At 45.2% G+C, this 62,066-nt stretch overlaps 3 protein-coding genes and 1 long non-coding RNA gene across 8 annotated transcripts; all 4 read right to left on the reverse strand.

Moving 5' to 3' along the window:
- Positions 1–1,908: 1,908 nt before the first annotated feature.
- On the reverse strand, positions 1,909–13,180 carry ZKSCAN8 (zinc finger with KRAB and SCAN domains 8). 3 transcript variants are annotated; one of them, XM_037033046.1, is made up of 7 exons: positions 12,970–13,180; positions 11,259–11,358; positions 8,391–8,899; positions 7,684–7,825; positions 5,822–5,910; positions 5,404–5,527; positions 1,909–4,738 (listed from the first exon to the last, which is right to left on the reverse strand). In XM_037033046.1, the coding sequence occupies exons 3-7, from the start codon at positions 8,805–8,807 to the stop codon at positions 3,780–3,782; spliced, it is 1,731 nt and encodes a 576-aa protein (XP_036888941.1). In that variant the 5' UTR covers positions 8,808–8,899; positions 11,259–11,358; positions 12,970–13,180; the 3' UTR covers positions 1,909–3,779. The 3 variants fall into 3 exon arrangements, with proteins under 3 accessions (XP_036888941.1, XP_036888942.1, XP_036888938.1); XM_037033047.1 differs by lacking the exon at positions 11,259–11,358 and having other exon boundaries at positions 8,391–8,896; XM_037033043.1 differs by lacking the exon at positions 11,259–11,358.
- A 6,551-nt stretch (positions 13,181–19,731) lies between these two features.
- Positions 19,732–27,724, reverse strand: ZSCAN16 (zinc finger and SCAN domain containing 16). 3 transcript variants are annotated; one of them, XM_037033061.1, is made up of 4 exons: positions 26,949–27,724; positions 25,988–26,111; positions 22,342–22,841; positions 19,732–19,897 (listed from the first exon to the last, which is right to left on the reverse strand). In XM_037033061.1, exons 1-4 carry the CDS (start codon positions 27,321–27,323, stop codon positions 19,856–19,858), a joined length of 1,041 nt encoding a protein of 346 aa, XP_036888956.1. In that variant the 5' UTR covers positions 27,324–27,724; the 3' UTR covers positions 19,732–19,855. The 3 variants fall into 3 exon arrangements, with proteins under 3 accessions (XP_036888956.1, XP_036888957.1, XP_036888955.1); XM_037033062.1 differs by having other exon boundaries at positions 19,732–19,882; positions 26,949–27,723; XM_037033060.1 differs by lacking the exon at positions 19,732–19,897 and having other exon boundaries at positions 21,725–22,841; positions 26,949–27,721.
- A 1,984-nt stretch (positions 27,725–29,708) lies between these two features.
- On the reverse strand, positions 29,709–33,567 carry LOC118977918 (uncharacterized). Its single transcript, XR_005064638.1, has 2 exons — positions 33,076–33,567; positions 29,709–30,806 (listed from the first exon to the last, which is right to left on the reverse strand). It is a non-coding gene; the product is annotated as an uncharacterized LOC118977918 (long non-coding RNA).
- Positions 33,568–51,446: 17,879 nt separating this feature from the next.
- Positions 51,447–52,400, reverse strand: LOC118977928 (putative olfactory receptor 2W6). The gene has a single exon (XM_037033105.1). It carries the CDS (start codon positions 52,398–52,400, stop codon positions 51,447–51,449), a length of 954 nt encoding a protein of 317 aa, XP_036889000.1.
- Between the last annotated feature and the right edge of the window lie 9,666 nt (positions 52,401–62,066).

Below are 62,066 nucleotides of genomic sequence, written 5' to 3' on the forward strand. Positions count from 1 at the left end.
GGATCTGAACTGAGCGCTACGAGGGGATGGCAGAAATGTAAATGTCCAGCCTCAAGAAAACTAAGAATTGGAACAACTTACCAAGATTTTGGACATGAAGAGTGGAGATCAGAACAAGAAAACTCCAAGATTGGAATAAGAAACATAAAGGGCAGTAAAGTCTGTTTAGGGTAAAGAAATTAAGCAATGATACCTATTTAGAAGAAAAATGGTATTTAGGGTACAAGAATGATGAGTTCTGTTTTCAAATACCAAGGTGTGCAGAGAGATGGTGGTAAATATTGCTACTGACAATCAAAATGGATAAACAGGGGTGAGGACAGAAAAAGTAGTGAATATGCTTGGTTGAGAGCAAGAGAAAAAAAAAACCCAATAGAGTTAGAAATTGGAGGAAAATGACCAACAAGGGTCCCACAAGCCAAAGAATAGAATTCCTGAGATACTGGGTAAATTCAACAGTATGAAATATAGGTCAGGAAAAGAACTACAAGACACAATATTTACCCACCGTTGAGGACATTTCAGTGGAGTGCTGAGTATAAAGCCAGTTAAGTTTTAAGAATACTCAGTGGATTGAATGCAGGCCTTCGAACCACACAATCACGGTTCGATTCCCAGTCAGGGCACATGCTTGGGTTGCAGGCCAGTTCCCAGCAGGGGACTCATGAGAGGCAACCATACATTGATATTTCTCTCCTCCTCTTTCTTTCTAAAGATAAAATCTTTTAAAAAAAGAAGTTTTAGGAATAGTCTATTGAGGAAATGAGTTGAACAATGGTTGGCATGTTTGAAAAATCATAAATGCTAGAAGAGAAACGGAATGGTCATTGGAAATGTGCAGTAAATAGGTTTCCCACACTCCATGCTGTGGATAGACTCCCTGTTGTCACCTAATTGTCCATCTGTCTGGCCTGCTGCATGGATATTTCATTTCCCTCGGTATTTCTACTTTCCCTGGGGCAGTTCAGAGAGAAATGTATGAGTCTGTAAGTTACTGCTTCATCCTCCCAGTTACTCTTTTAAACATGTTCACTTACACGTTTTAGTTTGCTACTACAGAGCATCCAAACTATCACCATTTAATGATGTAAAGCAAAATAGCATTTTCAAACAATCCTCTAGGAATTTTAATGGATTTGCACTATCCTGCACCTTTCTGTTGCAGAGACACACGATTGGACATGGTTGGCCGGGGATAGGGTGTTCACCAGCCACAGCAGCACTGTAATTGGGAGTGCAGGCTCCAGAACCAGACTGTGAAGGTCAGAATCTCTGCTGTCACTTACCCGCTACGTGGTCTTGATCAACCTATTTCACTCTCTAAGCCTCAGTTTTCTCACCCATGAAATGGGGGACACAAAGTATCCACCACAGCATGAGAAATGCCTCATGTAGGGTCTGGTGCACAGTAAACATCAGTCATATTACCTGGAGCCTCAGCACCGCGAGTGAAGCTCATGGCTCCACAGGGGACTTAACCACCACCTTCCAGCACGGCCACCTTGTTCAAGGGGGGAAATCTCCCAGGACTGCGTTGGGTGGCAGTGGAGTTCTGGAATAACCACTGTGTCATGTCAAATAACAAGGTCAATTTAAAAGGAGCACAGGAGGCAGAGGAAGTACCAGTGAGCAGTTCACTTCAGATTAAGACCACAAAAACAGAATCTGCAGGATAAAGGAACTTGGTGTGTCTGTCTTTTACTACTAGGGCTTTTCTGTAGGTGCTGAGTCACCCTTCTTCACATTCACCCAGTATAACACTGATCTCTCTGGTCATATTTTCCCTCTGAATTTCTGCCGGATTCTACACACATTCTCCCATATCCACCCAAGGTGATGTGTGCACAGAGGCGGCACTGGCCTCAGGCAGAATTAGTCTCTGAGAGTAAGGCACAACTGAAACAGAGCAAGGATCTGGAGACAACCAGATTTATTAGCTTCTGGTTTCTTGAAATTTCAAGTACAAGGGAATCAGGAATGATAATCCACAGAAGAGAGACAGAGAGACAGAGGGGAGGGGGTGGGAGAGAGACAGGGAGAGAGAGAAGAAAAGAAAGAACATACACCAAAATAAACCTCTTTTTACTGGCATAAAAAATAAAATGGCAAGACAACTGGAAGCACTGTCTTGAAAAGTTCACCAAGGGAACTGGGATGATGAATGACAGTGAGGACCAGTAATAGGTGTAGGTAAACTTGGTGTTCGCAGTGAAGGTAAGCCACAGGGCAGGAGAAAGGGTATTACATGGAGTTTATGAAATCAAAGGGGGATCTCTCTGATGTAAGATTTTTATGACTGATTTTTAAAAATATCAATCATAAAATAGTAAGTGTTACCCCTGTTCAGAATAGTCACAGTGCAAAGTTATGTAACTTTTCTTGGAGTTTTCAGCAGGACTTTTTCCTCTTTTTCTGAGTAGGATTAATGGAATTGATTCCCATTATGAAAGATGACTTTGGAATTCACCAAAAGTTACTCAATTCCAAATCTGGTAAGTGGGTAATCGAACAGTCAAAAAGGACACGTGATTCTAAAGCAGAGTACTCCTGTGTGGTTTATCAGATGGGGCATCTGCAGCAGTGGTCACCGCAACAATAGCACCACTGGAGCAACTGCAACCGCCCAACTGAAAGGACGATGCCTGTGTGGGCACGTGAGCCCTGATGCTCTGTTAAACCAGCTTCTGAGATGAAAGGCAGTCCCCATGGCAACAAGTTAAAGGTTGTCTTTGCTGGACTGCAGGTGGGATGTGAGAGGTCACTATTGTGACATATAAACTCATGGCAAGAAGCAGATGAAGACAGAGGTGCTGGCCAGCTGAAAAGGGGGCCCAGAGTGATGACAAGAGGACCGACCACCTGCAGGAGTGTGCTGGCCCAGATCAGAGCGGCGAGCGCACATTCTGGGCAAAGACTGTCACGTCTTCCTCAAGCCTGTCTCCTCCCATGTGACACCCTAACTAGGATGGTGTAAAACATACACCTATACCAGAGCGTGTAGTGTAGAGGTGTAAAGAGCCAGATGTCACCACAAGGGACAATCACCCACACTCAAGAGCAGCCGGGCTGTCCGCACTCACCTTTCTCTGCAGAGTCCCACAACCCTCATGGGGCCTGGGGCCGGACAGGGACATATGGGGTGTGGGATGACTCCGTGGAGTCAGTGGAGGTGATGAAAGAAAGGAGTGCTGTTCTGAGTTTGCGTGAGAATATGAGTTTCCACAGACCACCAGGAACATCAGAATAAAATGCACACTTAAGCATTAATACATTGTGTCTGTAAAAATTTCCCTAGAACTAGAATTTTAGAAAGCTAAATACAAATCTAAGTCACGCAGAGGCTGCTTTGAACTCTAAAGCAGCCTCCTAGGTAGACAAGGAGTACATGTGTCCCTCCTGGGGAATAACTGGGGAGGGGTCCTGGGGTGGGGGCGGGAGAAGCAGAGGAGCCAGGAGAAGCCTTGCTCGAACCTACAGCTACTCACCCAGAAGACAAAGTTAGGTGCCTCCAGCCACAAACAGCTTGCTCTGATGCTCTTTAAGCATCTAAAGGGTACCCTGGGCCATCGGCCACCTCCCAGGACAGTCAAGCTAATCAACCTGCATCGAGGTTACTCAGGAACTACTCAAGAGCTATTCTAACTGCCACCACTATCGATACTGACCCTGTATCAGGTCGCAATGATGATACACTTTCTGCCTTTTTACTGCACTGAAAGGACTGTCACCTGCATGTGGTTAATGTTGAATAACGACCAAGCTATGACTCAAGTTTTCCCCTAAACGCCTGTGGATTCAGGTTTTTCTCCACTGTGGATTCTCTGGTGTCGAATGAGACTAGACCTCTGAATAAAGGCTTTCCCACACTCACTACACTGATAGGGCTTCTCCCCTGTGTGGATTCTCAGATGCTGAATGAGGCCAGTGTTCCCATTGAAGGCTTTCCCACATTCTTTGCATTTATAGGGCCGCTCTCCAGTGTGGATTCTCTGATGCTCAATAAGGCCTGACTTCTGACTGAAGGCCCTCCCACACTCATTGCATTTGTAGGGTTTCTCCCCAGTGTGGCTTCTCTGATGGCCAATAAGATGTGAGCTCCGCCTGAAGGTTTTCCCACACTCATCACACTCATAGGGCTTCTCTCCTGTGTGGATTCTCTGATGTCCAATGAGATGTGAGCTATGACTGAAGGCTTTCCCACACTCGTTACATTCATAGGGTCTCTCCCCACTGTGGATTCTCTGGTGCAGAATAAGGCCCGCACTCTGACTGAAAGCCTTCCCGCACTGGTTGCACTGATACGGCTTCTCCCCAGTGTGGATTCTCTGATGCAGGATCAGGCCTGTGTTTTGACTGAAGGCTTTGCCACACTCCTTACAGTGATAGCGTTTCACTTTGTTGTGGATGTCCTGATGGGAAAGAAGGGCTGACCTGTAACTGAAGGCTTTCCCACACACGCTGCACTGGTAGGGCTTTTCCCCAGTGTGGATTCTCCAGTGGCGAACGAGGCCTGAGCTCTGAGCAAAGCTCTTCCCACATTCATCACATTTGTGTCGTCTCTCCTGAGTGGGGTTTCCCCGTGGCCTGTCCAATCTGCCCAGGTCTTGGGCTTCTCCATGCTCAGGACTCCCGATAGCATCCCCGTTGCATTTGGCAGTTCTTTCTCCATGTAGTTGGACTCTGGTAGATATGACCTGTTTCGAAGCTAATTCCCTGTTCTCATTCCTGGCCTCACCACCTGAAATAAAAATGTAATAAATAAACATCAAGCCAATGTCACTTCCTATTCCATCTGTTAGGAAAAAGGAAACGAAGATAGGGGGAAAGGAAAACACACAGGGAACAGCTACAAGAAATGCAAAGCTTCCATCTGCCTCCAAAATGACTTCCTGACAGGGGGAGGTGGGTGGTGCAGGTCAAAGCCAAGTACCACCAGCTACCGGGGAAGTAGTGCCATGAAAAAGGTTATTGGAAGGTGGACTAAAAAAGGTTTTTGGAAGGGGTCAGCTGAGAAGAAGTGGAAGCCAGGGAGTGGGAAGGAATATGGATGACAAAAAGATCTAATGAGTGGGACAGAAATGGAAAAAAGCCCCAGTCACTGAAAGGGAGGAGAACAACCGGCCTAAGTGAGAACAATCTACACAAACGTCTTATGAGAACTGGGGATGGAAGCAATGCGTGAAGTAGGGGAGCACTGAAAGAGTCAGGTAAGTCCATCTGGGGTCGGAGAATGAAAGTTTCACTTTAGACCTCAAGAAGTCTCAACATTTCTCTGTGGATCCTGAATTTAAACTCAAGTACATGTTTCAGAAAGCTCACAATCAAGTATACATAAAACGCAAACAAACGAACAAACAAAAACCCTTAAGTGATAATAATAACAACCACCAGAGGTCTCCTTACCCAAGGTGAACACATTTCTGTAATTCTCTGGCCTGTGATCTCTATTCAGATCCTCCTGGGATGGAGCAAGAAGCCACTCCTCTCGAATCAGGGACACAGCCATGTCTTCAATCTTCTCCAAAGTCTGAAACAAAACAAGCAACCATCCGAGGACCGGGATTGTCGCACACCTCAAACCCAGTCTCAGAGACCCACCAGAGTAAGAGAGGATTAAGAGCTGGGGATGTACTGTATGAAGGAGCTGAACAGCTGGGAAGAAGAAAATGTGCCAAGTCAAGGATTAATCTGTCTCTACTCAAAGTAATTTTGGGCAAGTTCTGGATGAGTACCACTACAGGCAGTCTATACACAGTGGGTCAATGTCACAAACAGGATCAAGGACAGGTACAGGGTTTCAGTGGGAAGGAGCACAACTCACCTGGAACCCTGCTGTAAGAAGCGACGCTGCCACCTGGTCTCCAGGACTTCCTTCCTGGGAAGGGGTGGGACTCTGAGATGTGGATGTGGCTGAGGAGGAGAAAGGAGCCGTGATGGAGGCCAGCCTTGCTCTGTACTTGTGGAAGCCAGCAGTAACCCAGCCTAAATTACCTGTATTTCCATAGGAGTGCATACCCGAGATTGTGCCTGTCAAATGCTGGTAGCCTGGGCACTGTGCCCACACCTATGGTGGTCCACAAAACCCCTGTGCTTTGACGTTCCACTCAGTCTGCAGTGCAGGTCAAACATACGAAGTGCACGGTTTCCCAACAAGAGCTGCTGTAGTCTCTCCCCTGACCGCAGCTGCAGTCTATCCCTGTGCCTGTCAGGATCCCTTCAGGTCCTGGTCTCTCAGCAATCTGTCTGTAGTTACTCCGCTACCTTCCGAAATGTCTACCAAAACTGCCAGTAGCTGCCTCCTACAGACACCAGACAGTGACAAAACCAAAATCGGCAACAGGCCTTAGAACTTCAGATGAGAATTTCATTCGTAGTTGAAAATGTTTCTATATATTTTCTCTAGAAATATTAAAATTCCATCTATATATAACAAACTACTATAACCTACATAAATAAAAACATAGTAAGTGCAGGGCAAGTATGAGATTAGACTAAAATAATTTATTCTATAAGAAAGCAAGGCCTCAAAAAATGATGGAAAATGTCAAAAGGACATAGGAGCCAGACTCTCTGGCAAATCTGAGACAGTTTAAGCATCAAAATAAACATAGTAACAGAATATTTATGGTATAAAATAAGAATTGAGTCCATACTAATAAATTAAAAATAATAAAATAAAATAGGGAGAAGGGAACAGTCTCCATTACAATAGACAAATAAATGTAAAAGGAATAACAGAGTTAGAAAATTGTCATTTTGCAACTGTCTTAGTAATCACCAATTTAGTGAAGAAGCACCAATTAATACTAAAACCAGTATTTGAGCAACAAGTGTGATGAGGACCAGGCTATTTATGCAGACTCAAGAGTAACTTCCCACAAATTACTTTAAAAAAAAAAAATTTTATTTATTTATTTTTAGAGAGAGGGGACGGGAAAGAGATAGAGAGGGAGAGAAACATCAGTGTGTGGTTGCCTCTCATGTGTCCCCCGCTGGGCCTGATGAGCTCAATCCACTGAGCTACACCAGCCAGGGCAGAAATTACTTATTAATTATAAAAAGAAAAATGGTAACTTTACTGCCAATTAACCCAGCAAGAATAACCTTAACCAAGTCATCAAACTTATCATCAGCAATAAATGGACAAATACCTGCTATAACCCTGAAGAGAACACAACCTCACTTCCGGGTGTTCCTGCCGAACAGACACAACTGAACCTAAACATGAGGAAACGCCATAAAAATCCAAATTGCAGCCACTTTACAAAATAATTGACCGGCACAGTTCAGAAATGTTAAGATCATGAGAAGCACAGAAAGGCCGAGTAATGAAGGTGGTGTCTTGGACAAAAGCACTGGAACCACTGGCAACATCTGCAGGTGAACTGTGGACAAGATGAGCAGTGTGCCAGTGAGGCATCTGACGGGGTGAGGAGTCACGATGAAACTGGACCACCTCAAAAATGCCTTGTTGCAAACACGTTGGGATAACAGAAACATGAATACTCAAAATTCGCCAATTCTTTAATTTGCTCATGAGTTTAGCCTTGGGACTGACAGTCCATATGTGAAACTCAGACAAACATTTACACCAGAACCAAGAACGGTCTGGAGAGATTGGTTCCTAGGAAGAAGGTGGGGTTCCTTCCTTCTTCCGCCTCTTCAGTGAAATCGGCTCCTCACCTCTGTCTCGGGGCCCAGGGAGCACGGGAGCCATGTGCAGGGTTTCCGCAGGCTGGAGCTGAGCGTCCGGGGGCTCTGGTGCAGGTTCCGAGTGCACGACCTCCTCCCAGGGGACCCTGTGTCCGTGTGCACGAGCTGGGATCTGGACACAATGGGCAGGTACATTAGGAGGAATCCCTCTGAGAAACGAGGTGAAGGTGTGAGAGGACCAAGAGCACATTTACGGGGCACGTGCTGCCTTCCTCCATCAGCAACGTGCACAAACATGTCTATTGGCATGGAAACCAAAGGAAAGGATCTGCTACGCCCTCCCTGGGCCCAACAATAACACTCTACACTCCCAAGGTTGGGGAAGAAGGGCAATGAACAGGAACAGAGCAGGGCTACTCAGTGGAAAAAAACTTCTGATGAGGAAGTAGGACCATCTAACTTCTGATGGTCTCAGATCTACCTTTAATGCTTGGGTGTCCCTGAAAAAGTAATTTCAGCTCTCTATGCATCTGGCAAACACGAGCAGTAACAGAGTACAGGCGTGTTAGGAGGATAAAACATGGATTTGTAACCTTAAAAAGAGAACTGTCAACACAAGCCATGCAACACCATGTTTTCCTCTGAGAGCAGAAACTCCTGGCCAGCGTTTATGCCCACCACCTTCCACCCAGCCTCCAGGAACCCCGGGCCCAGCACACACACCTCCTGCTACTTACTGGTCGTCCCAGTACATCAATCTGCCTCTCCAGATCCTCCAACAGGGTGACCACCTCCTCCCCACTCTCCAGATGATGCTCCTTCACCAGGGCCTGCAGCTCTGTAGGCAGGATGCTCAGGAACTGTTCCAGCACCAGCAGCTCCAGGATCTGCTCCTTGCTGTTCAAGTCTGGCCTCAGCCACTGGTGGCAAAGTGCCCGCAGCTGGATCAGGGCTTCTCGGGGTCCTTGGGTCTCCGGGTAACACAGCTTCCTGAATCGCAGGCGGAAGAGCTCTTGGCCAGGAGGGCTGTGTTCACCTCGACTGGATTCCTGGTCCCAACCATGATCTTCCTCGACCTTGACGATTACAAGGTCCTCTTCTGGAGCCTGGCTGGGTGGGGATGGGGCTAAACACTTTCTTGATTCTGCAGCCATGTAGGGCTGGAAGAGCTCAGGAGACTTGTTCCCACTCCCTTCTTATCTTCTTAAGAGAGAACCGTCTGAGGGCCTCTTCTTTAAGGGGACTTCTTTACAAGAGAAAATGACAGTGTTAAGGGAAGTCAAAGGTCATAGTGACTTATTAAGACATCTTAACAAGCTCCCTACTCTGCCGTGGACTTCACAGCTTGGCCATGCATAAGTCTTCCCCTCCCATCTTCCAGAAGCAACCCCTTAACTCGGTAGCCTTTTCTCATACCAACTTATCTGTTTTCACTCCTTAGGGATGTAGACTTGGGTAAACAAAGTCAAGAAACTAGGTGCACTGCATCTAATTAAAGTTCTGGTCCCCAGAGCTGCTGACTCAACTTCTTTCAGTGTTGCTATACTAGCTGTACTGCTTCTACATACTTTAGCTCTCAACCTGTCCTCACTCTCAACAGATGAGACTAATTTCCAAATAGTTCAACTCAAAGTACTGTCAAGGACTGTCCTCCACCTAACATTCGTTATCCTGCCTGGGAGCCTGTCTTCCCTCCGACCTCAAGGCTAACTTCTACTGTGGACCTTATCGCCATCTTTTCCTCTTCGAAACACTGGTCCTGCATCTCCAAGGAACCTGGATCACTACCTGCAAACCCAAAGACTAGTCCCAAACCCTCATGACCTTCCAGAATGTTTTATAAATAAAACCATACAGGATGAGGCCTTTGGAGTCTGGCATCTTCACTCAGTGTAATACATCTGAGATCATCAATGTGGTTGAATGTTATCAGTATGTTTATCTGTTCTCCAGTTAGACATCTCAGTTGATTCCAGTTTTTGATGGTTACAAATAAAGCCACTATGAAGTGACAGAGTCAGTTTACTTGAGTAAATATCCAGCAGCAACTGTGGTAAGCTTCATGGTAAGTGATGTACAACTTTATAAGACACTGTCGAACTGTTTTCCAAAGTGGCTGCGACACTTCACATTCCTCTAGAAATGTGTGAGAATTGTAGCTGCTCTGTATCTGGACCAGCACCTGATACTGGTTTTTAAAAAAATTAAGATATTCTAATAGGCACATAATGGGGTCTCACTATGGTTTTCATTTTCATTTCCCTACTAATAATGTTCAGCATCCTTTCATGGGCTTTTTTGCCATCTGTATATACTCCTTGGTGAAATATCTGTTCAAAACTGTTCTTTTTTTAAAAAAATCAGGAACTGTTTTTAAAATTCTACTGCAGAGCCCTTTACTTTAGCTCAGTGAGTCTCGACTGAGGGCAATTGTACCCCTTTCACCAAGAGACACTTGGCAACGTCTAGAAGCATTTTTTGTTGTCACAGCTGAGAGGAAGGGGTGCTACTAGTATCTAGTGGATAGAGGCCAGAGATGCTACTAAACATCCTACAATGCAAAGCACAGCCCAAAAACGAAGTGTCCATGCCAAGGCAATAAACCCTGGTCCAGCTGAAACCACTCAAGTCTTATTCGAAAGTCTCAGCTTGACTATTACCTTTTTCCACAAGGCTTCTCTGTTGTCCCCACCCTGTACCTTCCCCCCGGCCCCCCACCAAGCAGATTATAGGGCTTATTCTTGTCTAGGTATTCGTCTTGTGGCTCGAACTCAGGGTTTATCATATTGTGTAGAGCACTGGAACTGTCTGCCCACGGTCATGGTTTTCTTGGCAAATGCCTGTTGGTGGCAGTGAGCTTTTTCTTTTTTTAAGCATGGACATTATACCATTTTTGTTTGCCAGAAAGATCATAATAGCAGAACAGCACACAATGGACTGAAGAACATAAGTGAAGGCAGAATATCCAAACACAGAACCACAGACCTACAGTCCACAAGCCAGAGAATGGACAGGTGCTCAGAAGGACAATCTGAGTTTTCAGAGCAGTGTCTCCACCTTCCAGGCTTTCTTTTGTTGGGGAGGGTGGGATGTTGGTTCAGTCTCTACAATCTAATGAAAACAGAGAACTTCTCCCAAGAAAAAAGCCCACAGGCATAAAAGTTTATATTCAATTTCAGCAGAGTTCACAGACCTGACCCCCACCAAGAACTCCAACAAGGTCATGAACCCCTACTTAGAAAAGGGAGAGAATTGGAAATTATCTTTGAAATGAGACAAGGCTGGGAACAACAGTTTGGAGAGTAAACTACAGATAGCAAGAACCAAGAAACAAGAGATAAGTTTCAATCTGGTGATTGACATCAGAGATTAAGGGGATATTTCATGGAATAGTGAGATTTTAGGGAAGAGTGAATTTGGGAAAGAGGAGGATTTAAGACAAGGGGTAAGTAAGTTTGTTTTGAACAGACAGGATTAACATTAATAATTTTAAAATAATTTATTTAAATGATCAATTATAATTAATAAATTCTTAAATTTTCTTAAAAGAGTCACCTATAGTTTAAAAACTTGAAAGGCTATCACCATGGGACATGCACACTGACCTTTCACTGTTTTGAACAGGATGCTCCAGAGTCCCAGTTTGACCACGTTTTCTTTTGAGGGTTTTTTTTTAATTCTCATCTGACGATATTTTTTAAATTGCTTTTAGAGAGAGAGGAAGGGGAGAGAGAGAAACATTGATACAAGAGAGAAGCATTCACTCATTCACTAGTTGCCTTCCATGCCTGAATCAGGGATCAAATCTGCAACCTTTCAGTTTTAAGATGAGGCTCCAACCATCTGGGCCACCCAGCCAGGGCTTCTTTTGAATTTTCTTAAGGCCAGTGCTCACCTTTACTGAACAACCAGCCATGTTCTCCTTAAAATTAATCCTCATCAATACCAACTACAAACTATTTCAATATTAAGGGTGTACCATTTAAGAACTTTATATTGTTGGTATGTTAAAACATTAAATTAAAATGTTAATATCATATTAAATAGTCTCAACAGCAAAGCTTTGATGGAAGTAATTTATCTGGTCTGTTCACATTTTATACTAAATCAACAAACAAGTATTGTCCTTTCTTTTTAGTCTCTTCCCCTCTTGATCAGTTTTTGACCATTCCAATCTATAACGAAGCTAATATGAAAAGATACACTACAAACTTAATCTGCTGTGTGCCTTCCTCTCTGTTTGTGCACACACACCAGTAGTTAAGTTGGGAAGCTCCTTGTGGATAAAGACGGCTTCTTGAGCCTCCTTTTGACACCCCTGATCATTTTATTGATTCGGGACATTACAACAGTCAACCTTTAAGGCTTCTTCTGACCTCAAACCCTATAATCCTGAGAACTACTGAGGGAGCAACTTGGCCTTTTAACTGCATTACTTTTTCAATAGATGCAGAAGAAATATTTTCTTCTTTCAGACGAATTAAGTCTAGTTTGGGAACTAAAAATAAAACAGGAGACACTTTCCAGGTTTATAAGATCAAGAAGAGGTGCTCTGCTGTGTCTCTGGCGGCACACACTGAATGCTTTGGCGCTCACCGCACTTCACGCTTAATCACAACAGAAATTCAAAGTATGTCTGCATTTGCTACAACAGTGGCTACTGCACAAACAAGCGTCTCTGACCAAGCGACAAAACCTGAGTCCTGTTTAGCGAGGGTGGCAGTACAAGTTGCTCACAAGCGACCCAAACGGCACCTGCTTCAGTGAGCTCTTCTAACAGCGGAGGGATTCTGAACAAGGCTGAACTCCACACTGCCCCAAGGTCGCCAGAAGTGTTTCATTTTGTACAACTGTCCAGCCAACGCCACCATTTTCTGAATACTGCACTACAAAGAGCAGAATAACTTCACGACAAAGATAGGTTTTCAGGAACAAATGGGGCTTCTCAGAGCAAAATATATCTTTTTAAAACATGAGAATCTTATAGTGACGGAAAAGCAAAATTGCTGCATAAAAGCTATTCACTTGGTGGATACACCTGTAAAAAGATAATGTGGGGGCCGTCTCCTATTTTAAGACAACAAACATGCTTGACTGCAAGTAACACCACTAATCCATGATCGATGAAGAAAACACCCCCTTATAAAAGGTTCCCTCCTGAAAGCTGAGGGGCGTGGGCGCCGATGCAGTCCGGCGGTGGCGATCCCCACGGCCTGGGCGCCACCCGGCCCCGCCCCGCTCGGACCCTTAGGTTTGTCCCTGGCGGCGCCGCTCTGGCCACAAAACGCCCTCAGGCCCAGGCCGAAGGGTACTCACCGCGAGTCCTGCGGGCGGCCGGGGTGGGGAAGGGAGGCTGCGGGAAGCAGAGAGCCCTGGGGTTAGATCGGGGATTAAAGGGGTGGAAAGCTACTGCAACCTGAGCAGGCCTCTACGGCCGCAGCTTCCACACCAGCCGGGGGACAACACCGGTCAAAGCGCATTTTGCCCATTGGCATTTCCGGTAGCTCTCTAGGAACCCCGGTGGTCTGAAAGCTCTATGGTCGGCGCCTCGGGCTCCTTCCGCGCCTGCGCCTGGCTGGGGCCGCGGGCTCCAGAGCAGAGGTCCGAGCACGGACTCGGAGGCGAGGGACTCTGGTTCCCTGGGCTCCCTTCAGGTTGGTAAGCTGGCCCCTGTTGCCAGGTGTCCTTTCCAAATACATACCTGGTCCTTGAGGAATTCCTGTTAATCGTCGCTCATAGTATAAAATGCACCTAGTAAGAGTACACTTTACACTATTAAAATTAAAAAATAATTCACTGAATGTAACTTCTTCACAGATCTTCCACCACTTCCCGTTTCAACGATTTACACTGGTTTACAAAACCCTGCGTTTGCAATTTCGCCTTTTTAACCCCTAAATCCAGGGTTAAATAAGCCTCAGTAGTTGACCTTGGTTTTAACACCAGAGTTCGGGAAACCGGTGTTCATTCTTTATATACTCATTGTATTAGTCTTAACTTTTCAGACTAAGTAGGATCTCAGGGGTGGAGGTTGTGAAAAAATGTCTTTTGCTTTTGTTGTTTTCGTCCCACATTTTTATTCCTTCAGCACCTTTCCTAATCACCCATCTCAGCGCTCAGGTGCGCCCCCACTCTTCACCTTCATTTCCCCTTTCCATTTCTGCCCATGGCCACAGGAAGGTTTCCGCCCAGTCCCCAACGCTACCCCAGAAATTCCTGTCCAGGTATTAGTTCTGATTTATTTTTGAGGGTCCTGTCACCTAAACACGGAGAAGTTTCAGCGCTTCTAGACTCTCAAATCACTCATTTTTGCCCTTCATCTCACAGCTCCTGACTTTCATCTGGTGCTAGACTAGAGCTCTGTTCCTGTTTTTACATTAAAAAAATAATTTTTAAAACCCAAAGTTGTAGTTCAGAAGTAAAATAGCATCATGATCTTCACAAATATTTTTCAAAAGGCACTAATGATAACATAAAATTGAAAAAGTTGACTTCATAAAAATTTAAATAATCTGCTCAACAAAAAATACCATTAAGAAAGTGTAAAAAGGCTACAAACTGCAAAGGACTTGCAATACATATTTTTGACTGGTATTCAGAATATAGAAAGAACTCTTATAATTCAGTCATAAGACAAACCAACATTAACAAAGAATTTATTACACACTTTACAAAAGAATATATATGAATGGCCAATAAGTACATGAAAGTGTACTCAACATCATTGTTCATTAGGGAAAGAGAAAATCAAGACCACAGTGATGTATAACTGCTAACATCACAGTGACTAACAATATCAAGTGCTGATGCAGATGTGAAGCGATGAGAACCACACACTCACTACCAGTGGGAGTGTATTGCTACGAGCAGTTCGGAAAAATGGCAGTTTTTAATGAAGTAACACCTACATTATGACCCGCAGTCTCACTCCTAGGTATTAACCTAAGAGATATGAAAAGCTAAGTCCAGGGCAGCTTCATTCATGGTAGGACCAAACTGGACAAACCCAAAAGGTCATCAACAGGAAAACTGAGTTATGTTCATACAACAAAATGCTAACCAGACATAAAAAGGAGCTACTGATAGATGAATAATTTGCATGAATCTCAAAAATATTATGTGGTCTTGTAAGAACATGTTTAAAAATAAGTAAAATTAATCTGTGGTGTCAGAAGACAAAAAATGTTTATCTTTGATAGGGGTTGTGGTTACATGGTTGCATACATATGTAAAAATTGAATTAAAATAAAAAAGTAAAAATTAAATATACTCTCAGGATTATGGTGTAAAAAACACCAGACCACACTCCTCTCCAGAGATGACCACTTCAACTCTCTCCTTCTACTGTTATTAACCTTCATATTTATTTGTAAATAACATGCTAAGACTGCCATTTCTTGATTCTCTCTATATAGATAATCTCTATTAATCCACTGACTTCCTAATGTGGAAAAACAAGCATTTAATTCTAATCCACTACTGGAATTAGCCACACCAGGGGTTAGAGGACACATTTTAAACTTCCCAGAGTAGCAGGGTCCAACAATAGCCACCACACCAGAGCACAAAAAGAGTCACACAAAGTAACTACTTTCTGGTTACTGGTATTTTCCGTATTTGTATAAGCAGGGGACATGTTTCTAATAAGACACCAAGTATTTTGCCTACCTAGGGCCTCAGAGGTGTTCCCAGATCTTCCTATGTAGTTTTGAACTTTAGTTTCAGAAGGACCACTTTATACATGGTATATGAAATGGCACAGTAATTCTAGTACTTTGTAATGACTCCTTTTATGTTCTTAAAAACTAACAAGGAGCACTGGCCAGTGTGGCTCAGTTGGTTGGGTGTCCTCATGCAAACCAAAAGGCCACCGGTTCAATGCACATGCCTGGGTTGCAGGTTCCGTCTCAGGGGACCCATGGGTAATTTTCTCCCTCCCTTCCCCTCTCTGTAGAATAAAACAAAACTTAAAAACAAACAAAACAAACAAACAAACAAAAACCTAGGGAAGGGCTAAGAGCTTAAGTGGGTCACGATAGTCAAAATTTGCTGTGTTCAAAATTAAAACTGAGGAATTAAATATTCTTTAAAATAAGAACATACCCATTACATGTTATATAACATATTTTGTGGTATTTAACTATATTTTTCAAAACAAAATTAAGTCAGTGAGAGGAATGGAGTTAATTCAGTTTTGCAAATTTCTTCAACATGTCATACAAGGTGGCTGAACTCACATCCTTCTTCAGTATCACACGTTTGCTCACTGTCCCCTCTCTAAGGGAGCTTCCCTCTACTCTCCACTTCCCTGAACCTACCCCTTCTGATTTCACTTTAGTCAGAAAGCCTTCTTTAAGAAACCAAAAGTGGGGTATGTAAAAATGAGAAAGTAGGAGAGAAGGTGGTACACAGGAAAAAGCATGGCTTGTTTCATGTTCACGTTGGAAGAGTGACATATATATCTACTTCCTCTCCCTCCCCAAAACCTACTTACATGACTGAAAGACTAAAAAAAAAAGAAATTATTTTCTGGCACAGAAGTTAATGTGGCAGAAGACAAAGAGTAGGCCAAAAAGTTTGAGGAATTTCTGGAAAAGGATCAGCAACTGGGATTACAGATTGTTGGAGAAGCAGAGGAAATTGCTATGCAAGCTCCCAAGGCCAGGGGTGCATCTCCAGAGAAACCCTTGAAAAATTCGACCTCGGGTCAACAGCTGCAAAGGACAAGAGAGGGCCGTTCATCTAAGAAATGCATTTGGGACTGTGAGACAGCTCCCCTTTCTAACTGGTAGCTGGGGCTTCTGTCCTCTAGTTATGACTTGATACCTGAAATAAGTTGGGGGTGGGGGTAGCTTTACTAGGAAAATGGAGGCTAAGAGAGAAGCACAGGAAACCTGGAGATGACTCTGGACTTCTGCAATAGAACAGGAGAAATAGACAGCACTGCCTAAGAGGGAGCACACTGAGGCTTTCCACTCCAAGAAGGCGGCTCTTGTTGTGTTCATTGTGTAGGTCCCCAGCCAGTGAGCTTGCTCCCTATCCCCTCAGTCTAAGGGAAGGCCTCCCTGCCTGTAGCCTGCTTATCTATGACCTGCAGCCAGACTTCCCACTGGGGTAAGACCAGCAGCACAAGCAGCCTCCTACAGGTACAAGAACTCACACTACCTAGATTGAAATGAAACCTAGGTACCAGCTCGGGGTTTTGTACCTAAGTATGAACAGGCACCAGCACTGGAGGACATTTCATGAAAATCAAGAGCAGAACATGAAAGAGTAAGATTTGCTAGCCTCATAATATGGGTGGAGTGTGTAACCTTATTTTTGTTCTCTGGAAAGGATTATATAATATAGGACTTATTTATCCCTTGAATGTTTGGTAGAATTCTCCAATTAAACCAACTGGAACTGGGATTTTTTTCCTTTTTCTTAAATTCAACTCCCCATTAAAACACCATTGGATGTTATTAATAATATCACCAACTGCCAAGTCATACAGTCTTAAGAGGCTTCCTTAATTTATCCTGACGAAATGTGGAGATGAAGGAAAAACTGTGAGCCAGCAGATTTCTCCTTTAAAATGTTGTTCTTCTCCATCAATAAAAACCACCACCCTTAGTTCTAATTCCCTCAGACCTGCATTTCTGTTGTCTTGAGATGGCCTTTCTAACTCCAGTCCACCCAGACGGGGATCACTGCATTCATGTTCCTTAAATGTCCTTATCATTCCCTCAATTACCGACCCTGAGGGCTCCTTATCTTACTAAAACAAACTAAACTTCTCTATTTGCCCTTTATTTTTTTATGTGTATATATATTTATTTCAATTCTCACCTGAGGATGTTTTTTGATTTTAGAGAGAGAAAGGGAGGGGAAGGGCGGGGAGAGAGAAACATTGATCGGTTGCCTCCCATATGCACCCCAACCAGGGATGGAACCCACCACCCAGTCATGTGCCCTGAGCAAGAATCAAACCTGCAAACTTTTGGTGTCCGGGATGATGCTCCAACCTACTGAGCCACCTGGCCAGGGTTATTTCTCACTGTATTTTTAAAAATAAAAAAAAATTTAAAGAGAAAAAAAATCAAAATAAAACATGACAGAACATTAGAATCTAAATCATTAGAAGTATCTAAAGGAAAAATAGCTGACATCTCCTCTAACCCCCAAAAGCTGTTACCTAGAGTGTTGTGAAACAATTCTCCGAGGATCTCATACTTCTCCAAGTCTTCTGGCAAATTTTGTGATTCCCTTTGCAAAGATGTTTGCATCTCTCTTGAAGCAGATTTGTTTTCCAACCAGGCTAATGAAGACAATACCTTCCTTTGGGCAAAGACTGGGTTTTGTAAGCTTGGGGTTCCTCCGCCGAATGCAAACCCATGGTGTGAGCAGCACTCACCTGGGCACCCAAGTGGCCCCTGTTCACTTTGAGGCCAAGGGGAACATGAAGCTCACGATGCTTGTGTCATTAAACAAAGACCTTTGTCTCTGGCACAGGAGTTTAGTGACTTCTGCAGTATCCACCAAACTGTGGCAAACTTAAATCATTATCTTGCAAATACCATAATATCTTCACCATTCTCACATACGAGTGATCACTGTTGGCGTGGAGTGTACCCTTTTCCTTTATATGCATGAGTCCCACACATAATCACTCACATCTTTACATATGTAGCTTTCTTCCAAGAAAGATGGAACACAGTGTTCTGACATTGCTTTTTTCTATTGTTACTCTATTGTATTCATGGCTGAGTAGTATCTTGTTCCACCAGCAGCATCCCTGCCTGCCTCTCACAGCCTTCTAGAACGCTCCTCTCCCTGGGCCCTGACACGCTTCCCTACGGCTCTCCAGTCAAAGCACTTGTCTCATTGCTCCAGACACTGGCCTATTATTCTAATAACACATTTCTCTCACTTCTCAGATATATCAGTCTATGTGTTATCACATTCTGTGTCACGTTAGTGGCTACTGTTACATTTGCTCTTCAAATAGATTATAAACTACTTCAGTTTAGGCGTCCAATATTTATTCTGAGATTTCTGAGTTCCAGCTTGGTGGCCCTTTAAATATACAAATATGCCACACCTTTCTGAAATGGTGGTTTGATTCGTTTTGCCAATTAGCCCAACTTAGTCAGCGTGACTCACCTTCCCCTTCCCCCGTGATCTGTCCCTGTGCACCATGACCCAGCTGCCAAGCGCCAAGTGAAGCTCAAGGTGACGTCAGTGTTTTCATTCTTCACGGTTTCTCCTGTACCTGTGACCTGCACTTTACTTTCTTCACAGGGGCTCCAGAAAAGTGACAGTTGGTTAATGAGTCTCATTTGCATTACACGGATGGCAGGGGAGAAAGACAATATCTAACTAAAGACTAAGTTTTTTACCTGCATTCTCACACTTACTCATCGCAACCACCCAACTGGTTAACCGGGGTGGTGGGCCCAGGACCCGAATCCGAATCTGAAGGATTGTAGCGCCGGCATGCTTCACCCTCCTCTAGCCCCGGAGTTCCCTAAGGGGCGGATAATTTCAGAGGCCAGTTTTCATCTCCCTTCGTCCGCGAGATGTTGCCAGGTCCCAAAGCAGTGACTGACGGAGACCCCGCGCCCTCGCTTGTGGGACCCAAGGCCACGTACGCCCGGCTGCCTCTCCCTGGAGCCCGCCCCTGCCCGGACCCTCACGGGAAGCGCAGACTGGCCGACCACCGCGGGATCCCGGGGCAGGGAGCTACGGACCGTGGCGGAGCTTGTCCTCGGTCCCTTTCCGCCCCGAGTAGAATCCTGGAGGGTAGGCAGGTCCGAGGTTGGTCCACAAACCCGCTACCCGACAGCGGATGCCCGCACTGGACCCGCTCTTCCTCCAAGTCCCCGCCTGGGTCTGGCTCTTGCCCAGGAGGGAACCCCCGCGTTTCCGGACGTGGGAAAGGCCCGCCCCTTTCTCAGCGCTCTGGCCTCCGTCCACTTCCGGTGGCTAACAGACCCAGAGCGCAGAGGCTTAGGGCGGGGAGGGAGATTGGGCGTGATTGGGGCTAGCTATTTAGGGACCTCAGAATGGTGGTAATCGTGAACGGCACGGGAATTGTTTTAAAACAGAGACGGTGGCAGCAGCCAGTCCGTGTACAGCGGCACGTCCGACAGCCCAGCGCCCGGGACTGAGACAATGTCCTCGAGACCCGGCACCAGAGACAAAGTTTTTAGTTGAGTGGTCACTGTTGAAGGACTTCTTGACTAGACTGTAAGAATTCATGCTTAGGATGAACGTGTAGTTAACAGGTTCAGCACAGGTAACAATGGCAGTGTGTGCTGTGCACCTGAGATGTGTGTGTGCATCTTTGCATGGCTTCTGTCAGGTGACCCTGTCAAACATGGTTGATGCCAATTTTAGAATTACTCGCCATTCTCTTGTTTTCCTCTCCTTGTGCCTTTCCCTCTACCCTTGTTCCCGTTCTTCCCCTTCCGTCTCCTCCTCAATGGTGTCCCTACCCCCAGAGCCTGCACATGCCTCACTCCCCATTTCCTCCCTTCCTAGCAGTTGGCTCCTCACTCAGAACCAGTTCACCAGCATACCTGTCTGCATCTGTGAGCTGTCTCTACCAATCACACCTGTCCAGCTAGTTCAGGAAAACTGCCATCTTTAAGGGAGTTCTTGCCTCCCTTAAAAAGTCCCTCCCAAAAGATGGGAGAACATGTATGTTTTTTACACAACTATTTGAATAACTGCCTTCCACATTTGGGGTTGTTTCAGAGCAGGTACAGCCCACCCAGGATGGCTCTGCTAGAACCCAGTGGTTCTGATTAGTGTCTGATACACGAGCTCTTCTTTTCAACTGGTCACACCCTCCCCACCAGTTTCCTGTGGGTTCTACAGGCCTGTGAAGACAGGGCCTGCTCTTGCCTGGTCATCCTTTAGCCTCTTGCCTCCCTTGTCTCATGCCTGCTGTTATCCCAGATACAGCTGGACTCTCCTCTCCTGCCTACATCCTTCCAGAGGTCCCTGGCCCCAGAGTGTTCTGTCCCCTGACTCCTATCATCGCCTCTCTGGTCACACCGGGTAATGGACACTAGGGTGGCACTTCGGAATCAACACCAACAGTAGCAGACACAAAACACACAATGCAAAAAGTAAGTGCGTAATTGTCTTTTAATGAGAAATTAGGTCACTCCCTGGTCATTCTGGTGCTGGCTGTTCCTGGAACCCGTGGGTCCTAAGAGTTGGACAATGCTGCAAGTTTGAAGGTGCCGGGCCCGTGGCCACAATTCCCATCACATGACTCAGTTCAAGTCCATAGAGTGCTAACACATCTCACAGCACTGGTGTCCCAGGCCTCCCACTCTCCTGCTGGTGTAGGTTACCTGACAGGGATGCTACCTCGATTATTACGATTAATTACGATTATGCTCTTCATAGAAATGAGATAGTAACTTAAGTTTTCAATTTAAATTATTAGGCTGTTACTATAATTATTAGTTTAATAATGATCTTCCTCCAATTAGAATAAACCCTCTTTTTATAGCCAAAAAGTGCCATGATTACTCAACTGTTTTCTTCTGGAGTGTCTTTTACTTCCTGCTGCTACTGCTGCCTCCTCAGGTGTCTCTGGCTGTCTCCCTGAACTCAAGAGTCTCAGTGTCAGAGCTGGAAGGTATTTCACCTGTGGTTGACTGGGACAGCAGTGCCCTTTACAACTCACTGATGAAAACGGTCTCGGTCTGTGCTGTCCAACACAGGTGCTGCTTGCTGCACGTGGCTACTGAGCCCTGAAACGTGATGTCACCAAGGAAATGAACTTCCCATTCTCCTTGTGTTCAGTGTGAATACGACCGCCTGTGGGACCAGCTACCACACTGAGGAGTGCAGCTCCAGACCAACCTCTCCCATGTGCCTCAGGTTGCAGCCGCAGTTTCCGGCCCTTTTCGTCTGGAGGAGCACATGAATTAAGTACTGAAACTCTGCAGCACACCAAAAAACTTTTTTTGCTGATCTGACAAAAAATGGGTATAATTTTGATTCATTCGTACCAGGCAGCTATTGTTGTGTTGGCTGTTGTCATTTTTTTGACAGTCTAAGGGAAATGAGGTCAGTGCCCCTGACTAAATAGGTACTGCATGTTTTAAAAATTTCTGTCACACAGCAGTTGAAAATCACTGGTTTGTATTCAGAAGAGAAGCCACATGTCTGGAGTTACGGATCCCGAGCACACTCATTACACCCCCTGTTGCCTGTGCTGGCAGCTTCTACTCCTCACTTACTGCTTTCCTTCCCATTTTGTCTTCTTTAGCCTGCTGACTTTTCTCATGGTTTCCTTTTTTTTTAAATCATTGGCAAAGAAAAAACTGCATAACATGATTATATCCCCCACTGAAGATAAAAAAGGAATAAATATGTAGGTATTTAGGCCATTATATCAACAATGATGGTAAACAAATTGTATTATTTTAATTTCAAAAGCACTTTTCATCTATTTTAACATAGTGACATATCTGGCACCTCACAGAAAGGAACTGAAATGCCCTCGCCTGATTCTGTGACCAGGGAAATTTTTAATGATGATCGAAGCTTTGACTTCATTCAGGATACTCGTAAGGTCTCTGATTAGACCTGAGCCGCTAAGGAACTGGTGTTTCTGACTCCCTCCTAGTAGAGTCTTTTTGCTGCATGAATTCTTTGATGTCTAATAAGGGCTGAACTTACCCGAAAGGGCCTCCCGCACTCCTCGCACTCGTAGGGTTTTTCACCTGTGTGGATTCTCTGATGCTGAACAAGACCTGAGCGCCCACTAAAATCTTTCCCGCACTCGTCACATTTATAGGGCTTCACTCCAGTGTGCACTCGGTGATGTCCGACGAGATGTGAGCGTTGGTTGAAGGCTTTCCCACATTCATCACATTTATAGGGTTTCTCTCCAGTGTGAGTTCTCCTGTGCTTACTAAGGGCTGAGCTGTGACTGAAGCTCTTCCCACAGTCATCACACTTGTAGTGTCTTCTTTCCCCCTGTCGCCCCTCTAGCCTGCCCTCCCTTTCATCTTTGGATTTGGGACGCTGAGGAATGTCTTTGTTCACTCTGCTGGCAAAGAAATGTCTTTGTTCACTCTGCTGTCTTTGTTCTCTCTGCTTCCTGAGAAATTCCGTGTCCTTGGGCATGGAATCTTCTTTCCAGGATAACTCTTCATTCTCAGTCCTGGTTTTATCACCTGCAACAAACAGGCCCTATTTTAGGTTTGAGAAGCAAAGAGCCTACGGAAGACAGAACATACAAGTGTTACAAATGTTTTATTAAAAATTGAAAAGTCACACAAATTGAGGTATTTGGCACCATCTAAAGATTATGAAGATAAAGGCGAGGCAGCAAGAGGCCCGGGAGGAAGAGAGTAGCAGGATACAATATTTGGGAATAGATTAGGAAGAGAGGAAAAGACAGAAATGTGGATCCAGGGGCCACCTGGCACACCTGTGCAAAGGCAGAGTGGGACATGGGAACCGGGACTACAGACACGCCCAGGACAAATAAGAGGGGTGTAGGAGTAATGTGGTGAGCAAGGGCCATCAGAGGGAGAGGGAGAAGCGGGAGGGGATAGTGGGTGACCACTATCCCTGTGCCTGTGCTGGACTGAATCCTTCCTTCTGAGATGATCAGTCCTCACCTGTGTTCTGTCAGGAAAGGCTACTATGGCTGACTCTTCCCTTGGTTTCCGTGACACCCGCTTCTGCTTTTCTGTCTCCTACGTCCTTTACAGAATCCCCTCCACCCAAACTTCACTGAGGCTTTTTCACTGTACTGTATGTTCTTCCTGGTCAGCCTTGGCTATACCCATGTGTTCTGTCATCTACCCAGATGACTCCCAAGTTTCCACCTCCTCCTACACCTTTCTCCCAGATTTAGAACATTAATTTAAACTATACTGCCTGCTGGGTTTTACTTATTTGGATGTTTCACAGGCACTGCAATTTCACAATATAAAAACTGAATTCAGCCCTGGCTAGTGTGGCTTTGTTGGCTGGAGTGTTACCCTATACACAAAAAGGTTACAGGTTCAATTCTGGGTCAGGGCACACATCTGGGCTGCGGGTTTGGTCCCGAGTTGGGGTGCATGCAAGAGGCAACCGATCAGTTTCTCTCTTGCATCACTGTTTCTCTCCCTCTCTCACTCTCCTCTCTTCTCTCTAAAATTGATAAGCTTATCCCCTGGTGAGGATTACAAAAAAAAAAAAAAACTCCACAAAAAACAAAAGCCTGTATTCATGCCAGCTCTTCTTCCCACACAGATACAGGTGGACCTTGGAGATAACTGCGGTTTGGTTCAGACCACCACCATAACGCAATGACTGCAATCAAGCAAGCTGTAACATTTTTGCATGATTTTGTAAATCATGCCTTCTATTCATAAAAAACACATCTGTGAAACACAATAATACTAAGTGCAATAAAATGAAGTCTGCCTGTACAGCCCCTTGTAACTTTTCTTTCTTGCTGATGCCATTATCTGCCAAGTTGCCCAGACGTGGACTGTATTAAAATATGCCCCCCCTCCCACATATCCAATCAGATTATTCATTCTATAGTAAGTATTCTTGATTTCCCCCTTTTCTCTCCCCAGCCTCACTCCTGCTCTGGTGGACCATCTTCTATATTTGAGAGTGCTCTTCCCGACCCTGGTATGAACATCTTTCCTCTCTACTACAGCTGTTATTTCACTTATAGACTTCAGAAAATAGAGAAGAAAATGATCTAATTATCTTGAAGTATCCTTTGTCTACACTGACGTATAATCCTTCCAATCTTTTCCTATGTCATTTTTAAGAAATGGAATCATGGACAGTGGTTTTTGTGTCGGCCACTTCTCTACGTAAAACACTGAAACAGACCTCCACCTGACAGCCTGAAGTTTGTTTCCTCCACATGGTGCTCAGGGATCTTCACCACTGGCCTTCGATTTTCCCGCCCACAAAATTCTCCACATTAAACCCGACTCAGAGCAGGTGCTTCTTTTGGGGTGTGTGACACTCTTCTGCTTCTTTCCCCTACGGTCCTCTCTGCCTGGAACACCCCCCATCTCAGCTCACAAACACTGATGCCCCTCACGGGAAGCTACCCGAAGAACTCAAGCATCTTATTCTCTCAGGTACCTGGTACAGAGCTCCTGCTCAACAAATAGTCAATGAAAAGAAGGGTCCACAGAATAGGGTCTCAACCTCACCTCTAAAGCCAACAAAAGCCAACAACAGCCAACACTCCACATTAAAGCACTAATTAAATTATACATGTGAATGATGTGCCCTCCAGATATTGGCCAGAAATATCTTAGCATAAAGTAACTTTTCAGATGAGACAAACCACCAGGCAGGGAGGGCACAGAGAATTCTGTGAGAATTCTGGGAGAGAATTCTCTCCCAGAGAATGAGAGAGTCACACTGGGAGATTCACAGCAGTGAGAGTGGAGTCAGGGAGGTGTCATAGACACGAATGTTTCCAAAGAGGGCTGGGGCACTGGAAGCAGAGTTTGGGTGAACCAGGTGCAATCTGTGTCCTTTTCAGTACAGCCTGAGGATGCACGAGACACCCTCATTTTAATTAGTGAGCAACTTAGTGGGATGGGGAGCAAACCACAACCCAAACCCCGTCAGCCTGACTTGCAGACACAAATAAACCAAACGCTTCCTTTGCTGACTGACTCTTCCTCTCTGCGCCACTTCCTCCAGTGTAGGGGTGTGTTACGGATTGAATTGTTCTCCCACCAATTTATACATTGTAGTTTTCACTCCACTGGGGCTGTATTTGGAAAAAGGGTCTTTATACAAGTAATTAGGGGTAAAGGAGATCATAAGGGAAGGGCCCTAACCCAGCAGGTACAGGAAGAGAGAGACACTGGGTGTGGGTGGGCACAGCGAAGAGGCCGTGTGGGGACACATGGGAGCCCTCACCAGAGGAGCTCCTTGGTCTTGGACTTTCAGCCTCTGACACTGTGAGAAAGCAGAGTTCTGTTGTTGAAGCCCCTAGTCTGCAGTACTCTGTTCCAGCTGCCCTCACAGACTAACACAAGAAGTCATGCAAGTCCCACTGCTCAAAATGGAAATGTAAGGTGAGCCGAAGACAGAATCACCAGATACCAACAGGTATTAACTTAAGTATCATTCCCCCACTGGTTAGGCCAAAGAATGCTTTTAAATCTAATGAAAAACAAAAATTAATTTCCAGGATGGGGTAAGGGTAGAAGGGGGATGACATCTCCCACAGGGAGGCAGAGGACAGGAGGGAAAGCTGGAAGGAGAAGGTGATGGTGAGCAGGCTCCTCTAATGAAGGACATGACCCTCCCCTCATACTCCGAAATTGCTCCTTACCATTTGCCTGGGGCTCCTGCTGGGTCTTCTTGGGGAGGAGCTGGGCAGCCAGTGACTCATGTGGCCTCTCGGAGGGGGCCAACTTCTCCAGGAGTTTGTCCTGTCTTCCTGAATGGGCTTGGACCTGGGAACAAGGAAGCATGATTGGGCTCATAAGGTAGATTTTTATGAAAGAACTGCAAGAACTCCAGAGAAAAGATCAAAATGAGCATCTTCCAGGGACCATGGACGTAGAAAAAAGTATGAATTCTTGTTAAGCTGCAAATGGCAATAATGACTAAAAGTGGAGAGAACCCTAGAGGCTAATCTCCACTGTTCTGGACACCGAGAATGATACTCGGTGCCTCTTTTCACAGCGATGTGCTGAGGTCCGGGATCTCAGTCCTGCACCTCGGTATGGAGACCACCAACTGGGCGTTCCTCTGGTCATTGCTGACCAATGCGACAGCCACCAGTACAATGTGGTTACTGAGCACTTCGAACAGGGCTAGTAAGAACCGAGACCTGCAAAGTGTAAAATACATGCCAAATATTGAACATAATACGAAAAAAGGTAAAATACTTCAATTTTACACTGATTACACATTTTAGATTACCCAAAGCATACTATTTAATTCCACTTGTTTTTATTTAAATGGGGCTCAAATTATATTTCTGTTGGACGCGCTGTTCTGTAATATCCTTGACATCCACTAACCCCAAGCTGAGTACTCCTCCGGGAAGCGAGATTTCTTATTATAAGGTAGCTCACCCTATACGTGTAGAAGTTAGATAATTCTGTTTTCTTCCTCTAACTTCTCACTAACAGCTTCAGTCTGACTTACTGTGCCCCGCCCCCCAGCCTGTTCTTCTCCAGGGTCATACGTTAAGTAACTCGGGCTGTTCTTCCAGTTGCCTTTTCTTGGCGGCTCCACATGCCCTGCCCCTCACTGCCCCTCACAGCCGAGATGCCCCTTCCCACCTGCTCCGGGGGTTCATCGAGCTCCCTCTCCAGATCCTCCAGCACAGCCACAGCCTGCTCCCCGGTCTCGGGGCGCTGCGCCTGCACCCACGCTCGCAAGTCCGCGGGCAGGATGCTCAGGAACTGCTCCAGTACCAGCAAGTCTAGAATCTGCTCCTTCGTGTGGCGTTCCGGCTGCAGCCACAGCCAGCAGAGCTCTTGGAGCCGGGTCAGAGCCTCCCGGGGCCCCGGGGTATCCCGGTAGCAGAGCGTCCTGAACAGTTGCCGGCAGAGCTCCCGCCTGGGCTGCCCGGTGCAGCCCCAGCCCCCGCAGCGCTCTCCTTCCTCTGCAGCTGCCTGGCCTCGCTGTTCCCCGGAGGCCAGGGCAGTGGCCATTCTGTGCTGACCCTCTGATCAGCCCTCTACTTGGGATCGGTTCGTGGAGAACCTTAGACTCTCGTCTCAAAGAAATAACGAGCGGCTGGGAACCCCAACGCACCGGGACTGCCGCGAGGGCACAGGTCCCAGTCTAACTCAGCACAAGTCAGACCTCCGGTCTGGCGGACTCTCAGGGGCAATTGTGAGACCGACACCCGGCTGGGGGTGGGGGTGGTGGGGGTTGGCTCGTGCTGACCCGGGACCACTCGCAGCCGCGGTCCTCTCCGGGAGGTCACCCGGTGCTCCCCACATGCCAGAAGCGGGGAAAGAATGTCCACTCACTGCAGCCCCTGCCCAGTCCCTACCCAGGACTCACCCAGGACCCGGACCTGTGCCCCATGTCCCTGCTGCGGCTCCAACACTCCCCGCCCCAACCCCTCTGGGCACAGAAAGGAACCAGGACTGCGTGTCCTCGGTGGGCGGGGATAAAGGCCGCGCTCCAAAGACCAATCGGCACTTCCTGCCGCTCTAGGAAGCCCGTCTCGGCGGCAGCCCCTCCGGCGGAGGACCCAGCCGGGGTCCATTGGCTGGCTGGACCATGGGGCTGGCGAGCAGTTTTAAAAATCTTTCCCCCTCTCAAAGTCTTTCCAGCTTACTCATTTAAAAGGCAATCTGTATAAGGAAAGCACTCACAAAGTTCAATATTTAAAGAGTAAGTGTCCCCTAGCACCTGATTTCGACCAGCTTTTCATAACACGGATCATCCTCACAGTTTTCTACATAAATGACAGCATTTTCGCTCCTTTCCCCCTCTTACCAGTTGATTTGGGGGACTGTACATAAAAGACATCCTCGGTCTTGCTATTTTTTAAACCACATAACATTCAGTTGTATGTGCCACAAACCTCGATAATCATCATCCTGTTGGTGTTCCTGTAGGTTGTTCCAAACTTTGTCTTTTCAGGCTCAGCCTCAGTAAATGTCTGTGAGCAACACGTTTCTCATTTACAACGGCCGACCCCCCCCCCCCGCCCCGCACACATTCCAGAAACAGAATTACCAAGCAGGGTACCCGCATCTATGCTTTTAGGGCCAAGTTACCAAACATTGAACCCACTACGATGCCACTTACACACTTGTCAACACATTACATTTTCACCTTTGCCAATCTGATGGATGAGCAATGCTTTATTTGCCTTCCTCACACAAATATTTATCACTCAGCCACTATGCCAGGCACTGTTCTGGAAGCTGCAGCTACAGGTTAAAGCAAAACAAAGCTCTTTCCTTCATGGGATTTCTGTGTAACAGACAGATGGGGAGGCAAGCAATAAAGAAAAATGGAGTGTACTAGATGGTGGATGTCAGTGCTAAGGAGAAAAATGAAAGAAATACGGGATCTGTGATTGGAAACATGGGGGGGGGTGGGCACTGAGGCCCCCACTGACAGTGACACTGACACTGGAGCCATGCCTGGGAGCACTGGGGCATTTGGAGGGAAGGTGTTTCAGGGAGAAAGACAGTGAAGGCAAAGGCCCGAGGGGATGCATCTGGGGCTGTGGGAGCAAAAAGACAGCGGGCAGTGGAAAGGAGATATACAAGGGCCTTGGGTGAGGACGAGGTCACTGTTATTTACTCCAAGATGGAAAGCCATTGGGCATTTCCATCTTGGAAATGACCAGACCTAGGTACTGAACAGGTTTTTCTGGCTGCTGTGTCAAAAATAAACTTGTAAGTGAGGGGTCTGGGCAAGGGCAGAGGTAAGAGGCAGGCTGGGAGGATACTGCTACCTTGCAGTGGGGCAGACCTGCCTAAGCTTGACATAAAACCCTAAGGACACAACTGAAAAGCCATAAAGGAAAAGCTAGGTACAACTGGTGATGCAAAAATTTAGAAAATTTGAATGAAGAGAATAAAAGTCAGAACATAAGCTCAGAGTAAAACATGCCACAGATCTAAATGACACAGGGCTGACCTTCCTAATATGCCAGTACCTCTTATAAAAAAAAAGAAAAATGTAACTAAGCTGATAGAAACATCACAAAGAATTTAAGTAACCATTTACTTATAGAACACAAATATTAATAGACAAAAATGGTGAACACTATTTTTGTAAAGGAACTTGGAAAGTCAGATTGTTTGTGAAATATGCTGATTCTTTTTTTTATTTTTATTTTTTATTTACCTATTTCTTTATTATGTTGATTCTTAAAGAGTTGCTATACTTTTCTATTAGGAACAAAACAAACCTATGTGGGGCGCGACTGTCACCTCTGCTCCAAGATGTGATCGCCCTGGGAATCAGCAGTCTAGTCACTCCACCTCCCCCTGCATACCCGCCCCCCGCCGCCCTGCCCACTGAAATTCATTCCAGTGCCATAAAACAATCTTTGTTTTACCATGTTTTTAGTATGACTGATTGATAGGTTAATATATTTCATCATTAACCAACAATTCAGGTTTTGGGGTTTTTTCCCCAAAATAGTTCATGTTAACTCTAAATTCACACTTTGGAGAAGATAATTGATAGGTTAATATATTTCATCATTAACCAACAATTCAGGTTTTTGGATTTTTTTTTCCAAAATAGTTCATATGTTAACTCTAAATTCACACTTTGGAGAAGACTATTCCTCCAACTGCAAGAAAGTACAGAGGAGAGGAAGGGACGGGGAAGAGGAAGGTAAGCACGCCAACTTCCTGAGCCACTTACTTCTGAGCAATTTCACAAAACAACCATTGGCCAGTCTAGCAGGTCTCATGCTTGGAAGCTGTGTTCATGTGATTCCGGGGTGCATAGCAGACGGCTTAGAGCAGTCACCACCAGGTCTGTAGCCTGAGACTTGGTGTCCCTGGGGACCAGTGCCAGGCCCACGCCACCAGGGCCCCTCCCCATGCACACTCCTCTGTTTCCAGATGTGCACAGTGACCAGAGGCCAACCCACCATCGGCACCCGGATGGGGCCCCTCAGGCTGCGGGTCCTCTGGGGGTGGGCAGGGCCTGAGCTCAGGCTGAAGTGTTTTCTGCAGTGGTTGTTCCATGTGGCCTGTCCCGGTGCAGGTCACCTGATGCCAACTGAGTCTGAGCTGTGAGGAAAAGCTCCACCACATTCACTTGCCCCAGAACAGCTTCTCTCCAGGGCAGGTCCCGGATGCCCAGCGAGGTGGGCTCTCGGTGGAAGTTTTGCCACAGAGGCTGCAGGGAAAGGGTTTCTCTTCAGGGTGAATTCTCAGGTCCAACGAGGCTTGAGTTCTGAGCAAGACTTTTCCCACATTCATCACACTTTGATCTTCTCTTCCCTCGAAGTGTTTCTCTGATGTCTTTCTGTCCACCCTTTGGGGCCTAGGGCGTCCCCACATCCAGGAACCTCTCTGTTGGTTCTTGCCACATAACTTTTCTTGGGATTCGACATCTACAGTAAGATTCTGCTTTTGAATCAACTGTCCCGTTTCAATTCTGATCCCATCATCGGAAATGAAAAGCACAGCATTTGAATGCCACTGAAACACAAGGAAGTAACATCATTATGGTACCATACTGTGCCGTACCCTATCAACCTGTAACGCACCTACTAGAGGCACATGGCTCAGGTACATCAACAAGACAGTCTGATGACGTTTGAGGAAGACACTGGAAGATGGCAAACAAGAGGACTAGGTGATGTGATGCCAGAAAAGGGTGAAGAAAAGTCAGGAACAGGAGTGACCCGATGAACAAGCACAGCACAGAAGAGAATCAAAGGCCCAAGAATGGGTTCGGCAGGGAGGCCAGTTGTCCAGAGGACAGAGATGGCAGAACAGATTGTGGGAGGACGGAGGTGACAGTGCAGGGGTGTGGGGACATACAAACATCACAACTGTTCTCGCAAAAGACACCAGGAACCTGTCAGCCTGAACCACTGTAGGTCATTCAAGACTTGCCAGAGAAGCTCCTTCACCAGACCCGACACGCCCACCTGTCCTGACCCCAGAATTCCTCTGCCTCTATTTCCTGTGAGGGTCCCCTGGGCAGAGTTCCAACACCCCAGGCTGGACTTGTGGCCAATTCCTCAATGGTTAGTGGTTTCAAAAAAAAATGAGATTGCTCCACTCAAGAATATTTCCCCTGAAGTAATCCCACTTTAGGACTCAGAGTGAAAGGCACATTTGTAACTTTGTGGGGATACTGCAGGGAAAAGCAGTATGCTTTGTGTCGATTACAGACATTAAAACAAAAAACTGAGGAAAGAACGACCATCTGGGCGACTGATGAATGAGGGCACAGTAGAGTCAGACCTAATCTGGGCAGGGGAACCAGGGACTCCAATCGGAGAGTGTCATCACAGACGGAGCGCCCGGGGTCCATGAAGGATAGAGACCAGATGCAAGGCCAAAAAGGAACGTTGACGAGGGCAGAGGAGCCCTGGCTAGTGTGGCTCAGTGGGTTATGTGTCCTCCTGCAAAGCAAAGGGTCACCAGTTTGATTACCAGTCAAGGCACATGCCTGGATTGTGGGTTCAGCCCCTCATTGGGGAAACTGATCAATGTTTCTCTTCCTCTCTTTCTCCATCCCTTCTCCTCTCTCTAAAAATAAAGTGTTCAAAAAAAGAAATGAGGGCAGGTTCTTGAAACAAGCATGATTATTTACAACTTTTACCTTTGATGGCAAGACTTCCCTGGCACAGTAAAGTCATGGTGACAAAGACTGGAATGGCAGTGTCATATGTAGTGAAGACAAATGATGTACGTGGTTTCAGTTTTCTGTTAATTGCAGACTTAGCAGGGCCACTGGTTTAGGGAAACGTGGATTACCCACAGTTCAGCATGGGCTGTGGTTAAAGACCCAGCTGAAACCCTGTCATGTTCTCTCACATAACGTGGGTTAACCTCTCTAAACTTTTATTTCCCCTGTAAAAATATCTTGAGAGAATTTCCCTGAAAGGTGCAGAACAGTTCTATACTCTTTACCCATAATCGTAGCACAATTACAAAAACAAGAAAATAGTGTCGCAATGTGACTAACTAAACCACGGGCCTTATTATATACAGTGTTTTTAGAATAGCTACGGAAAGCATTAAATTGTATGCCTGGTACTTAGTAAAACCCAGTAAAGCTGCTGTGTGACGGAGCCATCCAAGCGCTGGTCCCTCGGTTTCTGGGCACAGAACTCCAAACAGTGCAAGGGCGCCCTCTAGTGTTCTCCCTGCACTTCCCTCCACCGGCATCTTACAAACACATCCTTCGACCTCCCCAGTCCTTGGAGAAAGGCTCTTTCAGAAATCAGTCACGGAGAGAACACGAGGCCGCTCCTAAATGTTGCTTCCCACTAGTTTAGATCTTATAAGCAACAAAACAATATATAGCGAGTTAATCGGCCAGCGTCCAACACCTTCTCCATTTATCCTGAACGCAAACCGAACTGGCACATCATCGAATAGAACCACCATAAGAGCCGGACTCGGGGAAGTTTGGTCGTCCGTGTGCTTTAAGCCACACGGACCTGACAGATCACAAAGCACGTGGGGGTTGTCGTGGCGCTTCCAACGCAGACTTAACAAGGAGGCGGCTCCTGCACCTGCGGCACTCTGAATCCCCCGCCACCGGACCCCGCTCTTTCCGCCAGTCTTGCTCGGGCCAGTGTGACGGAGACCGAACCCTAACCAGCCCCTCTCCACGCCAACACCGCGGAAATGCGTTAGCGAAGCCAATTAGTAGAAAGTGCGACCGCCAACCGTCCCGGCTTAAGTGCAATCCCAAACCCACCCCCAAAAAGCAGAACGCGAGCCCAACCTGGAAGAAGTGCACTTCAAGATTCCAATCCAGAGAAATTTCTCACAGAAAGCCGGCCCGTAGGAACACAAGAACACAGGCACTCCAGAAACCAGTTCAGGCACTCAAGAACCCAGCCCGGCAGAAATCTATTCGTAAGCAGGAGTGCATCCAAGAATCAGGTCCAGAAGAAGTGCACCCAAGAATTCAGTCCGCCGGAAGTGACTACATAAATTGGGCCTGGAGGGAGTGCTCCCGTAATTTGGAGTCGGTCGAAGTGACCCAATAATCTGGTCCGAAGGAAGTGCTCACTTAATTTGAGCCCACCTGCAGTGCACTCAAGAATTCTGCCCGGCGGAACTAAGCGGATGTGCACTCAAAAAGCCAGGCCGGAGGAAGTGCTTACGTAAATTGGTCCCGCAGAAAGTTCAATCATGAAACCAGTCCCAAGGAAATGCTCAGTAAATTCCGGCCGGACTCAGCTCCGCCCAAGTGTACCGCCGAACTCGCTTGGTCCTGCTCCTCANGAAGTGCACCCAAGAATTCAGTCCGCCGGAAGTGACTACATAAATTGGGCCTGGAGGGAGTGCTCCCGTAATTTGGAGTCGGTCGAAGTGACCCAATAATCTGGTCCGAAGGAAGTGCTCACTTAATTTGAGCCCACCTGCAGTGCACTCAAGAATTCTGCCCGGCGGAACTAAGCGGATGTGCACTCAAAAAGCCAGGCCGGAGGAAGTGCTTACGTAAATTGGTCCCGCAGAAAGTTCAATTATGAAACCAGTCCCAAGGAAATGCTCAGTAAATTCCGGCCAGACTCAGCTCCGCCCAAGTGTACTGGCGAACTCGCTTGGTCCTGCTCCTCACTTCCCTACCGACCCGGCCGTCTCTCGCTCCTCGCGTCTCCAGGCCGCCACTCAGCCAATCGCGTGGAGCAGGGCAGGTCGGACCAGCGCTGAGTGCCTGAGCGCTATCTTGCGAGCACTGGATAGGAAGGGGACCGTGTTCATTCCGCCCCAGTTGTCAGTTGTGAGTCACCGCTGGAGGCCCGCACTTCCAAAATAGGGACGGCAAAGAGAACGGGCTCTCCCCACCCCCAGGGCCAGTGTTTCACGTCCTCAGAATTGTTAAAGTGACCTTAGAGTGTTTGGGAACGTTTGACCTCAGCCGAGCACATTTTCACTATCAGAAAGGAAAGAGATATGAAAGAAAGAACCCAGGAATCTGCAGGGGCGTTGGATCGGGTCCAGACTCGGTCACAAAGGGGCCGTGGTCCTGACTGAACTGGACCATCGGGTCCTGGAGAGCAGGCTGGTGGCGGAGGCGATGCTCAGAGTATTTGGGAAAAGCCTGGGCAGATACTTGGAATGACAGCTGTTTCACTGTGACTGGGGCACCGGGGAAACGGCGGGTACACACGGCAGGAATCGAAGGAAAGTGTTAGGAGATGGGTCTTGGCCTGAGGAGCCCACAGTCCATCCGGGGAAACGATATCTGGCGTGTAGAAGCTTCTTATACGGATTTGGGCAAAAGCAGGACATCCTGTTACAGGTGTTAAACTACAAAACCTTTTTATCCCCCACCCCACAGGCTCTCTCTTGATTTGTCATGTTTTTGTTATTTCATTTGAAGTAAAGAAAAATTAAATTTTAAATGATCACTATGAATTTTACTATTGGCAAACATATTGTGCAATGCCAGTTTAAATGCAAATATAAAAGCATTTAAATTGCACGTGGAATCACCCAAATTATACACAGTTCATACCTGAGCCTCCCACACAGAGGCGGGCAAAAGCAGGTTTACAGTCCTAACACAAATAAATAATACAATTATTAAATAGAAATACTAGGCTGTTTTGCATACTGACGACTGGAACGTGTTTGCCCACCCAGAATGCTCACTGGAAAAGCTGTAAAACTGACCAGTTGCTCTTAACAGACACATTCTACCTGGTGAGCAAAGACAGAGGACAGGGAACAGGGGGCAGCTCTCCTTCACCTGTGTTGCCATTTTGGATGAAGTTGCCTAATATAGGGAAGTGTCACAAATAAGAAGGAATATTGTTGGGCACCTTGGCTGTTCTGTTTCTTACACGCTGCCATTTGTCAAATTCCTGACTGACAAGCAAGTCCTGGTTGCAGCAGAAAGTATGGTCTCACCTGACTGTCGGCAACTGACCAACTCAGACGCAGACCTATCATGCTCACCTTGAGCGTGTAGTGGTGCAAAAAATTCCCTTCTTCTCTTCTGGGTTCTTTGGCATAACAATCAAATTTACATAAGGCGGATTAACAGGAGAAGAACAATTTGTTTTGTACATACAAAGGCACCAAAAATAGAAGACCCAAAGTCAGTCAAGCAATCAAGTCTCTTCTGCCTTCCTAAGCTCAGGAACCAGAAGGCGGCCTGCCAACAACCTGGAGGAGGGCAGTTCACAGCAGGAGGACAGCAGAGGGCTAGCAATCAGGAGGTTGCCCTGAGGTCTTTCAGATCAGAGTTACCTCTGTTAATGGCTCTCTCTCTCTGGGATGGGTCTGCTACATTCTTTCAGGGAGTTAAGAGAGAGGTAAGGTAAGTTTTTCCTGAGTCTATTGGATCTCAATTGTCTTCAGTTCAAAACAACTGACACATCAACATGACTCCACCTGGGAGGCCTCATCTGCTCCCTTTCATACTCAGGGCCTTACTGAGCCCTGGTGACTACTCAGGGGCCACTGAGACTCATGCTCACAGGGAAAACAAATGCTCAACACAAATGGGGGCACGAAGTGAAGCTGTGTCCTTTGCTTAGGCACGTGCTCCTTTGTCCTACTTAACTCGCCAAGTATCAAGCTCATATTCAGATCAAGAGGTTAGGGATAAAATTAAGGATTTCAAGGCTGGGACAATGGAGCATTAAACAAAGCTCAGGATCTTCCAACCACAGGACCTGGAGCACTGGGGGCGGAGGTGGCAGCAAAGGCAGGTAACCACCTTTGAGCGAGACCAGCACACAGGACTTACTCAGGACCTACAACGAAGACAACTGTGGAGAAGCCCCCGACCAAGTGGTAATAAACGTTGGGAAAATCTCACCTGGAATTCAGCTCTTATCAAGAAGAGGCTGACCTATTTATTGGTCACAGGCAAAACCATACTGGAGAAAAACCTTACAATTGTGATGAGTGCGAGAAAGCCTTTATTCAGCACCTACCCTTCTGGAGATGGGAGAACCCACCTGCGGAGAATTGCACACTGTAGTAAGTGTGAGACCTCACATAGTTGCTCACTTAAAACTCCCAGCTGGAGTGAAGAATGCGCAAAAGCTTCTACTGGAAGCACTGGCCTCGTCCAGGATCTGAGAATCCAGAGAAGAGAAACTCCATGTGTGTGATGAGTGTGGGTCAGCTCAGTACAGGCACCAGGCTGCCGGCTGAGGCTCCAGACTGAGGCAATTCCACCAGGAATTGCTGTAAGAAGGAGCATGAGAAAAGTTTCCAGGTCTTCTCCTTGTGACATGGACACTCTTCCAACGTCAAACCCCATTACCGAGATGATCCTTTAGAACAGCCTTTTGTAGCTGAACACTCTGCAGCTGCCAGACACCTACTGGTAAACATTTAACCCTGTCTCCAGATGACTAGCTGTAGCTTTGGCAAATCCTGCTTTTCACCTCATAACTTTGTACCTGCTGACGAATTATTGAACTCCTTTATATCCAGAACTTTCTTCAATAAAATGACGATAACTGCTCTACTATTTACCAAAGCTTTTATAGGACAAAGGTAACATGTGCAAGGCATTTTGAATATATGCATTTCTGTGCTGGCATAAAGTGTCAGGTGTTGCATTCACCAACCGCGAGAACAAATGTCGGAGACTTTCGGGGTTCCAAAGATGTTACTTTATTGGCCAAGTTTAACCTGCGCAGGGGCGAACTCTCCAAAGTGTCCTGAGACACGGTGCCCGCAAGGGCTGCAAATGAGAGTCGCGCCAAACGCTTACAGGCTTAGGGTTTTAAGGAGGCGCGCAAGCAAGCTGGATACAGAAGCAGATGTGGCGGTTAGCGGTTGGCTCAGGGGCACAATAGGGTTACTGATTATTGGTGAGTTAACTCGTGCACTGGCTCGTGCTCCTTTACCTGATTGGTCAGTCGAGCTCGTGCACAGGGGCAAAATTTCCCTCCCTAGTGACTGTCCAGGTGGCTATCTGCCTGACTAACCTTTGCTCTTAACCCACATCCTGGAACACACCCTGCTCTTCAGGCGTGTCCCGGAGCCTCTTTGCGTTAGTTAGTAAAACACCTTTTGCTTCCTTACAGCTATGTTCTGGCTAGTTCCCCTTGCCCTCAACATCAGGGCCTTTATTTTTAGTGCCAATTCCTTCCACACTTGTCAGTAAAGAACCTGTAGCTGTTGAGAAGCCCTACAACACCCTTACCCCGACACTGTGATCCATCATTTTGCAAGAAGGTCTTTATCTTCCCTCTCTCCCCTGCTAGACTAACCTACTTATTAGCCTCCCCCCAATGCTGCTCTTTGGTTGGACTCTGGGGTCAGTGGAAGCAGAGGCACAGCTCCAGCCCCACAGGGAGCACAGAGAAATCAAGACGACACACAGGACAACACACGGGTCCCTGGTCTCCACTGGCTGGACCTGGACAGTAAGCACTGGTCCAGCGGGCACCGCCTTTGTTCTGAATATTTCTCACATCCAGGGACTGGAACCTGAGGAAAATAAAGTACATCTGGGCTAGGAGACAGTCCCTGTTGGAATGGAACATCTCCCCCAAAGAGAGCCTCCTGTGGGAACACAAACCCAAGAAAGGATAACTGAGTCTCACTCAGTTGTAAGGTGTGGTATAGCACAAACCAGAGAGCAAAGGAGACACAAATGCACCCTGAACTACGGGACTCTCCAAGTCTCCCTTTGCAGGTGCCATCCACTGCGGAGGCCTTAGCTCGCATCCCCTCTGCACCTGGAGTGCCACTTCCTCCCTGCCTCTCTCTGAGTTCTCCAGTGAGATCACGGCCTCCTCACTGCTCTGCGGGTGCTGCTCTTGCACCTGGACATGCAGCCCCGCGGCCAGGATGTGCAGGCACTGCTCGAGCACCAGCAGCTCCAGCATCTGCTCCCTGTTGTGGGTCTTGGGCCGAAGCCACAGCCTGCAGAGCTCGCGGAGCCGGCACAGCGCATGGTGGGGCCCAGGTGCGTCCTGGTAGCTGGACCACCGGAAGAGATGTCAGCACATCTCCTGCCAGAGAGAATTGCTTCTCTCCAAGCTGGTGTCCTCGCTCCAGACAAAATCTGCCTCCTCTCCCTTCACACTCAGAGGCCCTTCATCCTCCTGATGGCTCGGGGCTGTAGCTTTCTTTGATTCTGTCTTCATCTCAGGACAGTATCAGCAAACCCACTTTGTGAAGGTCTTATTAGTTTCAAGTATCCTCCTGAGGGTAAAAAAAACTTATTATTACTGTCTAGGAAGATAAAAGATCACACTGTGGAAAAATCATTTTCTATTACACAACAATGCACGGGGCATTTACTACATGTAAAAGCACCTAAACACCTGCTTTGTGAGTGCAACTGCTGCATAGTTTCTACCTCAAAGCAGCTTAAAATTTAAAACTAAAAACAAGATAATTTAGGGAGCATTTGCGATCTTACTTCTGGCCTATGTCATCAGTTTGGCTCAAATACTGTTACACACGCTAAAAAAAATCCCCAAGATAACTTAAATGAGAAATATTATAAACACAAGGCAATATTAAATGTCAACATGCAACATGCGATTAAATTATTTCTAAGTTGCACAGAAAATAAAGACCAGAGGAAAATAACCAAAGTGCTTCATAGGTTGGAGACAGAAAGGGCACAAGAGGGTCCATTGGTCAGGGGACGCTACTTAAAAACTGACTGAGGAACGGATGGGGCTTAAGTAGGATGTGGGAGACACAGGAAATTACAAGCAACAAAAAACACGAACAACTGTTAATGGCAGGGACACAGAAGTGGGAAGTCAACAGGTGAGCAGGTTTGTACAGGAGGTCACAGAGGCCCTGAAAGCCTGATATCACAGCCTGGTCCAGACTTTGTCTTTCAGGCACCCGGGAACCAATAAAAGCTTTGGGCAGAATAACTTCACAAATACTTTTGTGCCAACAGGCCCTTCTCCGCCTTCTCAGTTTCACTGCTCAGTGCAGGTCTCAGACAGTGAAGCCACTCATCTCACCAATGAAACGAAATATCACAAACTACCAACACTGTGTTGGCATGTTTTGTGTAAGTCTAGTTATTAAAAATCAGTTCCCTCAGACTTGTGGGCACGCGCAAACAATCTGTCTGGTTTCTGAGCCGAAAAACTGAATGAAAGGAATTTAGAGGTGAAGCCTGGAGTACAACAGAGATATGCAAACATCAATCCTTCAGGTCTGTCTATGAAACATTCCATCAGGTTGGCTACTGACTGTCGCACTGACACGCACTTTATTCAATCTTAACACACGCCAAGCACTGGGCTGGGAGCGGTGCTGCAGAGGCCCCCGAGGACGTCTGGGTTTAGGGCTAATCCTCACGTGGGAACTTTGTCAGAAGCAGGTTCCGGGCCCTGCCCCGGAGATGCCGACTGGGTTGTTATAGGGTGCACCTGGAAAACCTGTATTCTGATGTACAGGTATAAGGGATTAGGAAAATAGCATTTGAGTTTGCAAGAAACTTACAAAGATTTTGGGAAAAAAATTACATGAGACACACAGGGATATAAAACATTTAAAGAGCAAGACACACTCCACAACACACCCTGGAAATTGCTCACTAAACACTAAAAGCTGAAGGACTAAACACGCCGCACGGTGGAGCTGCCGCATAACTTAACGGGTGTGAGGTGGGGAGGAATGCGTGTGTCTGCGTACACGTCGTAGCAAATATTTCCTGCAGGTGGAGAAGCTTAAACTGAACGTTCAAGGGTAAGAAAGATGCAGAAAGGCAAAAGGGGAGGAGCCGGAGCGGCCTGTGGGTCCATCAGGTAGAGGACCAGGAACCCACTGGGCCTGTTGGAGTCACCACGGCGCAAGTTCCTGCGAAAGGGCGGCGATTCCTCCCAGGAGAAGTAGGCGTCGGCGGCGGACAGGGGCAGACACCGCCCCATCGGTCTACCCAGGCCAGGCCGCTCCTCGCTCTGGACACCCCGGAACCGCGGAACCGCGCTGGCCCGACTGCCCGCCGCGACGCACCACATCCCTCGCGGTGACGTAAGCACGGCGGGTAACTATGGAAACCACACGCTCCTCTCCAAAAGAGCGGGTGCGAAAGACCTCCGGACACGGAAACCAGTTCCATCTTTCCTCGGGACTCCTCTGAGTTCCGGGGCCAGGGCGCCGCACGGCCGCGGCGGGGGCCGGTTGTTTGCAGGGGACAAATGGCTGGACAATCGAGTCCCTCATCAGTGGTCTCCCGAAGCTCGGACTCACCTCTCCCACAGGGTTGGTTCCGATCGGACACTTCCGGTGGAAGGACGCCGCGCCACCTGTCTTTTTTTTTTTTTTGTCCGCGGACCTTTCCGAATCTGCGCAGAAGATGCGCCAGCCTCGGGCTTTGATTCCCAGAAGCCTCCTCGGCGCTCGGACTCCATTTCCCAGGGGTCTTGGCCTGTGTCCTGAAGATCTCAGAGCTTGAAGGTGGCGGAGCCCCGCCTGTGTTCCCGTTCCAGGGCGGGCGCTCCTGCGTTCGCATGGCTGGGTCCTGGACCTCAGCCTGGGGCGGGTAGTGGAACCCCGCGCGACAGGCACTCAACTTTTGCAAAACCTGCCTGGACTTTCCCCGATCCCTCGGCTCATCCCCAACACTGGGGGCGAATGCGTACTCAGTGTGGTACACAACCGCAACCCTTAATCACAACCCTTGGCTCTAAAATGTGGACATTCTTGAGTCCACTTCCCAATCCAGAGAACTACAACATTAACAATAATTTTCACTTACTACTCGTCCTCCAGTCATATGTAACCGTTACAAATTTTGTGTTCATTGTCCTCTTTCTTTTCAAAGATAGTTCTACACTTTTTGTAAAGTGTATGATTGTCTAATCTCTATGTTGTACACATGAAGGTAATAGAAAATAATGTTGAATGTAAACTGATTTTGGGGAAAAAAGTTCTGTTGCATACGAATGCATGACCACAGAACACATGGTTTGATCTAAAAGATATGCCACAGGTACTATATTTGCTTCTTGTCACTCAACATATGTTACTGAGATCTATCCATATTGTTGAGTTATAATTAGTATTCATTACTGTGTAATGTTCCATTGGTGGATATAGCATTGCATTCGTCCATTCTCTTAAAGATGGGTGGATGCACTGTCATCTCGATCCTGGATTACTGCAATAACCTCATCAGTGGTCTCCCTGCTTCTACCAGTGTTCCCACAGTCTGTTCTCAACAACCTTCCCTCATCTCCTGAAGGGAAGCACAATAGGCCTCCCTGACACATGCACCTGGAAAACGGCAAACAGAGAGGCTTTCTCTGAACTCCCCTTAGCTGCCTAAAGACAGAATCTCCAAAAGCAATTCAAAGTCATTACTTCCCTCTTGGGGAATTTCTTCCACCAGGGAAGATTGTCACAGGAGATTGAAAATGAAGGGAGTTAAAGTTTACTGTATGTCTAACATTTGAATAGGAGAGAACTAAATTATTTATTTTGTGACGGTCCTGTCAGACTGTGCTCAAGAAATACTAAACAGCAGGATGAACGTGGCAATCCAGTAACCTTACAGCTGGCGATATGTTTGGATGAGTGTAACTAACTCTTCAAGATAGTGCCCCAAAAGGAGAGGAGCATATAAAGCTAACTTAATGTAGATGGGTGTTCTTAAATTTTTGTAGTACAGAAATATTCTTTTCCTTGTATTACTTTTAGTTTTGCATTATATTTTTGACTTGTCATTGCCTTGACAATGTATCTGTCTTTTTCCTCTAAGTACTTGTCTATTTAATTATTTTAACACGGGGGGTGATGTCCATAGGTAACAGAATTGGATACTGTTTTAAAATTTTTTTTAGCCTGATTAAAATGTTGATAGGGAATGATCCCACATGTTCAGGAATTCCGCACACTCTAGTTGTTGGTAATATGTGAAAAAAATTAACAGAAGGAAAAGAAATGTATTGGCACTGAATTTTAGAATTCTGATACCAGCTGACTATGCACAGTCAGTGAATTTTCAGAGTTCTTGTTAAGTTGGTATAGTAACTTTAGGGATCTTGAGGGCAAGGGTTAAGCACTATACTTGAATGATGGTATTTTCAGGCTCAGTCTGTGTATTGAATTGTTTTACGACCCTAAAAAAGACCAAGGTAGCAAATATAATATGTTAGGTGCGGTAGAGAGATGAACTGCCCCATTGCGTATGTGCAGCATTACTAGTGATGTTTTGAAAGTAAGTGTATCCTGGGGCATAAATTTCTATATCTGAGTGTATTTTATGGATTTCAAAATTATATTCTATTGCATGTGAGGTAAGTGGAAATCTAGTTCTGTAAAATTATGATACGTATTTAAAATAGCCTCTCTCTCTGCATCTTTCGTGTTCTTTCTGATTGCTCTCTGTTTTTATTTCACCCTTATTTTCTCTGAAAGCAGACCTTTTATACCTATGACTGATGCAAACACAAGGGCCATTATTTGATTTTTATATTAAATATCAATGATATTTTTTTGTGAGAATGTGGAACTAAATTGGTACAAGATACATCAATTTCAATGAGTATGTCATTTATTCAAATAGTTGTACATCAAACCCATGTCTTTTGACATGCTAGATTCTTCCTTCTTTTAATATACCGTTTGAATTGCTAAATGCTTGGTCTTGACAGAAAATGTGGGCTAACAAAGCCTGGAACAGAAAAATGGGAGTTCTTTCACAAAACTGATCCTACTGGGTTGCTCTGACAGGCCTCAACTAGAGCTGGTCCTCTTTGTGGTTCTTTTGATCTGTATCTTCACTTCGCTGGAAAGCACGACATCACCATATTGTCACACCAGGTCCTGCATCTCACACCACTAGGAACCTTTTGCTCTCCAACCTAAGTTTCCAGGGCGTGTGTTACACCACCAGCACTGCTCCATTGCTCCTGGTTAACCTCAGCGCAGACAGGTCTCTCTCCCTTGGGGGTTGTGTCGTCCAGCTGCATATCTACCCAGGGTTGGGATCTGCAGAACACATTCCCTTGGGAATTATGACATTTGACCACTGCATAGCTGATTGCAGGCCCCTCCACTGCACGGTGATCACACACCCCCATCTCTGTGCCCTTGTGGCTGCTGCTTCGTGGATCACTGGTTTTTGCCAACTCTTTCTTGCAAATAGTGCTCATCTTTCGATCTTTCATTCTATTACAGCACTAATTTTCAACCTTTTTCATCTCATGGCACACATAAAGTCATTAGTAGAATTCTGCAGCCCACCAAAAGTACACATTTTTTGACAATCTGACAAAAAATGGGTATACTTTTTATTCATTCACACCAGACGGCTATTGTGTTGGCTGTTGTCATTTTCTTTTATTTGACGGTCTAAACAAAAAGAAGTTAGTATCCCTAAATAGTCAGCTATTTCACGTTTTAAAAACTCTTGAGGCACACTGGTTGAAAATTGCTGTATTAAAGGCACATATTACTTTTATTGACTTGCGTGTGTTGGATCATCCTGCATCCCTGGGGTAAATACTGCTTGATCTGTATTAAATACTGTTTTTTTATTATTGTTTTTTGTAGTGTTTATCTGGGTTTGTTATCAGGATAATATTCATCTTGTAAAATGAATTTGGGAGCATCTCTCTTCTTCAACATTTTTTGAAGACTTTGAGAAGCACTGATGTCAGTTCTTTAAACGTTTGGGGCTGGACGGGTAGCTGTATTTAATATCAGACAAAATAGACTTTTTAAAAATAAAGATATAATTGAAATACCATATTATGTGAGTTTCAGGAGTACAACATAGTTATTCAACAAAATAGTCTTAAAGCAAAGAATGATAACAAGAGACAAAGAACATCATTATCTAGTGATAAAGGGGTCAGTTCCTTACATTGTAAACCGTATCTGGCAAACACCCACAGGAAGGATCAGACTCTGACCGGAACCCCAGAAGCACCCTTGATCTCTCTTTGCAGACACTGCTACCCAGGGGACCACTCCACCGACTGCCAACACCACAGATTCATTTGCCTGGTTCTGAATTTTATGTCAATGGAATCATATGGTGTGAACTGTTTTATATCTGACTTATTTCACTCAACATTGTGTTTGTGAGAATTACTCATGTTGTTGAGTGTACTAATAATTTGTTTATTGTCACTACTGTTATGTATTTCAGTATAGGCGATACTATAGTTTACTTTTAGCTCCTTTAATTTATAGTCTCCCACTGGAAGGTTAGCTCCATGGGGACAGGAGCTTTTGATTCCTGATATATCCCCTCTGCCTGGAACAATGTCTTGTACGTAGTGGGTGCTGTAGTAGAATTTGTCGAATTAAGTTTAAATTAGTTTTTGTCCTGGCTGGTGTGGCTCAGTGGGCTGAATGCCAGCCTGCAAACAAAAGGTCGCTGGTTCAATTCCCTGTCAGGGCACCTGCCTGGGTTGCTGGCCATGTCCCCACTTGGGGGCGTGCATAACTCTTACACATCGCGGTTTTGCTCCTTCTTTGTCCCTCCCTTCCCCTTTTCTAAAAAGGAATAAATAAAACCTTAAAAAAAACCTTAAAAAAACAGTTTTTAGCCACCCAGAGGTGCTCAAGTCCTGCCTGCATCAGCTCCCTCTCAAGCCAATAGTTCTCAGTAGTTTCCTTAGTCGTCCCTGGATCTCCTGGTTCCTGCGTGTAAATCAGGGGACTCAGCAGGGGACAGAGCAACGCTGTTGTTTGTATCCTGCAAATGACTGCGGGGAGGCTGGAGGTACATGGAGACAGCTGTACCGAAGGCCACAGCAGGTGACCGCACTGACAGTTATGTTCTAAAGACAAGAAAGGACAGGGGAGATTGTAGATTGGATAAACCGAGGAATGGGAAATGTTTGGATCTAATGATAATAGTAGTTTTTCTTCAGCCATTTCTGCTTTCTGGTAAAATTGGAACATGGCTACGTTTACTCGTTGGTTCCCTCTGGATCACTGCGCAAAGTCTTGAGATGCTTGGTGACGTGGCCAATGAGAAACATCTAGAACGAGAGCTGGCGGGCGAGCGATTTTCAGCTTCCGCAGCTCCCCACAGAAGCTGGAGGACGAACCCTGGAGGCCTCGTTAGAACGATTCCCAGGAAGGAGCGCCCGACGGCGGGGGTCTGGTTCTCTCCGCGCCCACGGGAATCTGGCTCCGAGCGGAGTGGAACTCGTTAACACGTTCTCCACAGACGCACGGCTATTAAAAAGTTTCAAAAGGGTTTCCTTATAACTCACAAGACGGAGCGATCTCGAGGGCTGTCTGTCTCAGAGGAGAAGCCCTTGTGCAGGGACGGGTCGCCCTGGGAGCGGGTGGTGTCAGCGCCCCTCGCCGCCGGGGGCGCCCTCCCCAGAGCCGCTCGCAGCCTGGGATTCACCCGACGCGTCTTCTGCACCATCACCGCCCAGCTTCCCGGTCCCAACCGGGACTCTCGCCCTTCGAGCCCTTCGCTTTGGGACGGCACTTCGTCGAGCAGGGAGGGACTTAACCGGCGTAGGAGAGCTGCCTCCTCAGTGACCCTGTGACGCTGTGTCGTTGATTCTGTTGTGTTTAATGGCTCACTCTCTCCACCCCTCGACATTTTCACTTCCCATGAGCATTGGCGTTGTGTTCACTGCCATGTTCCGCAAAGTGTTAGTACATAATAAATCAATATTTGTTGATTATGTGTGTTATTATTTTTTTATCTTTAGAGGGGAAGGGAAGGAGAGAGGGAGAGAAACATCTGTATGGTTGCTTCTCAGGTCCCCTGCTGGGAACTGGCCCGCAACCCTGACTGGAAATCGAACCGCAATACTTTGGTTCGCAGGCCCGCACCCAAGCCACTGAGCGACACCAGCCAGGGCTATATGTGCTAATTTTTAAAGGATAGTAAATAGGCCATGGTGAAGACTTCCTATCTTTTAAAATAAACATTTTGAAAAAAATGGGCACAGGTAATTTCTTTAAAAATATATTTTATTGTTTATGCTATTACAGTTGTCCCAGCACAGCTACTTTTTGATGGCGTAAACTCTGAGGGCAAAGGTATATTGACAGTAAAATGGTAATTCTACTTCTTCATGTGTCTCTATCCACTATTAGTTCACATTCCTTAGGTTTTGACAACTGTGTACACGTAGTTTAAAAATAAATAAAAAGAATAAATATAAAGACATGGGAACAGGTGATGTATGATAAAATTGAAGAGTCACATATCCTATGTCCAAGAAATTTTATATATATAGGAAAACTCTTTCCCATGAGACAGGAATGTTGATGATAGCTTTATCTGTAATAGCAGAGAACTGGAAGGCACCTAAATAAATATCAGCTAAGATCAGATTAGGACCCTGTGGTACATTCATATAAGGGGATGTATTACAGTGCAGAATGCATCTAGATGGATACAGCCCAATGACATTAAATGAAGGCGAAGAAAGTTTTGCATCAGTTGGAGTAATCACGCAGGGAGCTGTGAGCCCTGTTAGCCTTTAACCTCGACAGTAAGTGCCATGGAGGGCTTGGGCAGAAGTGAGCGCTGCTGTGGTTTAAACCTGGGTGTGTCATTAACAGACTTACATCTTTGTTCCAGTGCATAGGAATAAATTGGAGAAGAATAAAGCTAGAGGAAATTAGGAAATTGCTGTAGTTTCATGGGTGAGCCATGGCGATGTAAAGCAAAAACAAATTCGAGAAATACTGAGACACTGAAGAGGATAAACTCGAAGAGTATATACTACATGAAAACAATGAGAAAACGGACTGGCTCATGAGTAATGCTTGAACTTCTGTTTCAACCATCTGAAGCCTCTTCATAATCCCAACTTCAAACATTTCTGTCAAGCAACACAACTAGTTTTCCAGCTGACTTACTTCTGATCCTTCAACCTCTCCATCCATAGAGTTTACCAGTTTTTCTTACTGGACTCATTCCTATCTTTCTCTTTCTTCCCTAACCAACATTTGCAATAAATAGCAATATCACAACTTAGGTCAAGTTCAACTCTCTACCAACCCCATACTTCTCCTAATGTAGCTTAATAAGACTGCACAAAGCTCAGTTTCATTGTAAAGCAACAACCACATACCTCAAGTAAATTCCTTTTTTTTAAAGGTATGGTTAGTGGTTTATCAGAAATTCTAAATGTGAACTCTTTATGTTGCCAGGCAATTGTATTATACTTTCTTAGTCCTTCCCTTTCCACTCTCACGGGAAACTACTTCACATCTCTGGTTCATCAGATCACCAATACCTGCTTACTTATGCTCATTCTCTGCTGATAAACTTTATGCCCGAATTTACTGAAAAACAGGCAGGCAATCAGAAAACACTTAGGGAGCACTTGTGATATGCATGAAAGCCTGCTGTGCAGTTTCCCATATTCCCTATTATTTAATATGTAGGAAGCAAATGATAGAAAGAAAAAATGAGGAAAAGCAGGATAGACTGTTCCAGCTAAAATGATAGTCAGTAAATAGTTACTTTCATCTAAGAAGTTAAATTGCAACATCAAACGAATATTCCTTTAAAGAATTTTACTAGTTTGCTTATTTCATTGCTTCAATATACTTGAAATGTTAAGATTGCAATGCCTTCTTCCCATTTCACAGTAAAAGGAAAGCATTTGGAAAAGAACCAGCTCAGGTCAGAGCTCCCTGACCACAGGTGTCTGGGCTCCTGTACCTCAGCCCCTCTGTTACTCTGAACTCTCACTCTGAACTGCCCCTCATGGACTGAATGCTTTTTCTTTTCACCTACCCACCTTCTTCTTTCCTTCCTGCATGTTCATTTTACTGCTGCCTCATCCCCTTCCCTCCAGTTTATAAACATGTCATACTTTCTCCTTCTAGTAATATCCGTTCCTCTGCTTCTCTTTAGAGTGAGACTCCTCGTAAGATTTGATTTGATTTGATTCACTACCTCCATTTCAGGCCTTCTGTCTCCTGCGTTCACTCCAGTCACGACTTCACCCTTCACTCCACTGACACAGCTCTGTGGGTCTGTGAGGGAGAGACCTGTGTTATAGAATCTCCTGGGCAGTTTTCCATCCCAGCCTCACTGGACTCAGCCACATTCTAGACAGTTGGTCACTGATTCCTTCTGGAAACACTTTCTGCTCTCTCCTTCCAGGATAACCACCGACCCTCCTCTGACTCACTGAACACATCTCAGTCCTTCCTGGCGCCTTCTCACCCTCCCAACCTACACATTGCGCTGGCTGCTGGGACCTCTTGCCCTACACTCATGCACTGCCTGAGCCCGTATCTCTGGCATATTTTCCAAGCTCTTCCTTGACCCTCTGTGTTGAAAATTGCAGCCCTCCCCTATTTCCTAGCACCTGTCCATTTTACTTATCTTCACAACATTTATAAACATTGCTATCACAAGTTTTATTTTTTCACTTCCCTGTTTTCTCTCTTATCCACTAAAATGAATGCCCAATGCCATGGGGATTTTTTTGTGTATTTGTTCCTGTACCCAGAGCAATGGCTGGCACAATATATATTTGCTGAATGAATGAATGAGGAGGAAAAGTGTGAACCTAGAATAAATATAAAATAGATTAAGCTTGCCTTGTACCACCCATGAAAACAAGATGGAGAGTGATGTCTGATAATTGGATTAAGAAGCATTTATTGAGCTATCTTCTCATGGCTCTTATTTAAAATCACAGGAAGTATAAAATCACACATGAGCATATATGGAATATTTATTTCTGTTGCAGGAATTTTGAGCACCATGGCCAAGAGGTACACGATGTGCACAGTAGGCTGAATCTGATGTCTGTTTCCACCTGAACCTCCATCTCTGTAAAGGCCAGTCTGTAAAGATGAAACATGGGGTTAGTGAGAGGAAGGAACTACGGAGGGTAAAGTGAATGCTTCTATTGTTTTTTCTATAGAGGTTATTTTGTTTTTCCCATGAGATGGCAGAATAGTTGCAATACATTTGAGTCTTCCTGCTGTGTGCCCAAGTAAGTGAAGTAAATATCTTTGTAAACAATTTTATAAATTAAGTAAAAGGTGGTGCTTTTTAATGACATAGTGACCTTTTCCCCCTTGATATCTGACACTCATTATTCCCTATAACCTGTAATAATGGTTCTAAAATTTTAGAGGAGAGTGTGATAAAACTTACCCCTTGTGTAGTAGAGGGGAAGTCTGGAAAAGAATTAGTTGGAAATTGCATAGGGGCCTTTCAAAATTGATAGGAATTTATATGCTTTCTGCTGATCTCTTGCCCCCACCTGAAATATTATTGGTTCTATTGTAATATTTAAAGAACAGAGAGATGAGACAATTTTATTGCAATCATTGTTTGCTAGAATCATTGATTCTAAAAGGATTTTTACTAGTTTAGAAATGTAGAGCATCTTTTTATGCCAGTAGGACACACAAGTTGTATATCAGTGGAAAAGGAACTATGATCCCTGGCTGGTGTAGCTCAGTGGATTGAATGTGGGCCTGCGAACCAGAGGATGTTTCTCTCCCTCTCCTTCTCCTCTAAAGATAAATAAATAAATAAAATCTTTTAAAAAAGATAAGGAGCTATGAAGTATCAAATTTGGGATATTGGCTGCATTAATTATGCCCTTAATAAACATCATCATGACTCAGAATCAACTTTTATTGAATTTACAAAGTAGGAAGAACCAACTGTGTTCTAATTTTTCTATTTTCTTTAGAAAATAACAGAACGTTTTCTATAATGCAAATTAAACCAAAAACGCATTTGTACAAGCCCTAACTAATCTAAAATAAAACCCATTCTATCTGAACAAGGTGTAAGAATTCGTACTCAAAATGGGAAAACAGTGTATCTGAAAGTGATATATTTTGAGATCAATTTATCGAGCATTTGCTATTCTTCTGAGGACTCTAGATTGACCTAAGTTTTCTTGCAGTTTCTGAGGGAGTTTAAATGAGAAATTGCTAAGCCCATCCAGTTCCCCACGATCCCGCTGGCAGCACTCCCAAATGTCAGATTCCTTATTCACCTGCAGAAATTTTAACGGAACACGTTTTTTCCGGGTTATGAGGTGGGATTCATCCAAAAGATACAATATTTCAGGCCTGAAGAGTGCCTGCCTTTAAGACTCATTTATTTGACATAAACCATTCAAGTCAATTTCTGTTATGGCCGGGGAGGGGCTGCAATCACTCATGTGAACACGAAGAAGCTGACGTCACCCAAACATAAACATTCCAACAGCTCCCCAGAGCTCATCTCTCACTTCTCTGCCTCCATCATGGCAGAAAGTGGACAGCATGGGGAAAGTGGAGATGAACCACCTTCAAACATTTTGAGTAAGAAGATCCTTCAGTCTTCTTTAGTCATTATTGGAGTATTAAGTATTAATATAAGCAATCCATTCTTCCTGTTCTGTAAAGCAAATACCTCATGGTCTTGCTTACGCCCTTTCTTTGCCATTCTCTATTGCCTCAGAAAGTCAAACATAAATATCAAACTCAGTTACATACATGGATAAAAACCCGCCCAACCCACGTTAGTGTTGGAGGTCCCGAGCGCTAGATAATCAAACAATTTATTTTGCCTCTCATTCAGACATTTGACACTTACAAAAGTACACTTGCGTTTTCTAGAGAGAATAAGTACTTTTTTACTTCTAAGTGGTTTCTTGTCATATATACCGAGGACCCACTAAGTACACATCATCGTGATGGGAGCTGACACAGGTGCAGAAATGCTAGTGTCCACATTCACAGCTGGTGTTTTGCAAGCAGAGCTCACCATTGAGTCTGGGACTGGAGCCCTCCCCACGAGGAAAGGCTTAGATGGACTCAAGAGGAATGCCAGTGAGTGTCCGTTCTGGAGCAATGCATTTTCTCAGCCCAGCTAACGCATCAAATTCCCAGTCCATCAGGCGTCTCTTCAGCCCATAGTGTCAGAGTATTCCTTTACTTGCCTGGTGTAACAACATATACAGAACGTAGGTCGAGAGAGAATCTCCATCCTCACTGGTGTGGCTCAGTGGGTTGGGCATCAGCCAGAAAACTGGTTTGATTCCCGGTTGGGGAACATGCCTGGGTTGCATGTTTCCCTGGTCTGAGACCTGCAGACCAGGTCTCCCAGCTGGAGGAGGCAACTGATGTGTCTCTCACACATTTCTCTCTCTTTCTCCCTCCCTTTCCCTCTCTCTAAAAATAAATGCATAAATATTTCTTAAAATCCCTCAATTGAATCACTTTTTATTATGTGTCCTCACCCCCCTTCCCTAGAACCTTCTTGATGGCCTCTTTGACGTCTTTGTTTCTCAGTGTGTATATGAGGGGGTTAACACTGGGAGTGACAATTGTGTAGAAAAGAGTGAGGAACTTGCCCTGGTCCTGGGAATACGTGTTTGCCGGCTGGAGGTACATGTATATGATCGTACCATAGAAGAGGGAGACAACAGTTAAGTGGGAGCTGCAGGTGTTGAAGGCCTTCTTTCGCCCAGCAGCAGACTTAATTGCAAGCACAGCCCGCGCAATGTACCCATACGAGGTGAGGATGAGGCCGAGGGGTGCCAGAATGATAAAGATGGCCAAAGCAAATGCCAGTGCCTCCAGGGCCATGGTATCGACGCAGGCCATGCCAATGAGCGCCGGCATCTCACAGAGAAAGTGGTCCACCCGCCGGTGCCCACAGCGGGGCAACAGCAACGTCTGGGGGGCCATTATGAGAGAATTGCCAAAGCCGCTCAACCAAGCCACAGAAGCCAGCTTCCCACAGAGGCGTGGGTGCATGACGACCGTGTAGTGTAGGGGCCTGCAGATGGCAACATAGCGGTCATAGGCCATGACGGCCAGGAGGACACACTCCACACCCCCCAGAGCCAGGACGAAGTAGAGCTGGGTGGCACAACCCAGGTAGCTGATGGTCTTATCGGGGCCCCACAGGTTGTAGAGCATCTGAGGGACGGAGCCTGTGGTGAAACACATGTCTAGGAATGAGAGGTTGGCCAAAAAGAAGTACATAGGTGTGTGCAGCCGGGAGTCCAGAGCTGAAAGCAAGATGATGGTTATGTTGCCAAAGAGGGTCAGCAGATAGAAAGTGAGGACAACCACGAAGAGGACCAGCTCCAGGAGGGGACGGTCAGAGAAGCCCACCAGGATGAAGCCTTCGGGAGAACTCACATTGTCCTTTTCCATCACCTGTGACCACATATTGCCTGCTAGGAGAGAGAGGAGTCTCTGTGAAAAGTGTAGGTGTACTTCCTCAAAATGAATGGCTGGTAGAATGGTACCATTGGAACTTCCTTGGAAATGCCGGATGCCCCACCCAGAATTTCAATCAGTGTTAATTCAGTCACTGTGCGGGCTGAGGAGTATGATATGCCAGAGTTTTTGAGGCTCTTGGCTGTGATTATTGACCAGCCTTTTGCATCGTTCTTTTCAGATTGGTAGGATGTAAAAACACTGATTATTTTATAAGGAATCAACCCTCCAAATTGTCCCCCCCTTTTTTAATGAGGAAGCACAAAATCTTCCAGTAATATGTAACCCATGGATGGGAGTGGTGGCTTGTGTCTCTACAACAGAGAACCCGGCTTCCTGTTGGCTGAAATCTCATTCTAACCAGTGAATGTCTTGTCAACACTGGGAAACCCAGGGTCAGATCCAACCTAAGGGTAAAAGTTGTCAAGCAAATCTTAGGAGGAAGATGACCGTGTTACTATTATGGATGCACCTTGATTCCATCCGTTCTCTATACCCTTTGTTTGCCATTCCCTGTTGCCTCAGGCATGATCCCACCACGCCCCACCCCCAGCCCGCCCTGCTCTAAACCTCTGAGGTTATGTTTTTTATCCACATGGTGTACTTTAACCCCACGGTTGGGTGACTTTTCTGAACTTGAGAGAATGCTTTGCTATAAAGATGAGAAAGATAGAAATAAAACAATTGCCAGGACTCCATCTCAATGGAACTAATATTCAGTGTTTCTTTTTAATAGCTTTTCCTTCCCTCTTACTCACATTTACTCTCACAGAAACTCCACTTTTGGGAAAACTATAGGATTATTTTATTTATGTATCTCTTATGAACCCATAAAAATGAAAGATATTTTAAATCTTTATAATACTCTATACTTTCGATTATTAGGCAGTGTTTATATGTCTTAGGGAGAGTGTACTGTGTAGTGTAAGTTAACCAAGCACAAAGTCTTATTCTGCCATTGTTGCATATTTTCCTAAGTGGTTAGTAAGTAGTAAGAGTTGTGACTCTCAGTGAAAGGAAACATGTTACATCTCCAGGGTGACTGGGGAGCAGAGTAGGTGCCACTGCTCTCAGACCTCTTTGCTGGAATCAAATCACATTGTGGTGTGTGTTCCCTACAACAGTTCTGAGATTCTGCACCTCAAAACAGCCACTTATTGGAAATTATAGGATTATCACAGTCCTCAGTGCAGAGGCCACATCGAGCTCCCCCAGTGGTCATGGACGTATGCGACACCTCCTGGGGGGACAGGCAGCTTGGTGATTAGATAACTGGGGATCAGCAGTTACAACCCAGCCAGACTGATGGCTTTTCCCCCACCTCCTGTAAAGTGGAAACTTAAAATTATACACAAAATGGTTAAAAAAGAACACATGTATGTACAGCAAACTGGGAGGGTACATAGCACACTAGTGATCATGAATATCTCTGGAGGGGAAATAGAATCAGAGATTGGTCCAGTCTTTGTCAATTTTCCTATGTTTAAACGATCTCAGAAAGAAACATTGGCTGGAGTGGCTCAGTGGATTGAGCACCAGCCTGCAAACCAAAGGGTCACCGGTTTGATTCCCAGTCAGGGCACATGCCTGGGTTGTGGGCCAGGTCCCAGTTTGGGGCATGTGAGAGGCAACCTCACATTGATGTTTCTTTCCCTCTCCCTTCCCCTCTCTCTAAAATAAATAAAATCTCTAAAAAAAAGACAAGAAATTAATTCAATGTCACCAGACATTATCTACTGAATAGAGTAATAGCAGGGTTTCTTTTGTTCACATGGTGGAGGAAGGAGAGAAGGTGAGTAGTTCCACTATGACAGTATTACTGGACAGGAACCAGGCTCAGAGCTCATCTGCCTCAAGCTGGGCTATAGAGTGTGGTTCTTGACTTTGTCCAGGAAAGATTTCACAGCACAAATTTATGTAACATTGATGATGCATTTATTTCTGGAGACAGTGAAACAAGGATGGGCTGAACATAGAAGGAGCAACTTGAGAGCCCAGGTGGGGCTGCTCTCAGCTCACTGGAGAGTCAGAGAAAAGGGGGCCTTGGGGACAGGTTCAGAGGGTCAGCCTGGGATGAGCTGCCACTGCCTATTGCTCCCCTGGTTGCAAGTCTCCTGGGGGCCCTTGGAGTTTAGGAGATGCACCCTGGTAGGTGGGGTTGGGAGGGGGGAGTGGGTAGGAAGAAGGGAAAGGCATGGGCACACTCCTGGAGGGTTAGCACAATATTTTATTTTTTCCTTGTTTCTGAAATCAACCAAAGGACCCACAAAGCATGATGCTATTTAACTAGGATTGTTCTCATGAGTTTTTTATTCTGACTGAAAGTTTTTCTGGTGGCTAAACTATCTGTTCACTGCCCACTTTCCCCCTCATGTATCATATCAAAATCCAACTGCTGTTTTTCTTTTCCAAGCCTTTCCTTTTGCAAGTACTGCATCTTTATATTTCTGAACTTTAAATAGTGAATGGCTAACTCCTCGGTTTGCCAGGAACAGTCTTTTAAGTGGTCTGTGTGTCTCACCTTCTTTAAACTGAACTAGATGGCACGCGCAACACAGGAAAGGACAGATTTCTCATAGAAGTCAAGCACTTAATTATTTAATTGTATGATGCAATAGATCACTTACCACATTTAAGTAAATTTTTATTCCTTGGAAAATAAGACGAATGTGCATCTCCTCCATGAATTCTGGATCCTTGGCCAGCTAATTTCAATTTCACAAGGTTTAAAAAAATTGAACCAAAGAATGCCCCAGTACCAACTATCGTCTACATCTTTTACAAGGAGCCAGGATGGGGATTTACCAATCAGGTTGTTTGGAGGGATGACCTGTCACATTCCAGGGCTGGTGTCTCATAGCCGGACAAACTGCTCATCTGTGCCAATGGCACTCTAGGTAAATGCAGAGCCGTGGGGAAGCCTGAACCCTCCTCACTGGAGTTCAAAGTCCCACTGTGAACACACAACAGCACTGTTACTGACAGCCCATTATTCAATATCCTCTCAGGCAATGTAGGACCATAATTAGTATTTTGTTCTTTGGGTTTTCCCACTCAGTAGATTCCACTAGGTTTTAAATTCATGTGTTTGGTAAGAACTCCATTAAATGAGTTCAGAAACTCTCCAGTTTTCTCATTGAATGAGTGATATTTAACCACCGTCTTTACAACTTGATCAAGCCTACTTTAAGGTGCATAATATGTGCAAATGCCCACAAGTCAGCTATAGTCTGTGGTTAAAAAAAGCAAAACCAAAACCAGATGACTGGATAGAGGTGGTCCCATTTCTTCCTACCCAGGATCCTCAACTTACCAAATTTGACGGCAACCTCAGACATGCCATGTCCACTGTTCTTTCTCCTTCTTGGGACTTCACTAGGGAGCCCAAGTGGGATGACCAGAGTGAAAACAAGGAGAAAAGAAAGATGACGTTCAGGAAATCTGTGAGAAAAGAAAGACAATGAAGAGGACATGGGACCCAGCAGCTGAATCTGGATGTGTGAAGGGAGAATGCTGATGAACAAGCCACAGTTACATCGCCCAAGGGCCCTGAGCACCCACATCCCCCTCCCGTCCCAGGTAAGGAAGCTGGGGGCACCTCTGATGTGCACACCGTGAAGGGAACACAGCAGGGGCCCATGGGTTCCAATGTGAAAGGAAAGAACTTCTTATGGGTTTCAGAGTTGATATAGAATTGGACAGTTCCTTTTTGACCTCCCCCAGTGGAGTAAAACTTTCTTTTCAAAATTCCCTGAACTAATTATTTCTAACAAGTGTTGGGAGAGCATGAGGTCTCAGAGGAAATACCGCTCTTCCCAACACGTACACACACAACAGGTTCACCCAAGAGAGTGGTGGAGAGAACACACCGGACCCTCCTCACTGGGCCTCACTGAGCCCAGGAGTCAGCAAAGAGCTTTAAGGTGCAGAGTGGCTACCTCACTCTTCATTCAGAACAGAGCGCAGAACTGATGAAAGCTGTGTAAGGGTCTGCTGGTCTCCTTTGTGACATGTGTCCTCTGTCACCTGCTTGGGGCACACTGTGTGGACAAGGGCTGGTCACAGGCCTTCATCATTCTGTTTCCTTCAGATGAGTTTTCTATGTGGTTCTAAGGTCCATAATAGTGAAGCCGAACTTGAATATTTTCCATTGAAGTCAGCTATAGCAAGAGGACAGTGGATAAAAAAAGAGATTGACTTTGACATTTAAAATAAATACAAAAACAAGAACGAGTCCAAAATATTAAAATAATATTATGTTAATTTGTCAAGTTTGGTATAAAATTATTAAGATTATGTCAAGAAATTTACTATGTATCTGACTGGCAAATGACTTCAGCTGTCATTAGAATAAATGAACAGGTTTGGGTTTTCAAGAAAGACAGAGAACAATAGTGTACCTGTGTGCCTCAGACTGCTCTATGGTCTGTTAATGTCCTAGGTGAACGAGGTAGAAACAAGTGCATCTCAAAAACATATTTTTTTTATCTACCTGTCAACGACTTCTGAGAGAGATGAATTTCACATTTCATCTCTATACCCAGAGATTTTAATTGATACACATGAGATAACACATAAAAGTGTGTTTTGTGCACTTAAACTATTATTTAGATTTAAGTAATTATTGTTATTACTATCATACAGATGACTAATTTCAGTGGCTATTTGTAGATTCTTTTTGTCACGTAGAGACAAAACATACCTGGCCATTACTATATCAAATGCTATGTTTTAAATTTAAACATTATTAAAGTCATGTACTATAATCTTTGTCTAGATTTTTTTGTTTATTCATATACTATAATCTTAACACCACCAATTATATTGGTGGAAATAGAAGATAAATGGAAAATATGACAATATCATCTTCATTGATTTGGAAACAGATGGTATGCAGTGACTTTTTGTCAACAGAAATATGGAAATATGTAGATGAGCAATCAAAACTAGTCAATATTAATTCTTTATCCCAGCAAACTTCTTGGCACAATTAGAGGATCTCTTCCCCTGAGAGTGGCTCCTTATACTTAAGTCATTAAACCCTCTTAGCCTAATAATATTTTCTCCTGGAAACTGAGGGAAATACCTGGAGAATTTGATGCTCTGGAGAATTCCCTCCCTGAGATCAGGAGTCCCTTAAGAAATGAGTGGATGAGGTGCTGGCGGGGAGTTAACTCAATGGAGGCTGTGGATTTCTTAGCCAATGAAGACATTTCAGAAGCAATCCTTAAATTTTTATTTTTTTTGCCACTCGACTTGTACTCACACCCTAACTTACCCATAATGCATCACAAATACACATGTGTAACTGATGGAAATATTATGGTTGTGGGAAGCTTTTTCTGTGAAGTAAAATAACACAATGCAAGTATTGCAGGTGGTTGTGAGCATTGCTTCCTGGCACATGGCCAGACCTGGACTGGCCTGTGGGCCTGGACTGTCCCGGGGGCCTCAAGAAATGCATGTCTTCCTTACTATCATGGCTGGCTTGGAACCAACCTCCATTCCAGTTCTATCTAAGAGCTTCTGTTTATTTCATCCTCCTAGTGCACAAAACTATTCACCAGTTTCCCTAAACAGTGAAAGATGGAATCTTCTCTGGAAAACAATTTGGGGTAAAGAGGAAGGTGAGTAGCCATGGAGGGAGAATGGCTAGGAATCCAGCTCAGAAAAATCACGCACGCGTACAAACTAAAAGGCTTCATCTACTATCGCGAGGAAGAAATTACTTAGGAGGGTTTTTGCAAAAGTAAAAAAGTTTAAGAAGTATTAAATATCTAGTACTGCTCCTGACATAAAGCAGACCTTTGCTCATCGTGATTTTTGCCAATTGTGTGTCTCCTTACTTACGTGTTCTCTCAGATGGAAATGTTTATTCTATTAAAAATAACAATGAAGGCTCAGTTCCAATACCTTCCTGGAAAACACTCTTATTTCTCTGTTTTTAGAGTTGGCTATTCTTTTGTCTGGGTTCTAGAGGCTCTTTATTTGCTATTTGCAGTTGTGCTTCAGCGCTTCTTACACTCTATATTGAATTTTATTTTATTTTTGAAAGGTTTTATTTATTTATTTTTAGAGGGGAAGGGAGAGAGAAAGAGAGGGAGAGAAACATCAATGTGCATGAGAGACATTGATTGGTTGCCTCTCACATGCCCCCATCTGGGGACCTGGCCCAAGACCCAGGTACGTGCCCTGACTGGGATTTGAACCAGGGACCTTTTGGCTTGCAGGCCAGCACTCAATCCACCAAGCCATACCAGCCAGGGTTTAGTTTCTTTTAAAGAAAACTGAAAGAGGTGAATTACGACTAAGAGAATAAAATACGTATGTAGAGAGAAGAATGGAACATTTAGAGTTTAGCAAAATGAAAGAATTGAAATGCTAGTTGGGGTTGGCACGATCATGGGGATAAAGGACAGCAAAGGGAAGAGAGAGAAGCCCTTCACCTGACCTTCATAAAAGGCATTATGGAAAATAGTGTCTTTGTTGTTTATTTACACAAAGTCAAGGACACAATGATAAATTACTGGACACGACAAGAGGCAAGACCATATATATGATTGGTAATCAAGAATTTTAAAAAATATAGAGAGTGCAGCAGGAGATCCCTAGGTAGTCTAGATTTTAAAATTAGTAGACCAACACTTGAACATAACTATGATTAATTTGTTGAAGGAAGATATGGACAAAACTGTCATGAACTCAGGAGAATTTCACCAGAGAATGACACATAAATAAGAAGAAAGCTCACATTCTAGAAATGAAAAGTAAAATAACGGAAATCAAAAACTCAGTCTGAATGTATGTAACATTATAACATAGGAATATGACTGGAAGATAGGTAAGAAAAAAAAGACAAAAGCAACATGAGGGAAAGAGAAAAGAAATGGAAACAAGTTAGGAACACAGTGACATACATGTCTACGCAAAGAGTTTAAGATGCAAATGATCAGGCATCAGAAGCGACAAAGAACGGGGCAGTCGCAAATCATGAAAGATAATGCCTAAGAATTTCCTGAAACTAGTGAAAAAAATCTCAACTAACACATTCAAGAATTCCAGTAAAGTGTATCAGAGATAAACAGGAAATTAGAGATGCATAAAGGTTTGTTTTCTTAGAAATAATGCTGAAAGGATGATTTGTAAGAGAAAAAAGTCAATACATTCTTTCGGAATTGGAAATATTTGTTTTGTGAAAGACCCTGTTAAGAGTCTAAAAGACCAGCTTATGGACCAGGAGAAAATGTGTGCAGACTATATACCTGTCAAAAGACTCCTAATTAGAATATGCGAAGAACTCTCAAAACTCAACAGTAAAAATACATACAAAAATAAATACACAAATAATTAGAAAATGCACAGAAGACATTACTTGATGTTTTACCACAGAAGAAACATTGCTGGCAACCAAGCATGTGAAAATGTGTTCAACATCACTTGCCATTAGGAAAATGCTAATTAAAATCAAAGGAGATATCACTGTACACTTATCTAAAAGAGCTAAAATTTAAAATAGGAACCACACCAAATGCTGACAAGAGTGCAGAGAAACGAGATCTCATACATTGTTGGTGGGAATGTAAATAGTACAACCCCTGTGGGGAACAGATTAAGAAACTAAACATACACTTCCCATGTGATGTAGCAATCACACTTCTGGACATTCATCCCAGAAACATGAAGCCGGTGGCATAGCATTTTCCAATCCCTTTTTCTGACTTTGACTTTTTCTGACTGACTCCCTCTTATAAAACCCTTGTGATTCGTTGGACTCACCCAGATAACCCAGGGGGATCTTCCCATCTTCAGATCCTTATTTAATCACATCTGCAAAGTCCTTTCTGTTCCAGAAGGCATCATATTCACAGGTTCCAGGGATTAGGATGTGGGCACCTGCGGGGCCATCATTCTGTCGACCACTATTGGGTCCATTCTCACAGGCAGGACACTGGAGTTAGTACCCTGCCTTTCAGGTTGGAGGCATCGCGCACAGGAAGACCACAGCACTGCCGAAAATGTCACTATGTTAACAGTCCCGTCAGTTTTCATGGGAAGAATGTCCCTCTATCGGTAAGACCATATTGTCTTATTGAAGTATAAGGAGTTTGTAGTTTCCAGCTCGTAAGTCCTCTCAGCAGGAAGCCATCAGTAGAGTGAGTCACCAGGAAGTGCTGTTAGGTGGTGAGACCATGGAGGATCCCATAGTCTAAATTGTGTGAGGCAGCTTGAGGGCTGACACAGCCTGAGGGAACCTGGCAAACGTAGGCTCTGTTCCTCCCCTGTTGGTGGTATCTGCTCAATGAAGTGAATTTCGGAACAAATAGTTGCACCATAGGTACATGCCAGAACCCAGAAGCTGGATTAATTCTTACCATGAGAAGACCACAACTTCAAGATCAATTGCAGGTAAAATTGCCAACGATCCATTTCATTCACTAGACTCATTTGTCTCATGCACAGGCCAAACAGGAAAATGTAAATAAGGTCTGATACATTTCTCAAGTCTTTAATGGAGCATTAATCTCTGAATTCTCTCAGGAGGTGCTGTCGATTTGGATAACTGCAGTTTTGGAAATGAACAATTCCCAGCACGCCCACTTGCCCTTCCTACCATAATGGCTGTTGCTCTGTGAGTCGGGGAAGCAAAGTGGAAGTTGTTTCAGGGGTTGAGCATGTGTGGCTGATACATGCAGAATCAGGGAAAGTGACTACAGGTTGAGTTTGCAGGCTCCCTGAACCCCTGTAAGATAAACTTGGACAAAAACATTATAATTCAGCTGGCACAAATCTCCACACTTAATGGTGGACCACGTAGTCAGAGTCCCCAGGTAGATAAAGGTTCATCTCAGAGCTAGGATCCAATAATCCTAGAAAAGGGGAATTCCTTTCCACAGCTGGTACCCAGAACAGTCTGGAAATATCTTTCTCACTGTAGAAAAATAGGACAGATAGTGGCAACAATGGTTTGTGATACATTGCAGGATTCACCCCAGAGAGCGTATAGTTTCCCATCCTTCAGGGGGTTCTGGGCCTCAGACTGAGACAACTGGGAATGTGGGTGAGCGTCCCTGACCCCCTCATGAAGACTCAGATCAGCTCTCTGGCTGTCAGCCTGAGAGTTCTCTAGGTTTTACAGAACAAATAGGACCTTCATACCCATCAGGCTAGTCTTAGGGAACTAAAATCAACTAGCTATTATTTCAATCCACGTGATCAGCCATTCAGATCACCTCTGCGATCCACCTGACTGACAGCTTGTCATCTGGATGGCCGACATTGTGAGAGTCCAAGTATCCTGCGGAAATTAGGAGTCCATCTCAATGCCAACTTCCTTCATCCTTAGATTACAAAGAACGGACACGGCACTTTTCCCAAAACACTCATTAATTTTATCAGCATACGAGGGTGGACCAAAGAAACCCACAACTACGTTCTGGAGGGCAGTTCTTCACCCGCTAGGTGAGTGTTCTAGGAGCCGGTCTGTATCAGGGCACCAGCTGGCTTTGCTGTGAGAGGCTGCATTGGGCTTCAGTGAGCTTTTTCTGAAGGCTCTTTCAGCACCTCTGCCCATTTGATGATGCGTCATTTACGAGCCCACTTGCCCACTCCTCACTG

Source organism: Sturnira hondurensis, unplaced genomic scaffold (assembly GCF_014824575.4).
Source record: "Sturnira hondurensis isolate 20B ecotype Veracruz unplaced genomic scaffold, ASM1482457v3 Scaffold0021593, whole genome shotgun sequence".
NCBI classification, from domain to species: domain Eukaryota; kingdom Metazoa; phylum Chordata; class Mammalia; order Chiroptera; family Phyllostomidae; genus Sturnira; species Sturnira hondurensis.

Coding starts and splice junctions, on each gene's coding strand:
- ZKSCAN8 (XM_037033047.1), bottom strand. CDS start 8,807: ATGGCTGCAGAATCAAGAAAGTGTTTAGCCCCATCCCCACCCAGCCAG. Junction 5,528..5,821: donor TTCTTACAGCAGGGTTCCAG/GTGAGTTGTGCT, acceptor GTTTTGTTTCAG/ACTTTGGAGAAGATTGAAGA. Junction 4,739..5,403: donor CAGAAATGTGTTCACCTTGG/GTAAGGAGACCT, acceptor TTTTTATTTCAG/GTGGTGAGGCCAGGAATGAG.
- ZSCAN16 (XM_037033060.1), bottom strand. CDS start 27,323: ATGGCCACTGCCCTGGCCTCCGGGGAACAGCGAGGCCAGGCAGCTGCA. Junction 26,112..26,948: donor TCGATGAACCCCCGGAGCAG/GTGGGAAGGGGC, acceptor CCTTGTTCCCAG/GTCCAAGCCCATTCAGGAAG. Junction 22,842..25,987: donor GCAGGAGCCCCAGGCAAATG/GTAAGGAGCAAT, acceptor TGTTTGTTGCAG/GTGATAAAACCAGGACTGAG.
- LOC118977928 (XM_037033105.1), bottom strand. CDS start 52,400: ATGTGGTCACAGGTGATGGAAAAGGACAATGTGAGTTCTCCCGAAGGC.